Source organism: Myxocyprinus asiaticus, chromosome 19 (genome assembly GCF_019703515.2).
Source record: "Myxocyprinus asiaticus isolate MX2 ecotype Aquarium Trade chromosome 19, UBuf_Myxa_2, whole genome shotgun sequence".
Classification (NCBI taxonomy): domain Eukaryota; kingdom Metazoa; phylum Chordata; class Actinopteri; order Cypriniformes; family Catostomidae; genus Myxocyprinus; species Myxocyprinus asiaticus.
Window position 1 is genome coordinate 7,545,289 of NC_059362.1, and position 60,214 is coordinate 7,605,502.

The 60,214-nt window shown below is 40.2% G+C and overlaps 2 protein-coding genes and 1 non-coding gene across 4 annotated transcripts; 1 reads left to right on the forward strand and 2 right to left on the reverse strand.

Moving 5' to 3' along the window:
* The first annotated feature begins 3,087 nt into the window (after positions 1-3,087).
* On the forward strand, positions 3,088-3,160 carry trnat-ugu (transfer RNA threonine (anticodon UGU)). Its single transcript has one exon. It is a non-coding gene; the product is annotated as a tRNA-Thr (tRNA).
* A 4,687-nt stretch (positions 3,161-7,847) lies between these two features.
* Positions 7,848-22,159, reverse strand: LOC127410433 (cholesterol 24-hydroxylase-like). 2 transcript variants are annotated; one of them, XM_051645696.1, is made up of 15 exons: positions 22,005-22,159; positions 21,806-21,883; positions 19,731-19,812; positions 19,581-19,654; positions 15,093-15,179; positions 14,877-15,015; positions 14,610-14,723; positions 14,359-14,515; positions 13,864-13,935; positions 13,723-13,795; positions 13,547-13,631; positions 13,353-13,460; positions 10,470-10,558; positions 9,873-9,939; positions 7,848-8,260 (listed from the first exon to the last, which is right to left on the reverse strand). In XM_051645696.1, the coding sequence occupies exons 1-15, from the start codon at positions 22,151-22,153 to the stop codon at positions 8,108-8,110; spliced, it is 1,527 nt and encodes a 508-aa protein (XP_051501656.1). In that variant the 5' UTR covers positions 22,154-22,159; the 3' UTR covers positions 7,848-8,107. The 2 variants fall into 2 exon arrangements, with proteins under 2 accessions (XP_051501656.1, XP_051501657.1); XM_051645697.1 differs by lacking the exon at positions 13,864-13,935.
* Positions 22,160-37,942: 15,783 nt separating this feature from the next.
* On the reverse strand, positions 37,943-59,601 carry LOC127410435 (isthmin-2-like). Its single transcript, XM_051645698.1, has 6 exons — positions 59,479-59,601; positions 54,542-54,724; positions 53,149-53,473; positions 50,486-50,623; positions 50,329-50,397; positions 37,943-38,460 (listed from the first exon to the last, which is right to left on the reverse strand). The coding sequence occupies exons 1-6, from the start codon at positions 59,599-59,601 to the stop codon at positions 37,943-37,945; spliced, it is 1,356 nt and encodes a 451-aa protein (XP_051501658.1).
* Between the last annotated feature and the right edge of the window lie 613 nt (positions 59,602-60,214).

Genomic DNA, 60,214 nt, shown 5'->3' on the forward strand with positions numbered 1-60,214 from the left:
GTGTGTGCAAAATTACACTTTGAGCATGCAAGATTTTATTTTGAGCACACAAAAATGTTCTGCACGGGCAAGATGATATTTTGAGCACACAAAAAGGTATTTTGCACAAGCGACTTGTAAATCAATGTATTTTCTTGTAAAGATGAATTCACTTTGAGCAAACTAAAATCAATTTTGCACTTGAATAAAGTTTATTTGAGCGTGAATTTGCAGAGAAGTCCGAAATTTACGGAACTCCAATGTTTTTTGCATGTGCAAGATCTCTCTTGCTCTCTCCTACTACCCACTCTGCGTGCGCTCATAGCTTTGACCGCTTGCTTGCTCAGCAAGTTCACAGCATTATAATGTTCCAGAATTTTAGCCAATCAGTGATGAGGTGGTACATTTTGATTGGCTGGCTAGACCACAGATTATACTGCTAATAAAAACAAGAGGAAGATGAGAAGTGTATATTATAAATATTATGAATATTATAAATATTGCCTAAATTAACATTCTATTCTTGATAATAAATTAGAAAAGCTGTTTATGTTTGCATTTCAAAGCTGTAGGTTATCTTGAAATGTTCAGTATGCTGTTTTTATGACGTTTATGCATTCTACCTTATGGCAAAAATGATAATGAGAAGAAATGGAAGAAAAGGAAAAGAGGCTAATTATGTTTCCTGTCATAGTTTGGGGTAAATTAAATGTACAGTTTAATGAACCTCAGTTGTTTGCTAAAAGTTTTTAGAAATAGAAAGAAATCCTTAGCATTGCATGATCCCAGGCTACTAACGTACATTACAGTAAATTAAGCCTTACAGTATTCCTAGTATGTCTATAATCCACAGGGTAAATATCTTTTGTAATGGTAAATGCATACAGTATATAAAGTGTGTACTGAACTTGGAGCATTGTTCTGAACCAGCTAGTGAGATGCCGACTTTATTATACTGTAATAAGAATAATTTTATACCCATTTATTGACTGCGCTGGCCGACGCAGAAACAGTGCTTGTAAAAGCATAGGGCTTTTCACTTTTTCTCAAGAATAATCTGTAGAAGGAATTAAAGTCAAGTCAAGTCACTTTTATTTGTATAGCGCACGCTTTTCACAACACACATCAGTTCAAAGCAACTTTACAGAAATAATGCATTAACAGAAAATGAAACAGTAATATCTATAAAGTCATAAATTATGTGTATAAAAATTAGATAATAATTATATTTAGAGCACCAGTGAGCAAGCCGGAGGTGACTATGGCAAGGAACACAAAACTCCATAAGATGTTGGTTAATGGAGAAAAATAACCTTGGGAGAAACCAGACTCACTGTGGGGGCCAGTTCCCCTCTGACTAAACAACATGAATATAATGCCAATATTAGTTATTTATGTGTAGTGCAAGTCATGATTTATGGTTATGTATATTTGTTTATATTTATATATGTACATATTCTGGCCAACTTTGTTTTCAATGATTTTTGTCTTTAGTTTTTTTTTTAAATAATCATTTACACAGTTATGTGGGTAACTGATATGACATTTTAAGCGTCATCAGTGTCCTGCTGTGTGACACTTTCTTTAACTATTTTAAACAACATGTTATGATCTTGTATAGCTATATATATTTTAACCTAACATCTGTATTTTGGGGAAAAAAAAGTTTTTGGACATTTTATTTGTCTTAGCTATAAAGTGCTTTTTTTTTAGTGCTTTCTCTAAATAAATCCACTCATCACATTTACAGTGGTTTCATATGTGTTAAAGTTATTAACTTTTTTGCAATGGTGCGGCCCATTGTCATGATTAGCAGCCAATAGAAATGTTTTTAACACAATATGAAATTAATGAGCCGGTTATGGTGTGGTGTGTTGTGGGCCGGGTTTGGTGGTCCACTCTGAGCCAAAAATTCCAGGGCCAATATTTAGTCCCAGTCTGCCCCTGTGTGCGTCAGAGACTCATTAGCCAAATTTAGCATTCACCTTTATACAAACAAACGGTGCACTTACAGTACGCTACAGGGACAACAGTTAAAAACACTTCAAAAATGTAGGTAAACCATTTCATTCATGAATATTTCAAATGTTATGACTGTTTGATAGTTTATGGTGCTGAGTGTTAACAGTCGTGCTTGAGATGAACAGTTTAATATATTCAGATGCAATGTGTTGGATGTGCATTATGTGTAAACCCCGCAATTTTGTTTAATTATGTTCTTCTGATTGAGTTTGCTGAATTTGAGGGGCTGCATGATGTTAGCCAATCATAATAACAGTGGGCGTTTACGTTGAAGTTTTAAGGAGGCAGCTTAGGCCAAAACCAAAGGTTTCAGACAGAGAGCCAAAAACAGAATGGAAAATGATCATGTATTCATACCCATATATTGCATATATATAAATATATTGTGACTGTTTTGGTGCAAAAAAAAAAAACAAAAAAAAAAACTTTCATAACATTATCAGTGGACCTCAGGGAAGATAATAAAATTATAAAAAAAAATAGCTCTTCGTGACCCCTTTTAAAAAAAAAATCTTTCCAAGAAATTTCAGTAGACAAAAAAAAAAAAAAAAAAACCTTAAGAAAACATGAGTTGTGGAAAACTGTATGTGATCTAGCAGCTTCATATAGTTTATGCCACTGAAGAGACTGTTCATTTATCCCTCACGGCCTCGTTTGCATTCAGTTCAGAAATCAAATATGGCATGTGGAGGGTTTCGCCGGTGGACATCGCCCTCTACTGGCCAAAATTATATTTCCATCCGGGTCCTCACAGGCTGTTTAGAAACATGCCCGTAGCGAACAATCTGTAAAATATATATTTGTTGGGTTAGTTGGGAAAAAGAAAAGTCAAACTTTTCTGTCGAAATGCTCTACATGGGTGTCTGTTAAAACTGAGCTGAACATTATATCAGACATTTTAAGGAAAAGTTAAGTTGGTGGTGAATTATTACATGTATCGGCATTTCACGTTTAAATCAAAGCCAAAACATAAAGTTTTTTATATTTTACGTACATTATCAAAAAAATATAAAACATTTTATCATACATAATATAAAACGTCATACATAGTTAAGTTTGATGGTTTTCGCAATTATTTTCGTAGCTGGCTCCATAGCTCAGTGGTTAGAGCACTGGTCTTGTAAACCAGGGGTCGCGAGTTCGATCCTCGCTGGGGCCTAGCAAATTGGCTTTTTGTTTCTATAATTATTTACAAAAATGTATATTACGCTTAAGAATGTTTGCTCGTAATAACATGCCAAAATACTTCGACCAAAAAAAAAAAAGTCCAGTTTTATGAGTTTGATTTTTTAATTTTTATTTTATTTAAGGCACTTTCAAAGTAGACTAGTTGATTTCTTTTTTTTTTTTTTTATACACAAGAACATAAGCATTATATTTTATACAAAGAATGTACAAACGTTGAACACTTTTCCACATTTTAGAATAATAGTATTCAAAACGACTCTGTTACGTACGTAACCTCGGTTCCCTGAGACAAAGGGAACGAGACACTGCAAAGTATGCGCATATAGGGAATACCTTCTTATACGACCTAGTTGAAACCTCTCTACAATAATGCCAATATTTTAATATTGGCTATGGTTTTTAAGCCCCGCCTGTTTTAGCGCGAAACTGTCCGCTCTAAAAACAGGTGCACAAACACCATTTCCTCAGAATTTCTGACTGATAACCAGGAGCGTATCACTCGTACCTCAAGAACTCTGAGTCTTGAAGTGCGGCTAGCATTCGCAATGTCTCGTTCCCTTCGTCTCAGGGAACCGAGTTTACATACATAACCGAGACGATCCCTGACATTGCGAAGTAACGCATATGGGGAACATAATCCCATCACACCTCACTACACGACATAACTTCACAGAGAGGAACATAATGCTGCAGTCTTGTGGGATGGCGACCAACATGAGTATGCCGCAGTGAGTGATCCTCGTGTTGGCCAGGAGGGGAGCACTCACAACGAATATATGAACTATAGTCATATAGTATGAATTAACTCCTTACGAACCCAGTCGGGAAGGGAGTTTATTTATAATGAAAGTGATCGTGACTTTATGGTAAATTATAATGGCCTGAATGCAGGCAGTTGTGTAAATGATGGGGAGCCTGTACTTAAAGGGAGGGGCAAAAGTATATATATTTGGCCAATGAATAGCAAGTACTCTAAACAGAGAGGACTTGTGAAGAATGAGACGTTATGTCTTGTTTGTAAAACTTTGCGAATGTGTTTTGAGAGGACCATCCTGCTGAAAAACATATGTCTTGTAAGGACACACCATTCGTCCATGCCCATGAGGAGGCCATGCCTCTAGTTGAGTGTGCTTTAACACCAATTGGGCAAGTCTTACCCTGCAACTCATAAGCCAGTGCAATTGCATTAACAATCCAGTGAGAGAGCCTTTGCTTGGAGATGGACATTCATTTTGTGCATCCTCCATAGCATATAAAGAGCTGATCAGACAGTCTGAACTGATAAGTACGCTCAATGTATGCATGTACTGCACAGGGCATAACAAATGCAATGATTGTTCCTCATCTGCAGTAAATGGAGGAGGGAAGAAGGCCTGAATGTGAACCACCTGCGCTTTGAAGGGCGTGGTTAGGATCTTAGGCACATAGCCTTTCCTGGGTTTGACAGTGGATCTTGAAAGACCGGGGCCAAACTCCAGACATGAATTGTCGACTGATAGTGCATGCAGGTCACCTACCCATTTTACTGAGGCCAGAGCCAGCAGTAGTGCTGTCTTAACGGAGAGCATGTGCAAATCAACAGAGTCCAAAGGCTTGAAGGGGGGCCCTGCGAGAGCTTTTAGGACTAAAGTTAAGTCGGAACTGTAGCCGGCCGAGGTGGGTTTAATCGTCTTGCTCCCTTAAGGAACTTTGTGATTAAATCATGCTTGCCTAAATCATGTGCGTGATACGCAGAAATAGTTGCCACATACACTTTGAGCGAGTCCTGCATCTAATTACTCTTGAAGAAATAATAGAATTTAATGTATGGGGCAGTTTACTGGGTCTTTGCCATGTAAGAGACAACAATCAGTGAACACCTTCCATTTTAGCGCGTAGAGGCATCTTGTGGACGGTGCTCTGGCCTGTAAAATGGTGTTCATGACTGAACGCATCAGTTCTTTCACGTCTAGTGCGCCCTGTTCAGGGGCCACACATGCAAGTTCCACAGCTGGGGCTGGGGATGCCAGATTGTACCTTGCGCCTGAGAGAGGAGATCCCTCCTCAGCGGTATTTCCCACGGTGAGCTGTACAGCATCTCCATCATTTCCGGAAATCATGGCTGGTTGGGCCATTTCAGTGCAATTAATAAAACGGTTTCCTTGTCCTCTCAGACTTTGCATATGACAGAGTGAATCAGGCATACCGGGGGAAACACATATTTGCATTTCGCCAGCCATTTGTGTACCACTGCATCCACTCCCTCTTGGCTGAGGGAGAGTGTGCTCTTCGCCCAGTTCACATTGAGGCCCAAGCTGTTTAGATGCTGAAGCAGTAAGTCTCTGTGCTGGCATAACAAAGCCTCTGATTTCGCCATTAACAGCCAATCGTCGAAGTAGTTCAAGATGCGTACGCTGCTCAGTCTCAGAGGGGTGAGAATCGCATTGATGCACTTCATGAATGTGCGAGGACCCAGAGACTGTCCAAGGGCAGGACTTTGAATTGATATGTTGTTCCCTCGAATGCAAATTTCAAAAACATCCTGTGATGTCGTACAATTTGGATATAAAAGTACGCATCCTTCAGATCTATCGATGCAAACCAATCGTGTGGGCGTACATGCGATAAGATCCATTTCTTGAGTAATCATTTTGAATGGGTGCTTTATGAGTGTCTCAGATCCAGGATTTAAATGTCTCAGATCCAGGATTGGCTGAAGTCCACCGTCTTTCTTTGGAACAAAAAAATAATGGCTTCTTGTGCTTGACAATATGGCACAATCTCTATCGCGTTTCTCAAGATGAGATTGTGTATTTCAGCTCGTAACACTGGCGCGTCTTCGGATGAAACCGTGGAAGACAGAACGCCATTGAAACAGGGTGGCCGGCGTGCAAATTGGATCGTATAACCATGTTTGATCGTTTATTGCACCCATTCTGAAATACCCATTAGGGCTCGCCACACGTCCGCATAATGGGACAGAGAGCAATTTGGTTTACTCACCGTATGATATGATGCGACACTCAGTATAGGGAAGCGGTTGTGCATAATGTGTGTGCTTTTAAGAGGAAAACGGCTCTTTTTTGAGAATGTGTGAGCATCTCGTGCATTTACAATGAGTGCTGTATTCTTTTTTGCACTTATTGCATTTTTTATTGCATTTATTTGAGTGCAAGATACAGAAACAACATTTTGAACAATATTGTGAACAACAATATTCCTTTCCCGACAACCAGTTGTGGGGAGATGGGGAACAGTGTTTTGTGTTTCCAATCAAGCCTTTTTTGGAGCAGGGAACCGCGGGCTCTGCTTTCCGCATCAAAGGGTTGTGCCTGTCAGGAGTGCTTTTGCTGCACATGATGATATGCAGGTGCTGGTAAGGCAGTAGGTATGGGGCTTTTAGTTGGGTGCTGGCTCGAAACAGAGCAAGGGCAAACTGGCTGTGATATACTCCGTTTGGGCATAAAGTGTCCCATAGCCTGTGACAGTTGCTGAGTAGCGATGTAACGCTCAGCAAACTTATTCACAGAGTTACTCACAAAGAGGCCGGGTGGAGACACTGGAGCATCCAACAGAGTGTTTTTTTCCTTATCACTGATTTCTGTGAGGGTCAGCCATATATGTCGATCCAGAACTGCCAGGTTGCCCATGGACTTGCCTATGGCCTGTGCAGTGACTTTCATGGTATGCAGCGCTAAGTCTGTAGCAGTGCGGAGCTCTTTGAATGTCTCTGGATCGAAGCCATGCTTGTCCATTTGCTTGAGGAGCTTGGCTTGAAATACCTGGAGCACTATCATTGCGTGAAGTGCTGACCCAGCTTGTCCACGGAGCATCTCTCTGTCAGTGGCACATGCACATTCCTCTGCTTCGCTGGGGGGAAGTGCGGCAGCATCATCCACTGACCACTCGCCTGATGCAGCGAGAGACATGACATCGTCATTATCATCCCCAGCGACAGAACCGCTGCACGAGACAAGGCCGCTCGCTCTTTCAGAAGGTTGTCTCGCACATAGCGTATCGGAAGACATTCGCTTCGGAGGAATTGAGGAGCTCACGGGTGTGTGCCACCACGAGGACCACCTCAAAGTCATCCTGCTCGACCTCGCGGCCCCGCCGTGCCTCCTCGTGTGAATCCTCGTGTGAAAATAAAGAGTTATCAGCATCATAGTGAGTGTGTTATAAGATGTTTTGAGCAGTTCTGTTCACTTACACTAATGTTATCAGGTGTGTAATCGCCATCAAATGACACTTTTTCTCTAAGAAAAAAAAACTATGGTACTGGGTCAATGACCTACCTGCCTAATTTTGCCAGATTTCCTGAATAAGCATTATAATACTTATAATAAAAAAATAATAAAAAAAAGTTTTTATTATAGATTTTAGATTTAGTTTTAATTTATATTTGTTTTAAAATATTTATTAAACCATAAATGTATTAAAAATTACAATTAATTTGAAAACTTCACTATTTCTTAAATGCTTATTTTTGTAAATTTGTCTAGATTCCAGCTCTCCACTCTCTGGGTAGTCTCTCAACCAACTAAATTAGGTATTTATTATTTTTAAACAGTATTGAATGAGGAAAAATTTATATTTGTCTACAAAGCTAATTTCAAGCATTTGAGCATAAGCCTTTAGATCAAAATGTTTAAATAAATGATCATGAGAAACAAATTCAGTCAAGTGTGTCCAAACTTTTAATAGGTAGTGTATTAAAACAGCCTTTAAAACAGCTTTCAGAATGGTTTACAAGTTAAGATAAAATAATAATACTGTATACTGTTTATGTAGTAACAGAATCAATTTTAAAAAGTGCATGTGGATCATAAATTAAGCTGTTAAAACTTCTGTGTTCAGGTTCATTTTTGAATAATGGACAAGAGTTTGATGGCAAACAGATCAGTACCTAACTGTTGTCAAAAATATTCAGATCCTGGACCTAGAAGAAGTTCTGTGTGCAGTGTCTGATGTTGCAGATCACTCCACTCTTGGGCCGCAGAGTTCCTGTGTCTTTAATGTCGAACGACTGTCCAGGAACCAGACTGAACTCGAATCTCTGAAGCAGTTTGGCAAGCACAACTTTCGCCTCCATCTGAATGAAGAAACACAATAGAGTGACAATGGTGTCTGGACACCATCTGAGAGGGGGAATTTACACTTGGTCACTTCATGCATTTTTACTGATGAGATTGCTATCTGACTATGAAAAGACCATGTGTAAATGCCCTCCAAGGTGCATTCGAGACAGATGTAATGAGAAACATACAAGGCACAACTCGGCCAAGTGTAAATGCATCTGGTTGTTCAGGCCACACGCAAACTCTCAAAAATAGAGAAACAAAATGGTCTATGAAATCAGCTCAGTTTTATTGCCCGGCATTAACATCATCCTTAAAGTGAACTATATTTGCATATAATGCGAGAATATTAGATCAGGTTTATATCTGTTTTGTGGAGACACATTTATGTGGCCACGTGGTAACATGATCGATCAAGATGCATGAAGTGACTAAGTGTACACTGATGATTCAAAACATTATGACCAACTAATATGCTGTTGGTCCTCCGGGTGCTGCCAAAACAGCACCGACCCGCTGAGGCATGGACTCTACAAGACCTCTGAAGGTGTCCTCTGGTATCTGGCACCAAGACATTAGCATCAGATCCTTCAAGTCCTGTAAGTTTCGAGGTGGAGCTACCGTGGATCGGACTTGTTGGTCCAACACATCCCACAGATGCTTGATCAGATTGAGATCTAGGGAATATGGAGGCCAGGGCAACACCTTGAACTCTTCATCGTGTTCCTCAAACCATTCCCAAACAATGTGTGCAGGGTGGCAAGGTGCATTATCCTGCTAAAAGAGGCCACTGCCATCAGGGAATACCACTGGCATGAAGGGCTGTACCTGGTCTGCAACGATGTTTAGGTAGGTGGCATGTGTCAAATTGATGTCCACATGAATGGCTGGACCCAGCAGAACATTGCCCAGAGGCACACACATACATGGCTGTCCACATGATATAAAGGAAAATGGGACTCATCGGATCAGGTGACCATCTTCCACTGCTCCAAGGTCCAGTTCCGACACTCGCGTTTCCATTGTAGGCATTTTCGACTATGGACACTCTGACCGGTCTGCGGCTACGCAGCCTCAGATGCAGCAGGGTGCGATGCACTGTGAAATGCACACATTCCTCCCATAACAATCATTACAATTTTCTGTGACTTGTGCCACAGTAGACCTTCTGTTGTTCAGACCAGATGGGATAGTCTTCATTGCCCTTGTGCATTGATGAGCCTTGGGCGCCCAACACCCTGTTGCTGGTCTATGGCTTGTCCCTCCTCGGACAACTGTCGGTAGGTAGTCACCTCTGGTGACCAGGAGCACCCAACAAGCTTTGTCGTTTCAGAGATGCTCTGACCCAGCCATCTGGCCTTAACAATTTGCCCTTTGTCAAAGTCGCTCAGGTCTTTACTCCTGCCCATTTCTCCTGCATTCAACACACTGACTTCGAGAACTGATTATTTGCTTACCTTCTAATCTACCCAGACCTTGACATGTGGCCTTGTTAGGAGATGATCAAACATTATTCACTTCACATGTGAGTGGTCATAATGTTTTGTCTCATCGGTGTAAGTAAGCCCTGAAATTCTTAAATTCTTTCAAGAAGCAAAGGAGGTGCAAATGTGAATGTTTCATCACCTGTGAGAAGGCCTGTCCTAGACAGGATCGTGGTCCAAGTGCAAATGGATAGTAGCAGTAATAAGGCCTGTTGTACAAGAACACAAACTGAAATAAGCAGATTTGCTTCTGTAATGTTGATAACATACAGTAGTAACTGGTAAAACATGTTTAGAGTAGTGGATGTGCAAAAAAACTATGTATTTTCAAAGTCGATGGGTTGTCTGAATGACTAGTCAGTTTTAAATAAGTCCAATATATTAGGCTGGTTTAAGATCATGTCCAACAGACAAGTTTCTTACAGATAGTGCAGTCCTTTAATGGGGTAACTGTCAGATGTTCATCAAATATATAGGCTACATAGCTCCAACCTTTTATTGAGCAAAACATATCATAGTCCTCACATAAAAAAAAAGAGAATAACAGATTATGCAAAATAATGTGAACATTCCTCACAGCAGATGATTTGAAGTATGACAGTAAATGTCAAATAAAAGTTAATTTGTTACAAACGCAATGCTCTAATGGCTGTAACAATCTAACTAATCGACTAGTTAACCTTCCTGACCCATTTCTCATTTAGAGGGCAAAATGGAACTGTTGGTGGTAATTACTTACTTTGGGGCATTCACATGAAATCTCTCTGGATCAAACTTCAGTGGATCTTTGAAAAATGTATTCATTCTTGAGGAGACATAAGTACTGAGCTGTATGGAAAGAGTTGGCAGTGGTTAAAAATCTTAATGTACTTATCAGGGTAGGGCAAAATTCTGAATTGAAGAACCGACACTTTTAATTCATGAGTTGGAATTTAAATTGGGTTGGCCACGCCCCTCAAGATGTTGAAGTATGTAATTTCTGCGCCACTAGCACCACCGAAAGGAATTAAACAATGTTTTCAAAACAGCTTTCTGAACGTGCCCCTCGCCTGCAGTTGTTCAGACAGTCAGATAGCCATTGGTTGAGTTACGTTGTTGTAAGCAGATCACTCAAAACAAACACAGGAATTTTTATAGTGCCACATTGTTTACAGTTTAGACAAAATTAACCTATGAATGACTTATAGTTCTCAGCATTTTAACCCCATAATGTTTGACGGCTCCTGTTTCACTCTCTGTTCAAGCTGATGAGCCAAACAAGCTAATGTATGTAAGTTTCACATGTTTATGGCACCATCTAGTGGTTATTTGTGAAAAAAAGTGGTTTCAATGTTTTTATCTATCTATTTAAAATGGTGGTGAACTTGTGTGAAAAGTGACTCTAATGCTGGGATAAATAACAGCATATTTAAGTAAGTAAAAGTGACAGTAATGATTATATTGTTACTAATATTTTAAAATGAGTATTTGCTGAATATAAGCAACTTGTTCTTGGTTTGAAATCCATGTATCAAATATGATACATCAGGCTTTTGAGGTATATCTCTCAATCACCATTAAATTCCATTCATGCCCACCACAAAAAAATCACAGAGCTTTGAAAATTCTAACATATAAAATATTTCTTATAAAATGTATAAGTGTGAAGTGATATTTCTGTGTATTTTCATATATGCAGCCTGCTCTGTCATTATAAAGATCTCATTGTTTTGCATTACAAGCTATTATGATGTCATCTTACCATAAGTTCCTGAGATCCAGCGAAATAGTTTTACAATTTCCCTTTTTTAAATGTCAATATAGTGTTTGGTGCATACAATACACATGCTAAAATTGTTTATTGAAAAAAAATTATATTTTATTAATATTGTATTTGATGTGTTGAATTGAACTGTGGTACATTTCGATCCATATTTATAGACCACGGAGACTCTCAAATATTTGGTATCTCTGTAAAGCCCAGGGAGTTCTCTGATAATACCCCAAGATTTACCACTGTAGCATGTATGGGCTAAGAAAAACTCAAGTAACAACAATTAATTGTTGGGCCTCAAGAGGATAATGGCCTTTAAAGCCTAATGTATCAAACATGCAATTTTTATTTTATTTTTTTTATTTTTTTTTTATTTTTTACGATTTTTTTATTTTTTTATTTGTCCAATGGTACTGAAAACAGTTTAATGCCAAAAAATTCAAATTTTCTGACAATTCTTTCATATGTCAGGCTTTACAGGGTTAAGCTGGGATGGAAGAAAATATTTAACACTGAAAAAGTTACATACTTCAGCTTTAAGTCATTTGAAAATTTTGAACATAAAAAAGCACCTCTGTTGACAGTGATTTACTAAAAACTGCAGGTCAAAAACAGCTAAAACTGTTGCCATCAATGCATTCACCATGTCAGCTATCACAGGTTCGGGAGTAACTCCAATATTCTGCAAGTACACCTAGCTTCAGCTTGCAGAAAGCTGGCATGGAAACACATGGACTGGAGCTACACATGTTGCTCTGTCATTAACTTATTCTACAGGCCCAATTTTCATACCAGCATCAGGCATACGTCCATGTGCTACAACCAACAATGCGTCTTATCCAATTTTCTTGAGTGCACTCATTCTAAATGCATTTTTCATTCCTTGGCAACACTCAAGCGGGCGTAGATGGGAGTGCTCTTGCTCTGTTGGCGTATGTGCACAAACAATGGGTGTATTAGCAGAAATATATGGAAGGTCCATGTAAATGAAGTGGTGCAAGGCCTAATGTGCTATTTTTGTGAGAAATAAGTCACTGCACTTAAGATGTCAGAGAACCACGTCTATTCTCAGCGCAAAGTCTAAAAACAGTCCATGCATTTGCAGTTTGGGGACTCTATCAGCAGGTGCCATCGAAGTACATACCCAAAGTCTTGCAATTGCAATTGAACATAAAATTATGTCACTGACAATTACAGTTAATACTAGCCATGGTGTTGTGTCAGTAGACCAATTGGCATGCATTCTCTATACTTTAACGGAGCCTATATCTAATTAGTCCCAAAGTGCACTACCTTTTCCATGCTTATATAAGAGCATGTCATAGAGGTATAGCTGACATTTAAGAAGTACACAGTTACTGCGCAAAATAATGTAAGATACAATTTGTATTGTCTTCTATTGTACTGTTAATATACTTCGAATGCTACCAACTTCTTATGAACGGTCTGTCTTCATTTATGTCGCTTGCTCTTTACATACATAATTTTGCCAACCCACTATGCCTAGCCAGCGCATGCTTGCACGAAAATACCAAAACTTCATGGCCATACCCACTGACTTCGTGCATATGGCGTATCACTTAGCAATGTGCTTAAAACGTAGTGGTTTAGAAAAAGAGCTTTACATTTGCGTGGACCACGGCAACGACATTGTTACTTTGTCAGAGATCTTGGCCGGGGCTACACGTGCCCCTTCTCATATTCCATATACACAGAGAATGATAATTTAGGGGACTCAGTCCTGCAAATAAATGTGGTTGTCACTCCCAAAACGTTGCAGTGTGTACATGACCATGTAGTATTAGGAAAACTAAAATCTCAAAAACTCAAAAAGTATGGCACTGAAGAACATATGAGAAGAATACTCACAGCAACAGCACAGCCTCTTGGGATTTTCAGGCCATTAATAACCATGTCCTCAGGCAGCCAGCGAGATGTTCCTGGAGCAGTGGGGTACAGACGCAAAGTCTCCAACACCTGCAACAACATTATGATGATCATCATTCAACACTCTTTATGACTGAACAGGTGGTGGAACAGGATGTCTCTGTCAGTGGACCAACCTGAGACAAGTAAGTGAGTTTTCCAATGTCTTCATATGAAATGTCCCTTTTTGCCCCAAGGACTTCATCCACCTCTGCTTTAGCCCTGGAAATTGAAAAGCAATTCAATTGTTTTGAATTGAGTCTTGTAATACCAGATAGATGAAAGGGGTCCACATGTCTCTAAAGTGTTTTACCTTTTATATATCTCGGGGTGTCTCCCTAATTCCATTATTGCAAACGAGAGCTGATTGGCTGTTGTCTCTTGTCCTGCAGAAGAATTCAGCATTGTTTATAATCGCCGGGGTTTATGGACAAAAAACAAAGTAGCAACTCACCTGCAATAAAGAAAGTAACGAAATTGTCCAACATCAGCTCATGATCTTCTGCATTGTTAGCTTTTTCTTCTTCTGCAGCAAAATTTAAAAGCATTAGATGCTGTTCAGCCAGGATGTGCACTTGTAATCCATCTGTGCTATTTTTAAGCACCAAACTTTGCATCACATCTCGCTTTTTGCTTTTTGTTTTTTTCAAGACCTTGCGCCATGAGCGCTACATTTTAAAGATGGCATGTCAAGTTAAAATTTGTTCATCTTTTGAAAACTGAAGACACATGCATTCAATGCCTTTCCACTACATTTCTTATTCTAATGCAAGAATGCGTTCTGTGTGAACAGCCCTTTAGACATATGAATCTGCTGCAGGTTGAATTATCAGGCAACTGGCATGGCCTTGATTTGCAGAGGTGAATTTGTTATTACCAAGCAATAGCTTGGTAAATGTAAAGAACAGTAAACTTTCCCCTGTCTATTATGCAGTGAAGACCCACGTACCTGCCGTTTTGAGAATTTGAGTAAGAATGTCTTTGGGGACTTCTTCGCCATTTTCCATGGCTGTCTTCCTGTTTTGTATCCATTTCTTGCCTGTTTTACGCAGGAGTTCAGCAGCATCTTTAAATTGTCCTACCATCTTCCAGTTCTTGGGGAAAAGCTGAGGTCCCACAAATACAAATGTTTAACACATTTACCTATATTATTTGAGGAAGGATGACATAAGCATTTTTCAGAATCATGAACTCTCTTACCGTAAAAAATGGGTCTCTGATGTAATACACCATACCCTTTAAACACAGATCTATTGCTTGTTGGAAGGCAGTGTCAGATTTCTTCAACAAATTCAAGTCAACACCGAAAGCCACCTGTGGATAAAAATGTGACTAAATATAACCAGCAAATTATGATCAACAAGTGCTTTAACATGGTCCTCGTCTACATCAAGGCTGCTTCAGGCAGCAAAATTCTCCATCACCCAGGTGTGCACAAAAGTGCTTGAGAGGTAAAAAGAGTGAAACCTTGGCAATGACGTTGAGTGTGACACAGTTGACCAGGTCGTGCATGACAGCAGATGTTTTCTTGTCAGCTTTTTCCTCCAGTTTGTCCATTAGGCATTCTGACATCTCGTTAAAAGTTCCCATCAAGCCTCGTAAGTATCTGATGGATAAGAATAGCATCAACTTTATTGCAGAAGAACATTTCAGTATCTCACAGATGTTCTGTATTTGACTTACAGGCTGCTAAAGGCTGGATCCATGATACGTCTCTGCCTGTACCAGACGTCATGGTCCCTAACAGTCACCAACCCGTTTCCCAAGAACCTGAGAAGATTGAGTGATGTGACTTATTTACTGGCAGTTGAAAACCCATAAACACAGTATATAGAAGTATATGCAACACTGAATGGAACAATTGTTATATAACTTTTAACTATTTGAAACAAAATAATTTAAAGTTGTGTAATTATATATATATATTTTTTTTAATTTTAACGGGTTTCCCGAACAGGTTTTGATAGTGCAACAGTGTTTACACTGTTGTGGTGAAACCAACCTTTTGTTTCGAAATTGAAAAACAAAATATGAACCATGCTTTGAATGTTGGTTTTTCATAAAAAAAATGTATATATACTCAGAGTCTATTTAGCAGAGATGTACAACTTCTATTAAAATAAATGGGAGAAATACAGCGCAACAGTGCCCATTCTTTTTTCCCGTAGACTTTTCAGAAAATCCTTCATAAAAGAGTTGAAAGCCATGAACCAAACCAACACAGACTGTAAAGTGAGTATTGAGCATTTGCTCAAACTTGTCACTCTCTGTAAAACACCTGGGCAAATTTTAACCATTCATTTGACCTTTTATGTTTAACTTTTATTGTCTTCATTAAAAAAACAAATGAATTTACAAAACTACATTTCCCATAATCTGATTACTCACTCACCTTTTTCATATTATCCCAGACTATTTAAATTCCCTGTTTACCTGCATTCAGTGCGAAGTCTTGTTCTGCCTAGTCTGCAGTTCTGAGCATTATTACCATCCCTGTTCTTCCTCTGTTTTTGACTCCTGCCTGTTTATCATATTTCCCTGCCTGCTTGTGAGTTTTTGGACCTTTTGCCTGTTTATTGGATTACCCCTGTCTCTCGGATTTACTTGGTTTGCATTTCTTGGACTGTCTCCTGTGTACTGGACCCTTGCCTGTTTTGTCGATTATCCTTTTATTTGCTACTTTGTTGTACTATTCATTCGTTTATTAAACTGCACATGGATCTTAACACAACTGCCCCAGCGTCTTTGCTACAGAAGACTTCGCCCAACATAGATCCAGCAGCCTTCCAACAGTTACATAAGCTTGTTGCAGCACAAGCAGAAATGCTTACCAGTCACCATCAGCAGCTGTGCAAGCTCACCTCTATCACGGAAGAACTCTTCAAATCCGTGCAGCCAAAACCGCAGGTATCTTCGATGAGAGTTTCCACAAGCAACTCACCCAGCAGCACAACGCACCCTACAGCTGCTGTTAATCCTCGACTCTAGCTTCCTGAGAAGTTTGACGGATCACCCAGTAAGTGTCGAGGATTTCTCTTGCAGTGTGAGCTCTTTTTATCTCAACTACCTCAAATGTATCCCAATGATGAAGCTCGTGTTTCCTTTATCATATCTCTGCTGTCAGGAAAAGCATTAGACTGGGCTACTGCAGTATGGAGTCATGAGAACATTATAAAACGCTCTTTGTCTCATTTCATAGCTCATTTACGGGAGGTTTTTGAACACTCTGAGGGTGATAAGGTCCCTGGAGAACTTCTATTATGTTTAAAGCAAGGGAAGATGTCTGCTGCTGAATTTTCCTTATCCTTTCGCAAGCTAGCAGCACAAACAGTGTGGAAACTACTGTTCCGCCAGGGGCTAAATCCTGATCTTCAAGCTGAACTAGCATGTCATGATGAGGGCAGACCTCTTGATAAATTCATCAAATTAGCCATTCGTCTGGATAACCTGAATAAAGCCCATCGTCCAGACATTTCTCTACAGACACTTCACTCTGACATTGCTGCAACCAGTTATCACGAGCCCATGCAAGTGGGTCTTTCTTCTCTCTCTACCGAAGAACGAAGACATCGTCTATGGGAGAGATTGTGTATCTACTGCGGACAGTCGAGACAATTACTGGCTGCCTGCCCTACTCATCCCCCTAGGAAGGGGGATGCGGTGGTGAGTTTGGAAATTTCAAACCTAATTCTAATCGAACAGTTTGAAGTTTCAGTTACTTTACATGTTCTAGATAATGAACATCATGTATCTGCCATTTTAGATTCAGGGGCTGCAGGTAACGTTATTGACCTGGGTCTCGCCACGAATCTAAACCTGTCTTTTGTTCCCTGTGTCCCTCCTTTGCATATATCAGCACTAGACGGATGACCTCTGGGGTCTGGCAAGATTCAACAAATCACCCGACCCATCCGTCTTCAAGTAGGACTTCTTCATTATGAGGAGATTCAATTTCTAGTCACTCATTCTCCTAAGAACCCAATTGTTCTTGGCCTGCCATGGCTGAGACTTCACAACCCTGAGATCTCATGGAGAGATGGACAAATCACTCGCTGGAGTGAATCCTGTTTCCAGTCTTGCCTCAACCTTCCTGAACCCATCTCTCTTCCTCCTGTAAGGACCACGACTATCCTCGCTGAGAAGTAGATGTAGATTCTGCCACATTATTATTCGGATCTCCAGGAGGCATTCAGCAAATCAAAGGCTACGCAACTTCCTCCTCACCATTCCTGTGACTGTGCCATTGACCTTCTGCCAGGCACCTCTCCTCCACACGGACGAATATACCCCTTATCAGAACCTGAAACTAAAGCTATGGAGGAGTACATATCGGAGTCCCTAGAAAGAGGGTTCATTCGACCATCCACTTCTCCTGCTTCTGCTGATTTCTTCTTCGTAGGAAAGAATGACGGGGGTCTTCGTCCATGCATTGACTACCGAGACCTGAACACAGTCACCATCAAGTATCGCTATCCTCTCCCTCTGGTACCAGCAGCATTAGAGCAGTTACGATGCGGCAAGATCTTTACCAAACTGGATCTTCGTAATGCCTACAACTTAATCCGCATTGGGTAGGGGGATGAATGGAAGACTGCTTTTTCTACACACACTGGCCACTACGAATACCAGGTGATGCCTTTCGGACTTTCCAACAGTCCATCTGTCTTTCAAGCCTATGTATATGACATTTTTCGTGATCTTATTGGCAAATGGGTCATTGTCTACATTGATGATATTCTGATATACTCTTCTTCCCTTGATGAACATGTTCAACATGTCAGAGTGGTGCTCAACTGCCTTGTTCAACACCAACTGTATGCCAAGATGGAGAAATGTGAGTTTCACAACCATCTCTTTCCTGGGGTATGTCATCTCCCCAGAGGGAGTCACCATGGACTCTTCTAAGGTGCAAGCCATGCTGAAGTGGCCACTACCCATGTCTGTCAAAGAACTACAGCGCTTCCTTGGTTTTGCAAATTTCTACTGACATTTCAGCTCGGTTGCTGCTCCACTCACCTCTTTGCTCCGTGGAAAATCTCTGAAACTGATCTGGACACCTTCTGCTTGTCAAGCCTTCGATGATCTTAAACGACGCTTTACAACTGCACCCATTCTCCATCATCCAGATCCCACTCGACCCTTCTTACTGGAAGTGGATGCTTCTGATTCAGGAGTAGGTGCAGTTCTTTATCAATGACAAGGATCTCCCACCAAACTCCATCCCTGTGCCTTCTACTCACGCAAATTGTCAGCTGCTGAGAGAAATTACGATGTCGGCAACAGTGAACATTTGGCCATGAAAGTGGCTTTCGAGGAGTGGAGGCATTGGTTAGAGGGAGCTCGTCATCCTTTCCTGGTTATCACGGATTATCGCAACCTGGACTACATTCAGTCTGCTAAATGGCTAAATCTCTGTCAAGCTCGATGGTCTCTTGTTTTTCTCCAGATTTGATTTTAACATTACCTTTCGACCCGGCTCCAAGAACACCAAAGCAGATGCCCTGTCCCGCATTTATGGGTCTACTAACTGCAACAACCCTGTGATCCCGATAATCCCACCAACCCTCATTGTCACTTCTATACAATGGGACATTGTAGATCTTAACACAACTGCCCTGGCGTCTTCGCTACACATACATATGATTTTCAGGGTCATATTTTATGAGGGCTTTTTTTTTTCTAACCATTTCAAAACAAACTGCGTATAAACTGATTAAATTGACATATTTGACATAAACAGATGAGCTGTTTATGTCAAATATGTCAATTAATTCAATTCAGTAGTAATCATTCTCAAGACTGAGAATTTGTTACCTCTTTAAGAATGAAATCAAATAAACTTGCCAAAATATGTATAACTAAGACAATAATAGAATAATAAGAACTACATTACATGTTAGAAAAAAAACAAAAAAACATTAGTTACAATGGCATGTTTTGCCCCCTCTCAAAGCTAACCGACGATGAATACCTTGCTAATATGTTTTCATGTAGCCCGATGGTATGAAAGCGGAGGCAATGACAATAGACTACTAACTGGGTATCACCTTCAGGGCCATTTCTGACCATTTTGGTGCCATAGGCAAGATCCCTACTGGCAACCCCCTTCGCCTATGCCTAGAAATGGCCCTGATCACCTTCATGAATAACTCAGCACATATTAAAGCTTACCTTTTTCCAAATAAGTTAAAGAGACGTTTATAGACAAAGGGATTTTTGGGATACTTTGGTGACATCAGGATTGTCTGCAAAAACACGTCAGAAAATGTGGTTAGTTAGTGTGTTTACGTATTATGAATGTGAATGAGGTTTAATGTTTACCTTTGCTGCCTCAGGGCAATAAACCTGGACCATGACAATATGTAAGCTGTTTAGCCTGTAGACAGGGCCATATCTTTCTGCCCTTTAAAACAAGAATAAAAAAAACTAATTGTTAAGAATACTTTCTACTAATTTCCCCTTTAGGGAATGGGTATAGGTATAAGGATCTATCTATCTATCTATCTATCTATCTATCTATCTATCTATCCATCCATCCATCCATCCATCTCTTTAATTCAAGTTTTTAAAAAAATACCTTCTGTTAAGTGAAACAAAGTGTGGTTAATAAACCTAATTATATATGATTATGACATTATTGTTTAAAACAAACATATACTGTAATGAATTGTTGATTCTTGCACCCAAAAACGCCAGAGGGGGAAAACATGAAATTACTTTAACATAGCTAGAATAATGCAAGTTTAGTGTTATATAAACTAAAGTAGCCTACACAAAGTAAAAGCTATAAACTGTTCTACAGTAACTGACCAAGCAGTTTTATTATATACTGTATAGTATATACAATTTTTCAAAAGCCAGGATGCCAAAAGATGTTTATTCATATAGAGTACTATCTTGAAACAATACCTGGGTTTCCATCCAACTATTTTTATGTGCAATTTAATCCTGAATGGAAATGCTTGATATGCGAAAAAACTCGAAATTCACTTACAATTTAATGCACCTGGCAGAGGTGGACTTCATTGAGTTTTGCATTAATTAAAATGCACATTAAGGTGATGGAAACAGTTTATTCCCAAAACAATGGCATGTTTTGACCATTTGCGTACTGGTTACGAAAATAAATAAACATTGTTTTCAAAACAACTTTCTGACTTTGCCCCCCTTCATTGATTAAACAGATAGTCCCGCCCCAACTCATGTCATTGGTCCAGTCAATGTTATTGTCTCTCTTGAAACAGATCACTCAAAACAAAAAGAGGAATTTTCATAGCATCACAGAGACAGTGTGAACAGTTTTCAAGAAAATTAACCTTTGAATGCCTTACTTTTGGCTGTCTCTGCATAGCTGGGATAGGAGAAAGTATTTTAACACCAAAAAAGTTACATACTTCATCTTTAATTTAGACTTGTCCCTCCTTTTCTCTAAAAAAAGCACAGATTGAGGTTACAGTGAGGCACTTACAATGGAAGCGAATGGGGCCTATTTTTGGAGGGTTATGAAAGGCAGAAAGCTTATAATTTTATAAAAGCACTCTCTATTAATTCTTCTGTTAAAACCTGTGTATTATTTAAGCTGTAAAGTTGTATAAATCATAATTTTTATGGTCGTTTTAGGGTTCACAACGTTACGTTGTCATAGCAATGAAGTCATATTATGGATATAACTTTACACAGAAAAGGTTAGTAAGCAATTTTATAACATTAAATTCATGTTAAAACATACTGTTTATGTCTTGTGGCTATCGGCCTACTTTTAAAACAAATTGTATTTTAACGTTCACGGATTGCCCCTATTCACTTTTATTGTAAGTGCCTCACTGTAACTCAGATTTTTGTTGTATTCAACATAAGAACACAAATGCTGTTGATTGAGCTTAACTTGCATTTAACCAGGAATATTCCTTTAAACAGCAGAAGTGTTTGCTGTGTAAATACACTGGGTACTATGTGTGTGTTTGTGGGTTTACTTACCTCTACCTTTACAAAATCGTCCCCTGAAGTTGGCCAACTGTTACAAAACATAACTTTAAAACATTTTTATAAATAAACTAAATAATGTTGATGGTTGTTTTGTTTTTAAAGTTTCCTTAGAAGTAGGATTGGGGTTTGGGTTAATCCGTAGTAGTTATAAATACTGTAGCTTTACAAAGCTTTATATGTAAACGTATGTGTGTGTACGTGTGTGTGTGTGTGTGTGTGTGTGAGAGAGAGAGAGAGAGAGAGAGAGAGAGAGATAGTGCATGTAGTATTAACAAAAAAAAAGGGATTACACACTACTACGTAATATGTGCAAGCAGGTTTTGGGGTGCAAGTTCAACTCTACAACCAATTAGTCCATTAATAATAATGTAAATAATATAATGGATTGACATAAAAGTGTTTTCACTCACCATTCCAGAAATAAGTCGTGAATAACGCGGTCTGATTTTGTTTCTTTAATAAAAGTTGGTATATGTCCCAGCAGAAAACTATCAAGAATTCAGTTGTAATATTAATTTATATCAACTTTGATCATAAAACAAATGTGCTCATCTTTTATATAATCGTATTATTCACATTAAAATAGTTAAAGGTACATTAATTTCTTACTTGTCTCTTGGAGGTCCAGGTATATGGTCATATTTTTGATGAACATGTCTGATATACAGACAATATGCAACAAATGTGATAAAAACAACAAACAGCAAGCATAACATAAAATATCCAGTCCATTCTGTGATCTCCTGAAGGACTGCCATGATCACACTGCGAGTTCAGTGTGCTCACGTTTACTTATTCTATCAGAAGTGATCAGGACAAACATTAATTATTAAAGACTTTAAAGTCGCGCATGTTTCAGGACAGTTATCTGGACAGTTTGACCGTTCAAAGAAAAAAATATAACAATTACTCTATGCACTCTATGTGGAGCCAAATGTGAAATACCATTTATGGTTTATAGATTTGTATTGAAGATTTAGATTTAATACTTTAATATTTAACAGTTTTAAAATGTGTTTTAACATCAGATATTTAAAAAACTTGAAAATTGTTTCTTAAATGCCTTTAAGTAAATTTGACAAAATAGGGAAAATTTCATGGAACAAGCTTTATATCTTTTTATGATATAGCACAAAGGCTGTCATGTTTTCTGCCTTGTTTAATGCTTAACTGTGGTGTATAGGAGAATATGTTTTGATGTGACACAGCTAAGCATGTATAATGATGGTGTGGCAGAGGGTGTCAGGGACTTTGAAAGGGCCGACTTAAATGAGTTTGGACCCTGCCGGCTATGTCAGAATGTGACGGAGTGCCGGAGGTGACAAAGAGGGGAAAGCAGTACGCTTGCTTACATGAGCTCCAATTTAGGAGAATCAACAGACTACGCCATACTTGCACTTCCCCAGGGGAATAATAACCCCAAAAGAAAAGGGCACACAGGTTCGTACCAAACGAGGCAGAGAGACATGGGTATCAATACAAAAATAGCTTTTATTGAGTACACAAGTAATAGAAAGATAAAAACTTTTGGTTGACAGTGGGGCAAATGTCACTCAGAAAAGTCGGGCATAAACTCAGTATACTAACACAAAGGTCACACAAAAAAGAAGAAAACAAAATGAAATGTCACAGGGCTAAGGATTTCCAGTAGTGGGGTAGGCTAGCTGAAAATGTAGTTACTCCTCTGAAACCATACACTCGCCCAGATACACTCTCATAGCCACACACGCACACTAAGTGAGAAAAATTGATGCAAGCGGCAAAAACACGACACTCAGCGAAGGAGACATCACCACCAAAGGATGGGGACAGCCAGCCTCCCCACCCCAGGAATCCTCAGCTCCTGGAATAAAAAAAGAAACCAACAGTTAGCCAGTGGATACACAATTAACCACACAACTTATAGTAAAACCAAGCTTCAGATGGTTATAAAAGATTTCAAAAGAGAAAGTAGAGTATCACAACACTGGCATCCCACAACAGAAAAGGAAATGAAAAATAGTACCAAATGATATGGCCAACTGATATAAGTAAAATTACCCCAAATAAAACAAAAATAAAACAAATACAGAGGGATGAGTGGCCAATTACTAAAGAAAAGAGAAATACAACCAAAACTATACAAATAAATGAAACTGTATTTATATGTCTATGGTGCTGACAATGACGCACACCCAAGTGGCATTAGCCTTTAAATAGACAGAGACTAACTGCCGATAGGCTGTAACTAGTGTTAATAATGTAATGACACAAACTAGCCACAAATACAAGGGAGGGGTTTAACAGACCCTGCCACAACGGCAAGTGTTCTATCTATACTGCAAGTGTGTGGCGTAGTGATGCAGCGTAGACAGCTTTGTTGATTATAATGAGAATGCACAAAATGACTGACAGGCATGGTGTGTTTCTGATTGTCAAGTTTTCTAATTGTATAAAAAAAGAGCGCTTTTTGCTGTTTATACTGTGCTGTGGAAAAGTATTTGCCCCCGTCCTGATTTCTTCTGTTTTTGTGTATTTTTTCATACTAAATGGTTTTAGATCTTCTAACGAGATATAACATAAAACAAAGGCAACTTGAGTAAACACAAAAATATAGTTTTCAAATATATATATTTTTTATTGAAGCAAAAAAGTTATCCAACACCTATATCACGTATGTGAAAAACTAACTGCCCCCTTAAACTTAATAGCTAGTTATGCCACCTTTAGCAGCAACAACTGCAACCAAATGCTTCCGATAACTGGAGATAAGTCTTTCACAACGCTGTGATGGAATTTTGGCGCACTCTTCTTTGCAGAACTTCTTTAGTTCAGCCACATTGGAGGATTTTAGAGCATGAACTGCCCTTTTAAGGTCCTGTCACAGCATCTCAATTGGGTTCAAGTGAGGACTTTGACTAGGCCACTCCAAAACTATAATTTTGCTTCTTTTGAGCCATTCAGATGTGAACTTACTCCTATGCTTTGGATAATAGTCTTGCTGAATAATCCAGTTGCGCTTGAGCTTCAACTCACGGACTGATGACAGGACGTTTTCTTTAGGATTTTCTGGTAGAGAGCAGAATTCATGTTCCCTATCTGTCACTCACTCGACGTTGTGTCGATGTAGTGACACTAGGGGTCACTCTTGGGAGCCCGAGACACCTCTGGTCTATTGGATAAAAGGTTAATGAAAATTGGCGAGTGGTATTTGCATGCCACTCCCCCGGACATACGGGTATAAAAGGAGCTGGTATGCAACCACTCATTCAGATTTTCTCTTCGGAGCCGAACGGTCATGCTCAGTGAGCTGAATACTACTGTTCATTCACCTCTGCTGGATCTGATGGCGCATTTCAGCGGCTTCTCCCCCCTCTGCACTGGTGCACTGCAGAGAATGCCCCTGGGCACTTCGGCAGAAATAAAAGAGTATATTTCTCTAAAAGAGCAGCACACACGAAACGTCTTTTTAAAGACGCGTCTTTTTAAAGATGCTTTTCCGATTGTGTGTTATTCCTGGTTGCGCTCGTTATCTCTCGCCTTCTGACAGTCACGATCACTGTCTTTCGTGTCTGGGCACTGCTCACGCGGAGACAGCGTTCGTGGATGGTCATGTTCTCATTGCGAGAATATGTCCATGGCAACGTTGCAGTCACGGCTCGCCTTCGTAAGAAAGCAAGCCACCCCAGAGGCTCCCCCCTCGGTCCTTTTACCCACGGGTATGAGGCCAGCGCGGCTAGCACTGGGGGCGATTTGGGGACCCCAATGGGACCGCCTCCGCCGGGTATCCCCCCGCGGACCTCCCATTCCCCAGCACACTCGTCTGCCCCGATCGGGCTTCCGGATGAGTCCGCCGGCTCGTCTCATGGCGAGTTCGACCTCTTATTCGGAGCCCGCGGAAGTGATGAGCTCTCGAGCGCAGCATCGGAGAGTGGGCTCGTCCAGTCGGAAGCCTCAGCTGGGCTCCTCCCTTTGGGGTCGATAGCCCAGTCACAGGCTGATGCGGAGATGACGACATGCTTTCCCGGGCAGCCGCGAGCGTCGGCTAGAGTGGAACTCACTGCTCTTCCCTGAACCTTCGCGGCTCGGTGATTGGTTCCTGGGCTCGCGGCACCGCTCAAAGCCACGCCCCGCCCCCGTTCCTTTCTTCCCGGAAGTGCATGAAGAGCTGACAAGGTTGTGGGAGGCACTTTTTACTGCCCGGTCCCGATCTTTTCAGCTTCCCCACCCTCACTACCCTCGATGGTGGGGCGGCCAAGGGCTATTCGGCAATCACCTGATGGATAAAGGCGCTCGCGGTGCACGTATGCCAACAGAGCGCCGCCACCTGGCACGGGTGCCTACGGTGCCACTGGACAAGCCGCCTCTGCCCTGCACGCCATGGCTCTCCTGCAAGTCCGCCGAGGCACTAAAGGAACTGCACGAGGGATTGATGCAGGAACTGCGCTCAGCGACCAACCTTGCTCTCCGAGCGGTCGGCACCTGTGCCCAGACCTCTGGAATCTCCATGTCTGGCCCCAGGAGGGGATGCAGAAGACCTAAGCGGTCTACCATCTGCGGTGGTAGACACGATCACTCAGGCTAGGTTTAATGACATTACACAGGGAGTGGAGTAATAACTTCTGCGGGTATCAAATTATAATAATAGCTAATTACACATACCCCAGAAAGCTATTTAATGCATGAAAGCTGCTGAAGACACGAAAGCTGCATGCACTATAAAGCCCCGTACACACATGCAGTGACTTCCAGTGACAAAGCGACCTCATATCATTCATTATCAATGAGAGCTGGCGACTTCCAGCAACACAAGCTACAGCGACCTCTGCTGACTAGATGTGGGCGTGGCGAGCAACACGACAAAGCTGAGAAAAGTTTAACTTTATGGAAATGAGAAATGACTAATTTCATTAGTCCAAGACACATTTTGTGACAAATAGTTACCTTATTATTTTTACCAAGTATGCCTATTTATTACTTGATGAGTAGAATAAAATTTTTAACTTATAGACATAAAATTTCTTTTTTCGGATTGTTGTTTGAAATTACATAACTCTCACGTGACGTCCATTCCACTGTTGGAAACAAAGTGCGCGCTTCAAACTTCTGCCGTGAACGTGGCACTTATGTCACGCGACAGCAACATGATGCATCGGGTGCTGGCAGGAAACAATTTTTTAAAAGTTTTAATTATTGATTGTTTTTTTTTCACAAACCTATTGATTTGATTCTGAAGACATTAATTGATCAACTGGAGTCATGTGGATTACTTTTATGCTGCCTAAATATGCCTTTTGGACCGTCAAACAGCCAGCAGCCTCATGGCACCTGTTTACTTGCATTGTATGGACAAACAGAGATGAATTGTGCTCATAAAAATCTGCTGCTGAAGAAGCATACACATCTGGGATGGCTTAAAGGTGCTTTGTCACTTGATTCGATTGCTTGGACCGAACCGAGTTTGTTTCCTCCCCCTCCTGCTGTCCCCACAGGTCTATGTTCAAATCATATTATTTGGGTCCGAACCACAGTCTGATTACATCATCAACGTGAGTACAAGCGGCAACTGTTTACCACTGTAACTAGGTAATAACTTGAGAGATGTGGAGAATGTGAGCTGCTCTCTCAAGGGGATTTATTTGAACACAAGCAGGTTTGAGAAATGCATTATACCATAATAATTGCAATTGCGAGCCTGCAAATCATATATCATCACAAACGGTTCACTTCTGCAATTTGGCACAAATGTGTTCATATAAGCAGCGAACCGTACTGTAGTTCACATGAACCGTACCCCAGACCACCTTTTCAAGCGGTCCCGGGTGCGGTTCGTGGGTGCGCATTATCCAAACAAACAATTCAAACGAATTGGATGTCATTCCACCCCGGGTGCACACCAAAAGTGCTAGTGAGGGTTTAGCATTTGTCTGCCTCGAGCCTGCGGATGCGTTTTACGTCAGTTAATACGTCATCACAAGTGGTTCACTTCCGCGATTTGGTAGGATTACATTCATATCAGCAGCGAACCGTACCAAAGTTCAAATGAACTGTACCCCAGATGACCTTTTCAAGTGGACTTGGGTGCGGTTCCCGGGTGCGCACCCGAGTTCGGAAAACAGCGTTCACATTATCCAAACGAACCTAACTTTGACGTCATTCGACCACGGGTGCGCATCAAAAGTGCTTATGTGAAAGCACCCTAGAAAGCATTCTAAATCATGAGAGGATTTTAATTTTTGGTGAACTAACCCTTTAGGGCGTTTTCAGACCTGTAGACCTTTTGCTTTTTCCAAAACGGGGACTAAATTATTACAATGTTCAATGTTGCAAAGGGTCCCACTTTGAAAATACACGTGTCCCACTTTACCAGTGTGCCCTAAAAAAATCTGGGATTTGGCTTAAAGAAGGTCTTCAAATGTTCTTATTCCCAGTATTTAGTATTTCTTAATTTTTTACTAAGGTATGATACATCCTAAGCTTTCTTTTAAGGTATAATATTAGGTCATATGGCATTTGTATCATAAATAAAAGTGCAAAGTAAAATTTCTGAAACTGTCCCTCCAGCCGAGATGAAGAAGGGGTTCTACAGCCCCTACTTCATCGTACCAAAGAAAGACGGTGGGTTGCGGCCAATCTTGGACCTGTGAATGCTGAACCGGGCCTTGTATAGACTCCTGTTCAAGATGCTGACGCAGAAGCGCATTCTGTCGTGCGTCCAGCATCAAGATTGGTTAGCGGCGGTAGACTTGAAGGACGCGTACTTCCACGGTTTTACCTTGGCACAGACCCTTTCTGCGGGTCACCTTCGAGGGCTGGGCATATCAGTACAAGGTCCTCCCCTTCGGTCTGTCCCTGTCGCCTCGCGTCTTTACGAAAGTCGCAGAGGCAGCCCTTGCCCCGCTAAGGGAAGTGGGTGTTACCATCCTCAATTATCTTGACAACTGGCTGATTCTAGCTCACTCTCAAGACCTGTTGTGTGCGCACAGGGACCTGGTGCTCAGGCACCTCAGCCGTTTGGGGCTTCGGGTCAACTGGGAAAAGAACAAGCTCTCCCCGGTTCAGAGCATCTCTTTTCTCTGGATGGAGTTAGACTCAGTCGCTATGATAGCACGCCTCACGAACGAGTGTGCGCAGTCAGTGCTGAACTGCCTGAAGTCATTCAGGTGGAGAACGGCGGTCCCACTGAAACAGTTTCAGAGGCTCCTGGGGCATATGGTGTCCTCGGCGGCATTCACGCCACTCGGGTTGATGCATATGAGACCGCTCCAGCACTGGCTTCAGACTTGAGTCCCGAGATGGGCATGGAGCTGTTGGGCCTCATGTATTCAGATAGAAGACAAAGGCAGGCCTAACACAAGTCGTAAAACCTAACTCAGCCCCCACACATTCCATGTTGTAAATTTTACTGATAAAAATCGCACCAAAATCAAACAAAGGGAGTCCAAAACATACTACAAATCCATGAAGCCTTGCTCACTAAAGGATCGAACTCTTAACTCCTATTGGATGAGGCACACAACAGAACGTCCCTCAAACATGACATCATCAGGAGTTAAAATACCTCTGAAATGCTTCCAGAATTGCTTCCAGCGACTTTGTTCACCGAATATAGACGTAGTTTTTTTGCTGCTCTCCGGTGCAACCTCGTGGCACAAGGAAGTAATGTCCAACTTGAAACTGTAGCCATACAATCTCCATCTCGCTGGACGAGTTGAGATTACTCTGTGTTCAACCGAACACTCTAACGGATCCGAAGGAGACCGCCGAGCAATCCACATCTTCATCCGTTTGCCTACAGAAGTGAAGAGATTAAAGATTTCTCTTCCATCTTCAATCAAGTCGACATTTCTGAGTTCTCCGCCAGCCTGCCGAGAATCAACAGCCGTACCGCCCGCTGACAATCAACAGCCATACCGCCCGCCGACAGAGCAAGGAAACGGCCTCCCATCATCACACAAGCCTCAAGGAACTGGGTCAGAGTTAAAGGATGGAGGAAAACACATTCTACCTGTGTCCTCATGCGATTCAAGTAAGAGGTTACGTCTGGGCAGAGATAGAATATTATAGCGTGTTATTCTTGTGTTTCAAGGTTTTTGCTTGTACAGTTTACGGACCGCCATGTCCGCTCATTATTAATACTCAGGGTATTAATTATCACAAATTTGTTTTGCTGTATTGTGGTCCAACCAAATTGGATTGTGCAATTTCGCCATCGCGGGTGAGACAGAAACTGAGTTCATCCATTAAAGAGTCAAATAACGCAAGACTTCTATGAGCCCCGCTCGTAAAACCGCGTCTCTGAGTGATGAACACAGCTGCTTTCTCTCCCGCTATTGCGAAATCAGCTTTAGGGCTGTCACTTAATCATCTCTCTCTCTCTCTCTTTCTCTCTCTCTCTCTCTTACTAATCACACACACACACACACACACTGTCACACACACACACACCTTATGTGTTATAGGATTATTTTGATTTCCATATCTAATCATATCACTGTTTAGTTTGTAGTTGTAAGTCGGAAGTTTATTGACTGCATTGTATTAGTTATTAATTGATATTATTGCATAAATAAACTTTGTTTATATTACAAAGAGAAGTGTTTTGGTTTGTTTTGCATACGCCTGTGTCGTGCTGACGGGATGTCAGTGCTCGGATTCAAACCTTCATTCATTGTTTTTTTTTCCCGAAAATCGATATTCTTCAGATGTCGATTTTCCTAAGAAAACAATCTAATATTGAGACTGTTTTACTATTCGGTTATTAGTCCCTGATTTCAGAGTGGTGCCCCGTCAATGTTAATCCTTATTAATATTCTATTGATTTTTGATAATTGATAATTATTTTTGATGATTGAATTTGAATGATCAATAAGCTAGTATTAATTTTAATTAATGTTTCATCGATGTTAACAATTAACAATTATCTTTGATAACTGTTGATTTAAAGGATTTAAAAAAGCTAACATTGATTCTAATCAATGTTCTATTAATTTTAATAATTAATAATTATCTTTGATAATTATTAATTATTGCTAATAACCAAACTTGCTCCTAAACATAGCACACTACATTTACTGGAGTCCCATATGAGGTTTTAATGAGTTAGATCCAATTAATTAATTTAAATATTAATTAATAACTACAGAAATAATTATTAATTATTTCTGATAGTAACACTGATCTAAACAACCGGTAAAGCCCTACAGCGCCGCAGCACGCATCGCGTGGCCATCACGCCGATCTGCTGCCGCATGTTCAGCCCTTGGACGGACCTTGCATTTCTGCGGGAATGGGTCCCCTTAGAGCAAGTGTCCAGGCATGTTGTTGTTATGAGAGACGCCTCCAAGTTAGGCTGGGGTGCCGTGTGTAATGGGCACCCAGCTGCGGGCTCCTGGACAGAGCCACGACTGCGTTGGCTTATCAACTGCCTCGAGTTGCTGGCGGTATTGCTGGCGGTATTGCTGGCCCTGCGGAGGCTTCAGCCATTGATCCAGGGCAAGCACGTGTTGGTCCGGACGGACAACACGGCAATGGTAGCGTATATAAACCGGCAAGGTGGCTTACGCTCGTGTCGCATGCCGCAACTCACCTGCCATCTCCTCCTCTGGAGTCAGCAGCGACTGAAGTCGTTGCGGGTCACTCACATCTCGGGCGACCTCAACCACGCAGCGGACACACTGTCGCAGCAGGTCATGCTCAGGGGAGAGTGGAGACTCCACCCCCAGGTAGTCCAGCTGATTTGGAGTCGATTCAGCGAAGCAGAGGTAGACCTGTTTGCTTCCCGGGAATCCTCCCACTGCCCACTCTGGGACTCCCTGGCCAAGGCTCCCCTCGGCACAGACGCACTGGCACACAGCTGGTCCTGGGGGCAGTGCAAGTATGCGTTTCCCCCAGTGAGCCTGCTTGCACAGATTTTGTGCAAGGTCAGGGAGGATGAGGAACAGGTCATCCTGATGGCGCCCTACTGGCCCACCCAGACTTGGTTCTTGGAGCTCAGGCTCCTCGTGACAGCCCCTCCCTGGCAAGTTCCCCTGAGGGAGGTCCTCCTCTCAAATTCGATGCCGGCCCAGTACGTGCTCCACATGTGCTGGTTGCCCGTGGGTAACCCAGTGTGATGTATTTTCTGTGGTACGTTTTCCCTGTTGGTAAATCTGCGTCTTCCTTGGGCAGAGCTCCCTTTGCCTCCGGTCTCCGTGTTTGTAGAGCTCCTCCCCTCTGGGTAGGACCTACCATGTGGACTTCTTCCACATGCGATACTGCCGGTCGGCAAGTCCATGTGACGTATTCTCCGCACGTTACCTCCCCTTCGGGCAGGGTGTGGTCTCAGGGGGTGTGGTCCATGGCTGGCGTGGCCTGTCCCCACTATGAGTTTGTCTTGTCCCCGGGGTGCGAGGGGGTGTACAACACTCGTGGGGCATTGGGGAAGGTTATGTGGGGGCCGGGTGCACTTGCTATGAGGCACGCAGTGGTCTGCCTGCACCTGCACCACCAGCCCACGTAACACAGTTCAGCTGGTTGTGGCGTTTTGTTTAGGGACCCCTAGTGTCACTACATCGACACAATGTCGAGTGAGTGACAGATAGGGAACGTCTTGGTTACTGTCATAACCTCTGTTCCCTGATGGGGGGAATTAGACATTGTGTCCCTCTTGCCACAATGCTGAGCTACCCGCTGAAATGGCCGGGACCCTGTCTCGGCTCCTCAGCGCAAAACCTGAATGAGTGGTTGCGAGCCAGCTCCTTTTATACCTGTATGTCCGGGGGAGTGTCATGCAAATTCTACTCGCCAATTCCCATTGGCCTTTTCTCAAAGATCAGAGGTGTTTGGGTCTCCCAAGAGCGACCCCTAGTGTCACTACATCGACACAACATCTCGTTCCCTTGAGGTTATGACAGTAACCAAGACGTCATCACTATTGCTGTGGAGGACCTGTTTTTAGATAAACAAAACGAGTTTTCGCTTGAACACCCCAATGTCGCGAGGGGGCTGAGTGAACTGTTAATCTCATGCCCTGTCATGAACGTGCATAGGAGATCAACGGTCAGTGAACATTTTTACTAAATAATACATTAGATTTTGGTTTGTTTCCAAACAAACCTTATCGTCTGCTTTCATAACAATTATGAGTCTCATGGAATAATTTATTAGACTTCTGAATTATACTTTTGCCTTCTTTTGAAGCTTGAAGAGGTAGTCACCATAAACTGCCACTGCACAATTTTTTTTCACAATTTCTCCCTTTGTGTTAAGAAAAATAAGGAAAGTCATATGGTTATAACAACACAGGGGTGAGTAAACGATGACTGAATTTTCATTTTTGGGTGAACTTATCCTTTAAGTTAAGACACCCTTTAGTTATTATTGTAATTTTAATTTCAATAAGGATTTTCTTCAGAACTCTTGCAACCGTCTTCATTTCTTGTCATTGACATACTGTATGTACATTTAAAGAAAAACGATCATAAAGCTTTTTTAAACTCATCTTTGTATTTGTTTTAATAGAATTTGTAATTTGCAAAAGCATCCGAAATTACACAATAATAATTAACAGAGAACATCAACATGTTTTGTAGCTGTTAAAGAGATATGACACGATTTCCCTTTTAAAGTTAGTGTCCACCATCTGAATGGATGATCAATTCAAAGCTTCAGCAAACATGCGATAAAAATGCAATAAATACTGTACAACCACATGCCTACACACTAATTCAGAAAATTACATTTTCATTAATGTAACAATGACCATGGGAGGTAATCCCTTCACAACAGTAACACCACAAATACAGAGAACAATGTTTAATCATGCAAATATCCATCTGAATATAATTAAATAAAGTGCCAGCTGTAGAATGTGCATACACAGTCTGCTTTCTCATGAGAATTTTTTTTAGGTAGAGGTCTTGAGCAAGTAATTATAGCTCCTCTACAACTTTTCCCAACAATGCATGAGAACAATAACAATAGCAACACAGCAAATGCACATTCGAAACAGTGTTTCATAAAAGCACATTAGCAATATATACAATAAGTACCATATTGTAACAATCCATATTCTTAAAGAAATATTCCATGTCCAATACAAGTTAAGATCAATTCACAGCATTTGTGGCATAATGTTGATTACAACAAAATGTATTAAGACTTGTCCCTTCTTTTCTTAAAAAAAAATAAAAATAAATAAATAATAATAATCTGGGCTACAGTGAGGCACTTACAATGGAAGTGAATGGGGCCAATCCGTAAATGCTAAAATACTCACTGTTTTAAAAGAATAGCCACAAGACGTAAACAATAAAAGTGTTAACATGATTTTAGTGTGATACATAGCTTACTAACCTTTTCTGTGTAAAGCTATATCAAATTTTACAACTTTGTTGCCGTAAAGATGTAATGCTGTAAACCCTAAAACCCGAAAGTGACTGTAAGAATGACAATTTAAACAATTTCACAAGTCAAATAACAGTTTTAACAGAATAATTAGGCCTAAGTGCTTTTAGAAGCTTCACATTTCTGCCATTAAACCCTCCAAAAATTGTCCCCATTCACATCCATTTTAAGTGCCTCACTGTTACCTTGAATATTGCTTTTTTTTCTTTTCTTTTTTTTCTGATTAACAATTTTTTATTGATTCACATATTGAACACAGAAAAACAAAACATATATATATATATATATACACACAGAATAAACAATTAACCCCCACTATCACCCCTCCCCCTTCTTTCCCTAGTCTTCTAAATGACCCTTCTTCAAAGGCCGCCACCCTCCGCATCTCCGAGCACCACTCCTGAAATGAGGGTGCTCCAGCCAACTTCCAACCCCTTCTGTCTGGCGAACATGACACTGCTTAGGACCCAACTCTTTATGTGTCTATTCTCAACATTGATGACCGCCCCATCGCCCGAAATACAGAGTCTGGGGCAAAATGAAACCCGAGTGCCCAATACATCACACACAAAACTCTGAACCTTCAACCAAAACTCCTGGACCTTAACACACCCCCAAAAGACATGGGATATGTCTCCATCCTCTGATTGGCATCACCAACATGTGGGTGTGTCTTTAAGACCAAGCCTATACAATCTAGAGGGGGTCCAATAGAATCAATGTAAAATCTTGAATTGCATAAGGCACACGTCTCTAGATGCAGACTTGACGTTTTTTAGAATCCTAGCCCACTCTCCCTCATCCAATAACAAGTTTAAACATTTCTCCCACAATCTCTTGAGAGAAGTTGAAGCTCCATCCCCCAGACTCTGAATTAGCAGGGAGTAATACACTGATGCCTCATGACCTTTTCCAAAAGCAGTAATCACCACTCCCAGAGTATCTGCCGCTTTTGGGGGGTGTATGCTACTCCCAAAAATAGTACAGAGCAGGTGGCACAGCTGTAAATATCTAAAGAACTGAGATCTGGGAATCCCAAAATGTTGAACCAAATTTTCAAAGGATCTCAACCCTCCACTCTCATATAGGTCACTGAATGTAGTAACCCCCCTCACAATCCACTCTGACTAGCAGAAAGGGGACTTATTAATACATAATTTGGGGTTCAGCCATAAGCTCGAGGCAACATTTAAATAAATGTCCGAATTAAACACTCTGGACACTTTTGTCCATACCGAGTGTAAATGCGTGATAACGGGGTGTAATTTAACTTCTCTGGTTAGTTTGATAGAAAGGCTTTGCAATGGCAAAATAGGGGCAAGAACTTAATGTTCAATACAAAACCAGGGAGGGGCTCTCTCAGGTGGAAGCGACCAATGAGCCAAATGTCTGAGACCGAACGCATAATAACAAAACAAAATCTTGGGTAGGCCAAGCCCACCTTTGTCAGTCAGCCTATGCAGCTTACTGAAATGTAATCTGGGACGTTTCCCATTCCAAATGAAGGACTTCACTATGTTATCAAATTGCTTGAAATAAGAGAGGGGGACATCTATAGGGATAGACTGTAGCAGGTAGTTGAATTTTGGAATACAATTCATTTTAATAACATTAACCTTCCCAATCATCGATAAATGTAATGAAGCCAACCTGCCCACATCGCTCGAAAACCTTTTTATTAAAGGGTCAAAATTAACTCTAACTAAATCACACAAATTTGCTGGGAATAAAATGCCCTGTTTGGGCCACTGAAAGGCACGCAGCTGAAAAAGCGTTATCAGGCAGTACACTGTCAGAGCCAAAACTTCGGATTTAGACCAATTAACTCTATCCTGAGAACTTAGAAAAGGAATGAATAATTCTGTGGAGGCAAGGCATAGATCTAGTAGGGTCAGAGATGAATAATAAAATATCATCTGCGTAAAGCAAAAGCTTATGCGTCACACCTCCTGCCATCACCCCTGGAAAATCATCCTCTTTCTTACCACAGCTGCTAATGGTTCCAGGGCAAGACAGAACAATAATGGGGAAAGAGGGCAACCCTGCCGGGTGCCCCTATCCAGAGTAAAATAATTTGAAATTAATCCAATTATTTGTACCGCCGCTACCGGGTGTCTATAAAGTATCTTGATCCATCCAATAAAAGTCTTCCCGAACCCATATATTTCCAAAATCTTAAAAAGATAATCCCATTCTACCATATCAAACGCCTTTTCGGCGTCAAGTGAGATGGCCGCGACCGGAGTTTGATCATTCGCCACTGACCACATAATATTGATGAAACGTCTAATGTTACCAGAAGAGCTGCGGCCCCGAATAAACTCCAACTGATCTGTATGTATAAGAGATGTCATAACTTAATCAGTTAGCCAGAATTTTTGACAATATTTTTACATCTAGCTGGATAAGGGAAATTGGATGGTAACTCTTACACTTGCTTGAATCTTTGTCCTTTTTAAGAATCAGACTGATCTGGGCTTGTGCCATGGTTGGCGGAAGTTTTCCATTCTTTAATGATTCCGTATAAACTTCTAACAAAAGTGGAGCCAGTTCTGTAGCATAAGATCTAAAAAATTCAGCAGCAAAACCATCTGGCCCCAGAGCCTTGCCTGTAGGCAAGGCCTTAATTACCTCGCCAAGCTTCTCAAAGTTTATCTCAGAATCAAGAGAATTGTTTTGCTCATTCGTCAATTTAGGGAGTTCTAATGGTTCCACAAAGTTTCTAATGTCTTCGTCAGTAGACGAAGACGTGGATCTATAGAGATCAAGATAGAATTCTTTAAAAGTATTATTAATATCAATGGCCGAGGTAAATATTTCACCACCAGCAGATTTCACTGTGGGAACGGTAGAAAAAGACTCACTCTGCTTTATATATCTAGACAAAAGCTTCCCTGCTTTGTCCCCCGACTCAATATATGACTGTCTTGCCCTGAATAGCCAAAACTCCACCTTCTGTGACAAAATAGTATTTTGTACTGTTACTAAGTACTAAGTATCTTTATTTCAATCGGGTCAATTCTCTGAGGCCATCAGACTACATTAGGCGCTTCAGCTCTGCCTCTGCACTTTTAATATTCCCTTCCAATTCCACGAGTTCTCATGATTTGGATTTTTTGGTGAATGAGGCTTACACACATTTGTCCATCAAAAGATTAAAGTCTCCTCCCAATATTATATATTTTTTTTTTTTTTTAAGAAAAGGAGTGACGAGCCTAAATAATTTTTTGAGGTAATCAACATTCTGCCACAAATGCTGTTGATTGAACTTGACTTGAATTGAACCCAGAATATTTTTTTATATTTCATTTACCTCTGCCTGCTGGTTCTCTATCTGAAATTATAGACTCTATAGAAACTCTAATAAAGAGCTAACATTGATTGTTACGAAGAGATTTCCCCTGAGTTGACAGTATAAATGTGCCCATTCATAGAGTACACCTTCATGAGGGGGCTTTTGGAGACTAGTTAAAAAAAAACATAAACAACAAGATAAACAATACTAGTTTGCTTGTTGGTGTTATAGAGTAGATTAAATTAAGTGAGATTAAGTGTGTAACATCAAATGTTGTACCCATATACTTTCTCCAAGTCTAGGAAATTATACATGCCACAAAGATTCTGATTTAGTTTGATCGAATTTGATTAATGTTCCTCAACAATTCAAATCAGCTAATAAACTTGATAAATTTTTGCAGCTTGGCTGGATTTAGCTTCCAAAAACCATTTCAATTGATATTAATTTCTCACTCAACATTTTTTTATAGAAATAGCAGCACTGATATCATAGTAAATATGTGGTTGCAAAAATATATATATATATATATATATATCCATACAATAAACTGGCCTGTATGAAACATGCCTGACAAATACTTATTCATTTTTTAGCAATTATTTTGATACACAAATACTGCTGTTACATCAAACGTCAAAAGAGAGCAGACTGGAGACTATTTTAAAACCATTAGCTACAAAAACCCCTTAGCATTATATAAGCAGATACTCGGCAAGAAGCCATGCTTTGCAAACACAGTTATAGTATTGCGTCCCACAAGACAAGACAAGGTTCTATACTGCACACCTATGCGGCTGGCAAAGAAACTGTGTTTTTTGTATAGGGTTAAGTTGAGCACCATAGCAGGAGGTAGGGGTCAGAGGAGAGACAGCAGTTTGGTGCCTCAATATTCTCTGGCCTCCTCCAATTCATTCATGAACATGTCCTGGTGGGGGTTCTCGGTGCAATGCAGGCCATTATTGGGTGGACGGATGGCATGAAACCTGCTCCAGTCTCCTTTGCACAGTATCCATGGCAGTACATCCACCTTGAAATGCAGCTCTGGGGAGAACTCTGTGCTTATTAGGTTGGGGGTGCCTGCCCCCTTGCCCCTTGTAATTAGCTGACCATGGTCGTCATAGCAGCAATGCTGGGCAGCCAGTGTGGTGCCATCTCGCGAGAGAGCGGAGCGCAAGCAGTTCCGCGCTGAGGGCTTATAGATGTCCAAGCGATCTTTTGGGCCACTGGCATCTGTCCATTTGAATGTCCGGTCATGTCTCACATCCAACAGGTTGACCATGTTGTTGGAGGCTTCTGAGGGATAGGCACAGGGGCAGCTAGGTAATTCAGTCAAGACCTGCTGCAGGTAACGATGGAGAAACTCACTCTTGCAGTTCAACCACTTCTCACAGCTATCAACTTCTGCAAAACAAACACAGCAAAACAGATAGCACATTTCCAAATCAAATCAACCAAATCAACAGGCCTATTTAACAGCATATCATTAGCCTAATGAAGGTTTAACCCTCCTATTACATCATGTCCTAACAAGATGCGACGTGACGGCGTGTCACGCGATAAAAGGAATTCATCTAAATAATAGAAAAAATATTCGGAAGATTGATCATCCAACGAGCACAGGCATAAAGCGATATTTTAAATAAACATATAGAAAATTACAAAGCAATGATGAGTCTGTGAAGCCAATATTACTACAGTGTAAACCTTATGAAAGAAAATGTGCATGGTGATTTTAAGTTCAGATTGGATGGCCGCATTCTCGATTCAATTTGCAATCTTCGTTAATTGTGCACGTCTTAGAAATTTAAGTTTGTAAAGCTTAAATTTATCATACACATTTCATACACATACATCATACTATATCATACACATTTTCCACTTCTTGAAATGTCTGTTTGAAATGTCTGATCACATTAATGACAAATGTTTTACACAATTCACACATAAGGATTTATAAACCAGCTTGAGCGTGATGTTTAATTCCTGACCAAAGAAGTGATGATTTTATAGTGGAGCTCGACTGTAAGTTGACCACATTTATATTCACATTAAGGTAATTATCTGGTTAATCCTTTATTCCAAAAATGTTTAAATTCTGCATAGAGGTTTAGATACTAGTATATTCCTGCACACAGAGGATTACAAAAAAATCCTTGCTTTTCATTTCTAGAAATATAGCCTAGACTCGATATTGCAATGTATTCCACTGAATTTCACTAATTCTGCACATGTAATTTAACTAATTAATTATGTCCTCCACAAAAATATGTGAACACAAAATAAGCCTCGAGTGTATCATAAAACTTCCTGATAGATATTTACGGTGCTTTCGTTTGCAGGCTATATTAATTTATTCAAATGTTTTTGTAATATTCGTATTTGTATTTAATATTTGCTGCAAAATGTGCACTTGACATTTTACAATTGCTTGACACCTCATGCCTCCAGAATAACATTGTTACTTGCACACTGCACAGACATGAACGAAAATGTTGTTTCAGCAGATATTAATGTCCGAAATACCAGGAGAAACCACAGTTAACAACATATCCCACAGTTTATGTAGCCTACATGTTCAGATTCATCTGGTGAGAAAAAATAAAGAATATATCAATAATTTAATTAAATAATAATAATACAAATATAATAATAATTATAATTATTATTATTATTATAATATTCATTCGTCATAAAAACCTGTGCCAAGTCAAATATGCAGATCACGGATGGTCCACTGTGGCAACCCCTAACGGGAGCAGCTAAAAGAAGAAGAAGACGATGATTGTTATTACATTAATAATAATAATGATAATAATAATAATAATAATATTTAAATAGGCCTATCCGAGGCATTCTTTATATACTGAAGCTATAGCCTAAATGTAAGAGAGTTACATTTTAAAATTAGTTTAGATGCACTTCCTGTTTAAACAATGCCGACAACCGGTTCTATCCGAATACAGATACAGTTAGAGATAATTTTGTCATGGTAACAGATACAGATAATGGCTTTGCTGCACACCCCTACCTCTCATAACAGTATAATAAAGCTGGCATCTCACTAGCAACTTGAAGAACAACTTGATTTTGGCTGAGAGTATTACACACCTAGAGAATGTTGTGCTTGAGCTCTCTTCAGTCGGAGGTCTGTCACACACACACCGGTTCAGAATGGCAAAGGGGTGACTTATTGGCTCATTGTGACTTTCTCTCTGCTTCCCTGTCATGTGGAGATCAGCAAAATAACAACAGGAGTACCGCGTGATAGGGCTGGGCAATTAATACAATTTTATTTTCAAATACAATTTTGGCTTCCAATGATTATGAAAACAAGATAATCGAGATAAAACGATTATTGTGCAGCATTCCGTTTTGCAATGAAACACCCCTATATCTTTAAAGCATCCTTTATTAAAGTTCAAATAATAAGGAAGCAGGTTATGAAAATAAACTCCAAAACTGTCATTTCTTTGTGCGGTCTATTAAGAAAAGAGAGTTTGTTTTTTGTGAGTTAAAGATAGATCGAACATGCGTGTGTGTTCCGGAAATGCTTGCGCTAATGCGCACCTGAACAGCAAAGTACATTTCAAAATTCCACCAAAATGCCTGTCTTGGTGAGGTATTCATGTAAACACAGAGAGTGATGTCTAAAGTGAACGTAAACAGCAGATTTGTATTCAAATGTCGGACTTGTAAGTGTAAATGTAAGCTAATAGACCTGCTGCCGTCTAGTGTGTCATTATAATAATCAAACAATCATAACAAGAAAATGAGAAAACATCACTGCTCTTGACTGGGTAACTTTAGTAGCTTTAAAAAGTATTAATGTATTATAATAACTACCGACTACTGAAATTTTACATTGTGATAATGTATAGCCTTTAATATACATGGTAGATCTCATTCCATTGAAGTGTGAGCACCCTGCTGTAAATGATGGCGATGGAGGCTTTTCTTTATTCGACTACCATACGTAACATAAAATAATTATAATATGACAATAGCCTCCTCCCCTACCCTGTGCAGTTTACATTTCAAGTTCAAGGAAATCCACTGGCTAAAAACTTTCTACAGTTAAATGAGAATAAGACAGAAATAATTATTTTTAATCAAAATGGATGTGTACAGAACATTACTAACAGACTCAGTCCCCTGTCTGTGAATACACTCACCCATGTAAAAAATTTGGATGTGATTTTTGACTCTGAACTTAAATTTGATAAGCAGATTATTGTTGTGAAGAGTAGTTTCTTCCATCTTAGAGCCATTGCAAAGCTGAAACATATTGTGTCATTTATTGACCTTGAGAAATTAATACATGCTTTAATTTCATCTTGCTTAGACTAATGCAATGCCTTATACTTGGGTATTAATCAGTTTTCCCTGTCTCACCTGCAGCTAGTTCAAAATGCTGCTGCAAGGCTTTTGACCAATACCAGGAAGAGGGAACTTATATCTCCTGGCATCTCTCCACTGGTTACCAGTAAAATTCAGAATCCAATACAAAGTGTTGTTATATGTTTTTAAAGCTGTACATGGAATGGCACCTGTTTATATGAACTCCTGTCTTCATCATACTCAAAGGTCTCTCAGATCAGCCAATCAACTGTTCCTAACTGTCCCTCGGTCACGTTTAAAGTGTAAAGGTAACTGTGCTTTTTCTGTTGCTGCCCCAAGGTTATGGAATAGTCTGCCACTGTCTGTTAGGTGGTCTACTTCTATTAATATGTTTAAAACCCACCTCAAGACCCATCTGTTCTCTTTGGCCTTTGAAAGGTTGTGGTCATTTTATGTTTGTGGTTTTATTTTTATTTTATTTTTTATTTTCATTGTGTATTAATAATATTGTGTTATTTTGTATGATATTAATGTACAGCACTTTGGTCTACACTGTAGTCTTTAAAGTGCTTTATAAATAAACTAACGTTTAAAGAAAATATATATATTTTTTTTTAAGTTCAATAAATAAAAAACCAGGTGTTACGGTGATGTCTTGCTTGTACATTTGTAATCGGATCACCCAAAACACATCTTAAAACCAGGAGTACACATGGTCTCAGTCGAGGACGAATGGTCGTGTAGTTGATACACTACAGTCCTGAAGTGTTCGCACCAGCACGATGAAAAACTAGACTGTGAGTCGCAGGGTGCTGACTGCAAGACGTGTAGTGTACACTTGGTTTTAAAAATGCTGTAAGCGATTTTGCCATTCTGGAAATTCCCCCAGAATAGCGGTTGATTTAGCCACGCCCCCTCTTTCCAAAACCATGCAATCCTAAGACACGTGCGCACACACACAGACACACTAGAGACCGGTGTTTTGAAGCAGAAGGAGGGGGCAGGGTCTCCCTGAGCGTTTCCCTGTACAACCCCAAGTGTTTAGAAGGAACAGGACAAAATACTGGCACTTATACAAGCATATTTTGGCTGCCCTGTGAACACGCACTATCAGGGGTGTAAAGTAATTGAGTAAAAATACTTAAGTATTATTTTTTGGGGATTTGTACTTTACTCGAGTGCAATTTAAACGGAATACTTTTACATTTAATTAATTACATTTCCAAAGATTTTTTTTTTTACTTTTGACTCCTTACAATTTTATTTGACATTGAAAAGTACTCATAAAATTTTTGCTGATTATTTTCTTTCATTTTACTGGACTGAATCCGCCTTTTCACTGTATCCGACAAACGACAGATTGACAAACGGCAGAGTGTCGCACGGTGGCTGTGTGGAGTTCTGACCATCTGCAGAGGCAGAATTTCTGATTTTATTTGAGCTTTGGATACGTTTAAATATTTGTGCAACTAGCCCGAATGTGACCGCCCGACTGAATGTAATGTATTCATTCAAAACTATGAGCACGAAGTGAGAAACACTGATGGTTTTTGTCCTTAACTTTATTCTAAACGCCTGCTACTTCTACAGATTGGACAGGTATGAAGTCAAAAATGAACATTCATGTTGCAAATATACAGTATATATATAAACAAAAGGCTTTTGTAATTAAATGTGTACAGTACATGTAACTTATTTATACACTTGCCTTCATATTTAAATAATATCCATGAATTTCTACTCCCCATTAGGCATGTTAGGCAACTATTAATTATAATAATAACTATAAAACCAGCAATGATGATGATAATAATGATAATAAAAATAATGGAATCTGAGTAAATATTATTTATGAATTTTATTTAATTCATCCATCTGCTCAACAGTGACATTTTTGTAGCAAACCTCAGAAAACAATTCACAAAATCAAAAACATTACTAACTTTCTTCAAAACTTATATATATATATATATATATATATATATATATATATATATATATATATATATATATATTTATCTTTCTCTATGTCTCAAGGAGCTGGGTGTTCTGACATCACAATTCGTGAGTGCCTTCTCCCATGCAACAAACACTGCGTGACTGTTTCAACGGTTTTGCAAAATAAAATGATATGGTTAAATACACATCTCAGGGCAGTTCCGAAGGGAAACGTCCACTGTGTGGCGCTAAAAGCGAGTGAAATGTTCTCCTGAACAGATGAGGTTTTTCAGGTTAATGTTCTATCATGATTTAAACTACCTCTCTACCCTAAACCTAAAACCTAAAAGTTTGTGTAAAAAAAAAAAGCAAATGTTAGATAAAAAACACAATTTCTGAAGCAACCACATAATTTTGTGGTGCTTCTATGACATTTTCGGCTCACGTGTCGACTCTTCAGGACTTGTACCCGGTCCTTTGTAGTGCACATGCAACACTCTGTCAGTTGATCTACTGCGCAATTTGATCACACTCGAACAAGCTTGTAAATGTAGTTGATTATGCAATGCAAACGTTTAAATGTCACCTTATAAGTCATGCGCTATAGTAAGTGTTTATATGTCATAAGAAAGTAAGAAAGTAAACTGTTACTGAAGTTAACAGTAACGAAAAGTAAGTGTTTATGAACTGATAATCTACCGTGTTACTTGTGATTTAAGTGAAAGTGAATAAAAGTGATTGTTGTAGCACCTGTAGTGTTAATTCCACCAGGAAATTGTCATGTTACGTACAACAGGCCACATAAAAATAATTTTGCAAAAATGTAGTTAGTGTAATATGATAATATGACCAGGTTGCGAATGGGGGAGAAATATGACAGTCGTCGAAGACAGTAAAAAGGCGACTTAAACCAATTGAATTGATCAACATCCTCTCTCACAAAATCTCCTCTCTTGATTTCATTCTAGCTAGGAAAAAAGTTTTTTTTTTTTTTTTTTTTAATCCTTTAGTACAATTTAATTTGAATACTTTTTTACTTTCACTCAAGTATGTTTTTGGCTAGATACTTGGACTTTTAATTGAGTACAATTTTCACTCAGTATCAATACTTTCACTTAAGTGTAATTTCGGAGTACTTTTTACACCCATGTGCACAATGATTGACAGGCATAAAGTCTTCTGATTGGCTAAACAAACGATCTGACCACGGCCCGCAGACATCTTTTCCCCAACTGTTTACCCAGCCCCGTGCTGTTACAGAGACAGGTGTGATATTTCATGGCACCTATTTCAGTGATATCTGACAGGTGATAGATATGTTTTCTGCATGTCTTTCATTAGAAAATCACTTACAGCACATTTAACCTCTTTGCACGTGAGTTCTTACTGTACTGACTAATCCCACAGCGTGAGTTATTTAATGCGTGCTGTATTTCACGTTACACTTCACAGCAGACATACTGGAAGAAGGAATTTAATATTATTAAACATATTAAACATATAATGTGATTTTAAGATGTTTATAATGCTTGATTATGATAGATTACATGCGGCTATGAACGCAATTGCAAGTATGTGCACCGCCATGTTGTTCACATTGCAATGCTGCATAGGATTCTGAGTCACAGCAAAGATGGTTCTAAAAAAACTAGCCTTTCCAACTGTAAGCCTTTCTACTCACCGTGTGAGTTTTCCTCATTTTAGTGTTTACATTCCTCCACAAGCGTGTGTGAGTGCAGCGCTGCAACAGCTGGCTGATCAGATCACAGACACGGAGCAACAACATCCGGACTCACTTATTATTATTCTTGGAGATTTTAACAGAGCAAACCTCACCCGTGAACTGCCAAAATACAGACAGCACATTACATGCCCCAACAGAGACAGAAATATACTGGATTACTGCTACACAACATTAAAGGATGTATATCGCTCTGTCCCTAGAGCAGCTTTGGGACTCTCTGATCACTGTCTGGTTCAGCTTCTTCCGACCTACAGGCAGAAACTTAAATCAGTTAAACCTGTAGTAAAGCCTGTAAAAAGATGGACCAATGAAGCAGAGCTGGAACTACAAGCGTGCTTTGACTGCACTGATTGGAGTGTTTTTGAAGCTGCAGACACCAATCTGGATGAGCTCACAGATACTGTAACATCATATATCAGTTTCTGTGAGGATATGTGCATTTCTACTAGGACTTATTTAATGTTCAACAATGACAAACCATGGTTTACAGCAAAGCTCAGGCAGCTTGGTCAGGTCAAAGAGGATGCTTACAGAAGTGGGGATAAAATATTGTATAGTCAGGCCAAAAATACACTGACAAAGGAGATTAGAGTGCCTAAAAGAAGCCACTCTGAGAAGCTGAAAAACACGTTTTCAGCTAACGACCCTGCATCAGTGTGGAGAGGCCTAAAAGACATTACTAACTACAAGACACCATCCCCCAACACTGCAGGGAATCAACAACTGGCTGATGACCTGAATGTGCTTTACTGTAGATTTGAAAAGCCCAGTCTCACACCCCACACCCACTCTGACATTCACTTCACACAAACACCTCCTGCAACCACCCTTCTCCCCTCTCCTGCTACTCAACCTGCACTTATGATCTGTGAAGAGGATGTGTGTCGGATTTTCTGGAAACAAAAGACAAGGAAAGCAGAGGGCCCAGATGGTGTTTCACCCACCTGTCTAAAAGCCTGTGCCAACAAGCTGGCCCCCATCTTCACACAGAGCTTCAACACATCACTGGAGCATTGTGAAATTCCCAGCTGCTTCAAATGCTCCACCGTCATCCCTGTCCCAAAGAAACCCAAGATCGCAGGACTTAATGACTACAGACCCGTCGCTCTGATGTCTGCGGTCATGAAGTCATTTGAGAGACTGGTGTTGGCCCACCTGAAGGACATCACTGGACCCTTTCTGGATTCCATTCAATTTGCTTATCAAGCAAACAGGTCTGTGGATGATGCAGTCAACATGGGATTGCATCATATCCTGCAACATCTGGACATACCAGGGACATATGCAAGGATCCTTTTTGTGGACTTCAGACTCCAGCTATTCTCTGGATTAAATTAACCCAACTCTCTGTTCCCATCTCTATCTGTCAGTGGATCACCAGCTTTCTGACGGACAGGCAGCAGCTAGTGAGACTGAGGAAATTCACTTCCAGCACCTGTACGATCAGCACTGGTGCCCCCCAGGGATGTGTGCTCTCACCACTACTCTTCTCCCTGTACACAAATTACTGCACTGCCAAGGACCCCTCTGTCAAGCTCCTGAAGTTTGCAGACAACAGTACTGTCATCGGCCTCATCCAAGATGACGACAAGTCTGCATACAGAAGAGAGGATGAACAGCTGGCTGTCTGGTGCAGTCAAAACAACCTGGAGCTGAACACGCTCAAAATAGTGGAGATGATTGTGGACTTCAGGAGGAACATCCCAACATTGATCCTGCTCACCATTCTGAACAGCACTGTGGCAGCAGTGGGGTCATTCAGGTTCCTGGACTCTATTATCTAACAGGACCTGAAGTGGGAGACCCACACTGACTCCATTGTGAAAAAGGCCCAGCAGAGGTTGTACTTCCTTCGCCAGTTGAGGAAGTTCAACCTGCCACAGGCGCTGCTAATCCAGTTCTACTCAGCAGTCACTGAGTCTGTCCTCTGCACTTTAATAACTGTCTGGTTTAGGGGTCTGGGTAGCTCAGTGGTAAAATACGCTGGCTACCACCCCTGGAGTTTGCTAGTTCAAATCCCAGGGCGTGCTGAGTGACTCCAGCCAGGTCTCCTAAGCAACCAAATTGGCCCGGTTGCTAGGGAGGGTAGAGTCAAATGGGGTAACCTCCTCGTGGTCGTTATAATGTGGTTTGTTCTCGGTGGGGTGCATGGTGAATTGAGCGTGGTTGCCGCGGTGGATGGCATGAAGCCTCCACACGCGCTATGTCTCCGTGGCAACGCGCTCAACAAGCCACGTGATAAGATGCGCTGGTTGACTGTCTCAGATGCGGAGGCAACTGGGATTCGTCCTCCGCCACCCGGACTGAGGCGAATCACTATGCGACCACGAGGACTTAGAGCGCATTGGGAATTGGGCATTCCAAATTGGGAGAAAAAGGGGGAAAAATTCCCCCCCCCAAAAAAAAAACAAAAAAAAAAATAACTGTCTGGTTTGGTTCAGCTACGAAATCGGACATGAGAAGACTACAAAGGGCAGTCTGGACTGCTGAGTGGATTATTGGTTGCTCCCTGCCCTCCCTTCAAAAACTGCACACTTCCAGAGTGAGGAAAAGGGCTGGAAAAATCACTCTGGACCCCACTCACTCAGCACACTACCTTTTTGAATTGTTGCCTTCTGGCCGGCGCTAAGCACTGAGTACCAGAACCGTCAGGCACAAGAACAGTTTTTTCACTCAGGCTATTAAAACTAGTTAAAACTGCCCCATTAAGCAATAAATATGTGCAATACACCACTGTAACAAGGTTTAAAATGGGCAAGGAGGAGGCGGGAACAGGCTGAACCATCAAAATAATGTTTAATGAAAACGTAAAAATATACAAACATAAACAGACACGGCAGCTGCGTGTGGCACTCTCTGTCCCGAACTGCCGCATCCGGCTCGGCTTTATCCCTCTCCTCGGCTGATTAGCACAATTGGCGGCCGGCTGTGCGCACGCCCGGCCCTGCCCTCCTCCTCGTCACAACCACTTAGTCTATTATATTTATTTAACATATCCTACCTCTTCTGCCATTACATTCTCTTGCACTATCTGTATATAACAGATTTGTATTTTTACATATATATATATATTGTCTTATTTTGTATTTCTATATATACTTTGAGTATATTTTCTATTCGCTTTTTATTTTTATTTAAATTTTTTATTATCTCTGTCTTGTTGTTGTATTGTTTGTGCACTGGAAGCTTCTGTCACCAAGACAAATTCGTTGTATGTGTAAGCATACTTGGCAATAAAGCTCATTCTGATTCTGATTTTGATTCACTCATTTTCTCCTGGTAAATAGCAGCGCAAATGCAGATCATACCAGTTTGATCGTACACCTCTGAACCCAGCCTATTCACCGGTTTGATCACACTTGATAGGGTGTTTTGGGTGGTTACTAGCAGTGGTGTAGTCCTACCAAAAAAAGTGGTTTACTATTGCCCAGTCTCTGTTCATCTGACTGTCTGTTACTATAGACTGTACTTTACTGTTACTGTAGACTGCGTAATCTGAGTATAGAAAGCTGTGGAACTGTAACTCTGTACATATCGTAAATGGGTCATTCTTACAATTCGGTGACATTCCTGCTTTGAAACTTTTGAAAAATATGTTTTATTTTTACAAGTTTCTACATGTTTCATCATTACAGGGACATGTTAAAGATTTTATTAGTCATACTGGTCAGGGTGGACATTCAGTGGATAAATGAGCCACTACATGGTCTGTGATTGATAACTAGGAAACATATTTGTAAACTAATATTTATAAATTGTATTTCTGTTAACATAAATACTGTATATTAAAATTTTTCAATTAATTTTTATTTCCCATATACTGTATCTTCCCATAATAGGGTGGACATGTTATGCTTGAACACGTATGACTAACACCACAAAATAAAGGAAAACAATAAAGTTATAAACTTCAAATAACTCAAAGTAATTTTGCAGAATGGCTTATGTCCACCTCCAGTGTGTGTGATGTCATTTCCTAACATATACCTTCAGTGAAAGGTCATGGTATCATGACAAAACAGAGTGCGCAATAAATCAAGGGACACACAAAAAAACCTCCACTATCAGTGTTAAAATTACACATTTACCACAAATGAATACATTGTATGTGGGGAAAAAAATAGAAATCCAATGATTTAGCATTTATTTTTGTCAAAGATGTTTGACATGCAGACTTTGGGACATGAGGAAGTGACACAGTGCAGACGCTGAGACGCTGCTTAACATTGAAAAACAGCATGGATTGATGCAAAAACGTGTTCAGTGTGAACGTCCCTTACTAAACTTAAAATTAAAAACGCTTTATTACAATGACCAGGAAGAAGAGAGAAAGGGAGAGAAAAGTCTTAACATGAAAATAGTGTATTTCTCATTGGATTAGTGTAGTTGTTTTGGCAGTTTTGGCAACAATGGTTGTCAGGGGTGGGTAATTCAAGTAATAATGCACCAATACAACAAAGAATCTCCAGTTTCACAAAACAGCATCCAATACAGTTAAAGGGAATCTAACGACATTAGATTATGGACTTCTAAAGCAGCAAAACAAGTGGGTATACCGAGGGTATACGCAAATATTGATGCTTAGAAGTCGTTATACGCAAACAGCCCTGGGAAAAAAGTATGCATACGGCAAATACGTGCGTATGGCCCTGACTACACCACTGGTTACTAGGGTATTGCTAGGGTGTTGCAAATGCATTACTAAATGGTTGTTAGATGGTTGCTTGCTGGCATAGTAAAAAGAGACCATTCCCAAGCCATATCCTTGGTACCTTTTCAATAGAAGTCTAAGGGATTTTTTTCTAATTTCACGGACATTTATATTTTGAAATTAAATCTTTTAGAATACAAACCAGAACAGTATATTGAGATAGGTCTATGTATTAGATCATGAAGATCCAACTGTTCAGTTGAAAAGGTGAACTATATTACAATTAGGGCTGCCAGAGTAAAAGTATTAATATATGAAATTAATTGAATATGTCTAAAACTGCTCCAATCTGTTCTGTATTATCTCTGAAGACTGGTTGAAATAGTCAATACACGCATGACAACTAGAGTCACATTTATCATAAAATAATGGAGAAAGACCTGCTTAGAGGGTAATTCATTTACAACTTGATGACTATTTTCAAACAGTTTTTCTGAACATGCCCACTGTTTTCCTTTGGTCTGTAAAACAGATAGTCAGTAAATTAATTGAATCTATTGACAGCTCCAATTGCAATAAACCTAAAACCAGGACTTACCAGTGCCAAAAGGTTCTGTACCATTCTCCATCTTAAATGGAAAGACGTCACCAACACTGTTCAAATCATCTGAAAAATAAATAATTTCATAAAAATGGGTTTAATTTAGTAAAATAAATATACATTTCTGAGTACAGTAGACATAAGTCAAACTAACCTGGGCATGGGAGGAGGTCACAGCTTCGGGACTCAGTGGATGTGCAGAAATATCCACAGGAGTGTGAGCGGGTCTGGTTTCCATGGCCACAGGTGACGCTACAGGGAGTCCATGCACTCCATTCCTCCTCTTTCGCTTCTGAAAAAATAATTTGGTGAAAAAAATAATCCAATAGACTAAATGAGAGCCCTGAACTATATCTAGAGACCAGAATATCATATAAAGACTTGAGGGTGGGCTATTTTGACTTGGGTCAGTCCACCTAGCAGCCACTCAAAACACTCAAACGATCACATAGCAACATGCTGCAAAAATCTAAGTACACCTTAGCAACTGCTTAGAAAACACCCTAGCAACCACCCACAACCTAGTATTATGGAAGAAACTTTTGCATGGGCAAGCACCACTAACTTTTTCTTTAGAAAATGTACAAAATTTAGTTATGCACGCCCTGGCAACAAACCTTGACTGCAAGCTGAAAGAGAATCACGCCAGGCCTTTGGCCACCCTGATTACAGACTAGTGGATGATGAAAAGGAGGCGTAGGCTTAGCGAATACACTAACTGGCTTTGTACAACTGCAAGATTACAAAACCCACTACAGCCACAGGGCTAGTCTTAAACATGGGTTAAAGCAGAAATGGGCACTAGATTCATCTCTCTGACCAGAGAATGGTATTTCTGCTCAATCACACTGAACAGATCTGAATGTTTAAATATGATCTTTCAATCAAGGAGGTCTATAATACTTCGAGAAAGCTATCTGTTAGCATTTCCATTTATCTCAATTGCTCAGTTGCTCAGCTGGGACATGACTCCCAGGAAGTACTCAACATGGAGGCTCTCAAGAATCACAATGATCATCTGTATTTTTTTTATATACAGTGTTTGTTAATTGTCACCATCATTGAGATTTTTATGCTGAGTGTTGATATCTTGCATCCCTGATTGAAAACTCATGATAATAGTTAATGAGTGATAAAACCAACCAGCCTATCTTTGCAAACATCCCTTCCTCATTTAATATGACACTATTTCTTTACTTGCAAATGCATCATATGGTGTTGTTTATACATTATGTGCCAACATAAAGTCAGCCACTAAACTGACTATTTTCTCCATACATTACAGTGCAATAAGTTAAACACAATTACACAAGCTGGTAGACATTTTATTTGAAATAAATAAGATAATGTCCCATACAAAGGGAAAACTAAACACCAAAATGGTGTCTTCAAACGAAACACAATTTTCCCATAATGCAGTACAATATTCAAATTTATTTTTTTCACAGTAATTTGTTGTGTTGTGACAGAAAAAGACCTAGCCTGCATTGATTTTACAGTAAAATATTGAACTCCAGGGGTGGTAGCCAGCGTCTTTACCACTGAGCTACCCAGGCCCCCCAAAAAATAGATTTTTTAACAACTATAAAATGTGTTGTTTAGGGATGTGGTCTGGGGGATAGTGCACATACTCTGACATGTTCATGGTGGCTTGTGTGCAAGTGAACTGAATTTGAATCTGGTTCGGTTCATTTTCAGATTCTACCCTCCCTCTTCTCCCTATTGTTTCCTGGCATTTCTATCCTGTCCCATTTAAGGCAAAATGTCCAAACATTTTTTTAGAAAATGTGTTGAAGTTTATAACTTGTTGAAGTATGTGACATAATAAACACTACAGTCATGATTTTGCCAGAACTATGCACTCTTCACATCCAAGTAGTCATACAAGTGGATGGGTAAGCATGGGAGCTCGTCCTAAAGGGAAACTAGATTGAGGCCAACCTTAATCTCTGGATTTAAGACTCAATCACTGTCTTTCCTTGACCACTCCAATTAAACTCCCCATCTCATTTAATTCTTGTCAGCAATGGACTGTACAGCTACAACGCAAAATGTGCAATTCCCATCATGAAACAGACAACAGCCTCTAGAGAAAGACAAAAAACAATGTTATGCATGGCCTTGAAAAGCCTAGAATTCTTGAACACGCTTAAAAGACTCAGCCGCTTTGGGCTGGGGGGGGTGGGGGGTTGGGGACTTGGGGGATGCAGAGTCTGGGGCCCATCCCACGGGATATAAAGTGTAACCGAATGCCCCCTCTCACTCTGTTTTCCCGGTCTGTGCTCTAATTGAACACAAGCATGGGCTTATTTGTCCAAGAGAACATCCTCACGCTGCCATTAGTGAGCGGATTGGGCCCGTCTTCAAACGGCAGCCTTTTCCACCGAGTGGGACCAGTGTCTACTTCAAAGGTCCGGCGCTCACAAATACCCCGCCGGCTGAGTGCTTGGTCAGAATCAGTGCTGTGAAACAGCCAGCTCACTGTACATTTCCTCCCAAACCTCTACATCTCTCATTCCCTACAACCATTCTGCAAACCACCTTTATCTTACAGTTCACACTTCAGCTGTCTTAAACAGAGTAAATTCCTCCAGCTTTACACCATCTTGTCTCTCCTCCTTTACACCACTGACCATCTGTGGATTGAACATCTTGTTACAAAGTTCTGGTTGTACAAATTCTGGTATCTTTTAGCTAAAGATAGTTGCTTTTGCTCTATTCCAAGGCTTTAATTAATTTCACAGCTTATCTGAAAGTTCAAATACTGTGTTAAGGAAGTTGCAATAAAAGGGATTTTGATAGCACATAATGGCTCACCATAATGGCCTTGAGCAGGATTCCACCCCTGAGTCCATGGAACTTCCCAGTCACCACCCTCAACACCCATCTCACTAGGCAGTGGCTCCACGCTGTCATACTCCAGTGTATAGTCATCCTCTTCCTCCACTGTTTGGCCTGTGCCATCCTCGTCTGAATCTGTGTCCATGTAGCCCCAGAACAATGGCCAAAACAGCTTCTTCCCACCCAGCCAGTCTACTGTAGAGGAAGGAGAGGATGAAGTGGTGGGCCAGTCATTGTTCCATTCTTTAACAAGGTCCATATCCATGTTCATGGGAGGGTTATCCAACACCTCTATGGTCACCTACAACCAATGACACAAAGTACACCCAAAAATGAATCGAAATGGGAGAGAACAATGGATGATATCTTTAGAACATTTACTACACAGCTAATGAAGGAAATGAAGACAAATCATGCTATATGAGTTGTCACTCTTCCAGTCTGGAGTCTTTCCAGTGAGTCACTCATAGCGGGTCTTTCAATTTGCACTCAGGCTCAATATCAAATCAAGCAGAATTATTTCCTCCTCATCTCAAGATGAGATTACTTATTACACTTAATTACATCTCATCAGGAGAGATGACTCACTCTGGATGCCACTTAGGTCGATGTCAGGATTAGACAGGATTTGACATTAGCTTCAGAGAGGAGGAACCTGTAATGGTTTACAGTATTATATCCGGCCTTGCATATAATGACTGGACTGACTCAAACACCAAAAGTTCTTGCTCTGTAGATCTTTAATAAGAAGACTTTCTCAACTGAGTATTGGAAGTAGAGATAGAGATGGATGTCACAAGCATCACATCCTAAAGCATTTCCCTTCTGAAAAGACCAGCATCATGGCTGCATTAGCAGGTTTACTTGGGCTTAAGTCAACGTTTGTGGGAGGACGCGCATGTAAACACATTCAGCAAGAGATAGTGATATAAACACAAAGATGGTGCACAACAGTGAAAGCTGTTTGTGTAGCACATGGTCATAGAGTAAAAAGCACCCCCCATTCCCCGGCGATCAACCCGCAGGGCCCAGCAGTACGTTAATGCGGTCCTGACCAGCACTGTTGGCCACCAGCAAATGTTGTGTTTTGGATGCTGGATCCCAAAATATCTGCACCAGACTTTTTTGCTAATTTAACCAGCAAGACTTTTGTAGTCAATCAGCTTTAGCAAAGCAATTATGGTGGTGAACCAGCTTCACCAGCTAAGTTTTGCTGTTGAACAGCAGATCCACTAGCTTAACCAACACCAGAGCAGCACTGACCAGCATAAACCAGCATGGAAATTCATAATGGTATAATATAGTCTTTTCAGCAGGATTTAAAATAGATGTCTAATAACTTGAGATTTGCACTCTTGCATGCTCTCACCTGAATATTGGGGTTTTGAGAGTCAATGTCAGCATTTGCCAGGTCTGGGAAGTTGTTGAGGTTTAGGACAAAGGGTTTGGATTCTTCTTCGGGCTCAGGCTGAGGTAGGACACCTGAAGAGCGATGCTGTGGCCACCTATTTTCGTGAGGATGTGAGTCTGTCAAATCACTCTGGATTTGGTTCTGCTGGTGCAAGAGATTATGGTCATGGCTGATGTCTCTCAAAGCTGTCTGAGGATGCGCCTGAAAAACAAGCATAAAATGCAACAGTAAATGATAACTGCACATTGCATGGCAGCATTTTGGAAAAGCTATTGGTCAAGGTCGATGACAGCCACAGTTACCATCACTTGTCAAATAGATGTTTACAAATAGAATTACCAAACTTATAAAATACAGTGTTGTATTATAAGCCATGCATATGGTGACCTCTTGATAACTGCATAATGGATAAATGGGTGAGATGTTTCTACCTCAACCAGTTCCACAAAAGCATGTTACATTTAACATGTCAGCATTTTAGTAACCTTTAAGCAAAAAGGATTAGGCATTCAATTCCAAAAAAACATCTAATAAATCAGCTTTTGTCTCTTTTTCCACCATGACGCAACTGACTATGTTACTAAATAACCTGTCCACAAGTAAACATTCGACATCACGATCATTGTTTACAAGTCTTAATTATTCCTCTTTTTGAGAATATGTTTTTAATTGCATTGGCATTGCATTGGGCATTTCAAGTGGAGACGGCATTTTTAATTTTAATGACAGTAATACAGTTTTATCTGATCTAGTTTGTTTTGCATCAGTCTTACCAGACACATTTGTTGTTGTTCTGAAAACCCACCCCTAACCTCTGATGTCAGTGGTTTTTGGTTCAAGAACAGCAGGTTTAACTTCATTGCAGAAGTGATTTTTCCAGCCCAGAACTGCCTTTTCTTTGGTGAAAACACATGAAATAGTTTCAGATTTGGCCCTGGCACCCACATCAGCACCGTGTTGGTCGAAAAGAGGAGCATCTATGTAAGCTGGTTTCTTAATATTACTTGTGTTTCCCTCCTGGATCTGTGGTTTAAGTCTAAGCAAGACAATCCTATTGAAAGACTAGTTGCTGTTTCTCACACAAAGGCTCTTAACAAAGACAAACAGACTGAGAATTTCATTTCATAAGTGTTCAGAATTGAAACTAAATCTCTCTTAACATCCCTTACTTATCCCAAAGCCATCTCATTCTCTGTCACTGCCCTTGTCTCTCTCTGTTTTGTTAATACATTGTAAAAATTGGCTTTCCTCCTGGTGGAATGTGGCCTGTCCTACCAGTGGGATTTCTCACCATCACAAACATATGGCATGAATTCCAGAACCTGAAACAAAGCCTTATATGCTAGTGAAAGACCTCTGATACACACACAGCCTCTATTGAGCTCTCTGGTGAGACACATGCACACGGTCAGCTCACACACTTTACGTTGGAGCATTTTGGAAAGCAGCTGACATTGCAGCCTAGATTTATGTTACCTCTAATATCAAAGTCCCAGGACCATGCCATTTCCAGACCAGTGAAGAAAAACAATTAACTAAGACCCCACATTCCCTCTCCCTTGGACGACCCCTGCCCCCACATGTTAAAACAAAAGAGACATTTAGAGATGCAAAACTGAGTAGCAAGACCTTAGGTTAGACGTGGCCCCCTTGGACACACACAGGATCAAGGAGACCGGATTTCATGAAATTCCTCATTAACGCAGAAGAGGGGCTAAAACAACAACTGAGGAGCTGAACTATGACCTTGTGAGAGTGAGGGAAATTGAGTACATGTTCTTTTACCAGTAGTATGTAAGACCCCCACAACCCCCCAACCCCCACCCACCCCCTCTGGAGGACCCCCACTTTTCCCCCACTTTTCTCTCTGGAACCCTTATCATGGTCAAATAATAAAAAAAGGGCGAATCTGTTGGTCTATAAGCTACCTTAAAGTTATTTTTAACCATTCTTACTTTTTTCTCAGTCGCTGGTGAACAACAAACTGAATGCTTTTGAAAGTCTTCATGATAGAGTGACTGTAGATTTGGGGAAACAGGGCAAGATGCAGCTTTCACATGTGGGGTTAGCCAAGTTCATTCTGCTGTTATTCTTCTAACCAGGATATTAATTATATATGACTTTAACCTGTGCCTATTTACACAATGACCCATGGCACATGAACACTCTACAATGTAGGTTTAACCTTGATGGTCATCAACACGCCAAGCCTATAAGGTTGTGGAACAGCCTGTCCTTGAAAATACTTTGAGGACTCAAAATCAGAGTTTGGCATTTAAAGGTCATGACATGAGGAATCAAATTGTCCTTGATCTTTTGACATATAAGATGTCATTGTACTATAAAAACATACTGTAAGTTTCAGAACTCAAAGCTTCCTCCTCACTGCAAAAAGAGCATTTGTTAAAACCACACTGCCAAAAAGTCTCGTTCTCTGTTTCCTCCACATTGTGATGCCACACTGTGGTAGACATTTGCATCTGACCACCTCCACAACACTTTAAAGCCTAATTTACCTAATCACTTCCATAGCCCAACCAGTAGTGGTGAGCAGTGAGATGGCAGGGAGAAAGCAGGTCAGTCAAGAACAGAGAGCCAATCATAATAGTGGGCATTAACTGTCAAGTCTTAAAGGAAAAGCAGCACAAAAACAGAGTGTTTCTGACAGAGCGTCAGAATGAGGGTGGAAAATTATCATGTTTTACAAATAACTGACTGCTTTTTGTGCAAAAAACATTACTAATATCATAAGTGAACCTCAAGGAACATATTACAAATAATAAAAAAGGCATTTCATGACCCTTTAAATTATGCACAAACAATTTTTTAAAGGTGATAGTTCACCCAAAAAACAGTTGTACTGTATATTACTTTCTTTCTTCAGCAGAACACATTTGAAGAAAAATAGAAAAAATATCTTAGCTCAGTAGGTCCTAAAAATGCTTGTGGATGGTGATACGATCTTTGAAGCTCAAGAAAGAACAGACAGTCAGCATAAACATCATCCATATGACTCCACTGGTTAAATTAATGTCTTCTAAAGCGAAACGATTGCTTTTGGTGCGGAAAAGATCAATATTTAAGTACTTTTTAACTATAAATAATCACTTCCGGTCAGCAGCTATATATGCATTCACGAGAGGGCGTGTCATGTGACGTATTCGCGTTGGCATGTTTGCATGTAATCTCATGTTTTTCTCTCAATTGAGACATCCAGGATGAGAACACATTGTAAGAATACAGATCTAAACTAAAATCAACGAATCTTCTTTACAGCATTCCTCCTACTAAGTTGTAAACAGCACTGCTCTTCCGGGTGTGTCGTATATGCGTCTGTTCTCGCGTGAATGTGCCAATGCAATTACATCACATGCGCGTACTGCTGCTGAACGGAAACTATTATTTATAGTTAAAAAGTACATAAATATTGATCTTTTTTGCACCAAAATCGATGTGGAGTCGTATGGATGATGTTTATGCTGACTGTCTGGTCTTTTCTGGAGCTTCAAAGGTCTGATCACCATCCACTTGCATTTTAAGAACCTACTGAGGGAAGATATTTTTTCTGTTTTTCTTCAAATGTGTTTAGCTGAAGAAATTAAGTCATACACACCTGGGATGGCATGAGGGTGAGTAAATGAGACAATTTTCATTTTGGGGTAAACAATCCCTTTAAGTGTCATGACCTTGTGCACAAGTGTATAGCTTAAAGAACTTTATAACTGTCAACCAGTTTAGCTTCAATCCTGATACTTTTCTGAAGCAATAGTTAAATCCCAACCAGTGTTGGGGATAAACTAACTGAAAGTAGATATGCTAATAGCTTTTTTCCAGTAGTGTGACAGTAGTTCAGCTATATATATTTTTTTTTTTTTTTACAATAGTGTAGCTTTTCTAGTAACGAGCCAAACTCACTTGTACCTAGACTTAGTGCATGCTTGAACGAAAATACCAAAACTTCATGGCCATGCCCTTTGACTTTGCGCTTATGACTTAAGGCATTGCGCTGCACGTAACACTTCCACTCTTAAAATAGAGCCCTGTGTGTTCAGTATAATATTTTCACCCTAAATAGTTGAATTTCACCCTAATTAAATGTATAACTATCAGGTGATATTGTTTAATTCTGCATTCAGAACTGAAAATTATTTAAAATAAATGTTCTTATTTAAATTGCGTCAATGTAGTTAGCTACTTTTTGTTTGTAGCTTGGAATGTAGATAACTTTTTTAATACAACTTTTTACGATTTTGAAAAATGTGAAACAAAGAAATGTTATGGCACAAAATGAATTATTTAAGATCCTGCACAATTTCTATATTAACTAATTAAATGTAAGCAAATTTGTGATAGTGATGTAAACTACTATGTACAAAAGGCCATATTTCCTTGATGCTCTTTGGAACATTCTCAAATTATTTTGGATAACATGAATCAGGTTTTGCACAAACATGTGGAGTCCATGCAAGTTTATGTAGACTTTAAAGCAAAGGGTATGCCAAATGCAAAGTCATTCTGAACTTATGCTGATAATATAATTTATGAAATTGTAATGTAAAGTTTGTAATGTAATAAATGAAATAAATACACAAACAGAAGCATTTTCACTAGTGGTCTCTCACTGTATCTTACTCTATATTGCCATTTAATTTAGTTTGAAACGGCACAATGTAACACTTAAATATAGTCGTTGTCTGATTGCAAGTGTAAAATCATACAGAAATTTACTTTAAAAATAAACTTTTAAAATGGATAAGACTGAGACCAATTTTATCCAATGACCCACTTGCACTCTTTGGCCTGTTTGCGCATTTGGATCTTCTTCCAGTGAATGACCATTGCATATATGGTGCATAAATGGCATGCATTAAGAATGCATTACAACATGTTCTTACCTCTACGGAAACTCCTTGTCTGAATCTAGTGTGATGTCTCATTGGGAAGCTGGTCGCTCGCTCTATCCAAACAGCCAGCAGCACGCTAACAAGTAGCCAAACACTTTTACGCGCTCTCGGCATTTTGCGCAATTGCGTATCTGTCCAGTAAACACCCCGAAAAAAATATCCTGTAAATGCAATACTTGTTTAGGAAGCTCTGCAGATTTGCCTTCTGGTGAAGATCTTTTGCAACGCGCAATTCTTCATCTTCATCAAAACTTCATAAAAACTCGCCCAGGTATGAATATTTCATAACCCTTGCACAAATACACGAAATGTCACTCGAAACCTTTTGGTCTGCTGTGTCTGTCCATGTGGACTGATCGGATTTCAGTTTAAATACACTAGGTCTACTCACGCATTGCTTTTCAGTGCGCACCGGTGCACCTTCATTAAACTGTTTCAAACTTTTGCGTTGGCGTTTTCTTTAAGATGAGCACAGTCATTGTAATTGGCGGTCCATCACCCCTATGGTAAATGGAAGCATCTCAGATAATGAAATGAAGAGCAAGATGCGCTTCAGCTCATAAGCTGAGTGCGCAATGACGCATCAGCAGATACTGGCAACAGGGCTGGTGGTCTGATCTCCATAGGGTCAGTCTATGCCGTGGGAGGAGGATCACTGATACTCTATTCTCACATCATGTAGAGTGAAAGAGCCAGTGATGTAGGTGACAGGTTCCATTTCCACTCT

What these genes read in the sequence shown, in the direction of transcription:
- LOC127410433 (XM_051645696.1), bottom strand. Translation starts at nt 22,153, where the DNA reads ATGGCAGTCCTTCAGGAGATCACAGAATGGACTGGATATTTTATGTTA. An exon ending in GATCCAGCCTTTAGCAGCCT is followed by an intron (nt 15,016 to 15,092) that starts GTAAGTCAAATA and finishes CTTATCCATCAG; the next exon opens with ATACTTACGAGGCTTGATGG. An exon ending in TAGGACAGGCCTTCTCACAG is followed by an intron (nt 8,261 to 9,872) that starts GTGATGAAACAT and finishes TTCTTCATTCAG; the next exon opens with ATGGAGGCGAAAGTTGTGCT.
- LOC127410435 (XM_051645698.1), bottom strand. Translation starts at nt 59,601, where the DNA reads ATGCCGAGAGCGCGTAAAAGTGTTTGGCTACTTGTTAGCGTGCTGCTG. An exon ending in GACAAGGAGTTTCCGTAGAG is followed by an intron (nt 54,725 to 59,478) that starts GTAAGAACATGT and finishes TTGCACCAGCAG; the next exon opens with AACCAAATCCAGAGTGATTT. An exon ending in TGACCTCCTCCCATGCCCAG is followed by an intron (nt 50,398 to 50,485) that starts GTTAGTTTGACT and finishes TTTATTTTTCAG; the next exon opens with ATGATTTGAACAGTGTTGGT.